This window comes from Schistocerca serialis, chromosome 5 (genome assembly GCF_023864345.2).
Source record: "Schistocerca serialis cubense isolate TAMUIC-IGC-003099 chromosome 5, iqSchSeri2.2, whole genome shotgun sequence".
NCBI lineage: Eukaryota > Metazoa > Arthropoda > Insecta > Orthoptera > Acrididae > Schistocerca > Schistocerca serialis.
This window is the reverse complement of record NC_064642.1, coordinates 224,996,594-225,068,682: the sequence shown is the minus strand read 5'-3', so window position 1 is coordinate 225,068,682 and position 72,089 is coordinate 224,996,594.

Sequence of the window (72,089 nt, the reverse complement as noted above, 5' to 3'; positions counted from 1 at the left end):
CAGCGTGGCATACAACACCCCGCGTGCACCGAATACACCGTATCCCAGCTGACTCGCCTCAGAATACGCAGAATGATATCGGAGTCCAGCACGCGTCAGTCCTAGGGAGCTGTTACAGTGTACTCTGGCCGAGGAAAAGGACAGGGGGAGTTGGGAAACAGTCCGCCCGCTGATTCACTTCGCCGTCCGAAAAATTTTGCTTCAACAGTAGTCTTCATTACCAGCCTCGTTATCATCCATTGTTCGCCTTAATGGTAAATCAGTTTTTTTTTTCTTCGTTTCCTCCAAAGCGTACATACTTCTATGACGCTCACATTGTAAGAACGGTACTGGTCAGAAAACCTTACCATTGGCGATGTATTAATTGAATAAAACGAATCGCGTACCACCACGAAAAAGGGTGCGTCAGTAGTTGCATACACAGTTTTAATCGGACACTCTGAGTAAACTCGCGGTGCGGTAGCTGACGTGAGCAGCTGTATCGACTGAAATTGAATGGGGTCAAACGGTGAAGGCAGCTTCCATGCAAAGCCTTCTAGATACAAGGCCTACGCACAGCGGCCATACTGGCACGTGACGTCACAAACTGTTGGCCATCTTATCTGTAGTCGGCAGTCCCGTTGGCGTGTATATTGTGTTAAAAGTGCGTGCCACGTGAAAGTGATATATATTTTAATAAAGTATTCACCTACAGTTCTTCGAAGTATGGGATACACGTGTTGCGTTCCCTTTTGCCAGGGAAATTATTAATCCCAAAAGGCATGAAAGTGCACATGTTTCTATTTCCCAAATCTGTGAAGTTGAGAAATCGCTGGATTGCAGCTATTCCCAGACAGGAATTTGTGTCTACGCATCATTCAAGGGTAAGTAAATGTCAAAAAATTTGTAGTGTGTTATTTGTTTCCATTGCACCACATTTTCCAATTGTTTTAAAAAGCAGTTATGTATCATGTACCAGTATAATTTGTTTCTTAATTCTGGAACAATGGTGCGAGGTTAATACGAAGCAACTATTGTCACACAGAATAGTTATATAATTAGTGTGACTGGAAAATGTTTAGTATTCCTTATCATCCCTACCAGATTATTGAGTTTCCAGTACTTTTATTTGGAAAAGCTACAGAATGATTTTGTTCAGTTTTACATATACAACTATTCGGAAATAATTTCAATTTGATTAAACTACCTTAGAAAATTGCTCTAATGAATTCAGTGTTCGACCGATTAAGCAGTATAGAAAGCAGAATTTCGATGTAAGTGCATTGTGATTAAATTAACAGCACTCTGTGACACGAATTTCAGTCAAGGATATAGGAGAAACTATCTTTTCATTTTTAAGGTTTTAAAGTTCTGGAAAAACAGGGAAATAAAATATTTTTTCGGGTTTTTTGATCTATTAAACATTACTTCAAGAGGTGCTCCATTTCGTCGAATGATTTAAGTTTCGTGTGAGGTCAACAAATTTTGAAGAGGAGAGGAAAGTTTACGAAAATAACCAGGGAAACAAATTCTCACATTCTGTAGGAGCTCCAGCTGCTTCATTTAAAACCGAAAACGTCTGCTTGTTATTGCATATTGCCGATTTTTTACTGCAAGAAAACATAGCTTCTGAGGTAAAAGACAGAATTTAAAATTACAGTTTGTATTCGAGCCTAGAAACACGTATTTAAGGCAAATCGTCAAAATAATTTTACATCTTGATATATCATAGGGCAATTTTGTTCAGTTACTTTACGCAATGATATAAATTTCCATACTTTCATTACAAGGCCATGTAGAAAAGGAAAGCACGAGAATCCCTATGCCGTCTCACCTTTAAAACTCGTAAAGTTCGTATAGCTGCACAGTGCTTAACAGGGGCGCTCCGATACAGACACGGCCATCAGTATGTGACGTCACAAGTGTGCGCGCAGGCCTGTAGTCTAGGTGGTGGTGTTCCATGGCGCAGCTGACCTGCCAACCGTAGCTAGCTGAAGACTCTGTGCTCATGGCGTATACGTGCTCGTAAATGAAAGCAGGCTAATACGTGGCGTTAAACTGAGCTTGAAACGGCTTAAATTTAGTGATGTGTTCATACATACGAACGGGAGCAAGTTAATAATCGGCCAATATCATACATGTCTTTCAACTATTGTCGCAGTAGATAACCGCGCCAGACAGTGCGAGGCAAGAAATTTCTTGTATTGGGCAATTAACACCACCATTAATAAACTACACTGGCCCGCGGTGGGTTTTTTGCGGCGACCAAAGTAGATGGTCTTTATACACTGAATGTGCTGAACACAAATATCACAATCAAAATTATCTCCTAGCTCAGGGTTGGAAGTAAGTTGGGACTTCACGTTTAACGTTTATTGCTACCGCAGGCAATAGGATATATACATTAACTGAGCGTTCCTAGTTCATTCGAGTCGTTTCTCCGCCTCCTCTCGTAGTTGTAGCCTCTCTCTGTAGCATCCAGCAGAAATTAGACAACGTAACTCTGGCCCACCGTCCTGTGTACCGTCGTTCCATGACAGAAATGTTCTGATGGAACTGCTTGCCGTGCTCATCAGTGAACGCACCAAAGCTCTTGGGAACGCATCGAAGTCGGAGTAAAGGAAGTGCGTCTTCAGAGTCATATTGCAATGTATGATCCTATAAGCACGAATGAGTGCGTCCACACGGTCCCTGTCATTTTCGACTCTGCTGTTTCCCAAGAACAATGTTATTCGTTACGACACCAATGCGACGCATGTAGCTGATAAGAGGTTACAGAGGACTTAAAATGCGTGACCCCAAAAGCTGTCATAAATGTAGGCCAATGAATATCACCACTGTGATCTTCTGTGTGCTGAAACGTGGAAAGTTCTTAAGCAAATACTGAAATGCAGCTTCGTTTCTGTGGACAGCCTTAACAAATGTTGTCATGAGTCCCAACTCAGGGTGCAGTGATGAGAGAACAATTTTGTTTGCATTCACTAGAAGTTCTTCGGCAATATTTTTTGGCTCAGGCAACAGATCTGTCCGCGGATATCATTCCCTCTGTGTGTGGCGTTTCCCTTTTACGCGACTGTCCCACTCCCACAGGTAGCAGCTATACGTAACACCACTACCTTGCAAAACCAACAGCATCGCAATGACTTAGATTCCCGCTTACGGTAATTAACACATTTCATTACAGATTTCAAGATGATCTAACTTTCGTTACCTACGGCAGCATATGCGGCACGGTGGATGGCCTTTCATTACTATTCTGTAACAGTACTGCCTCCAGGCTGGTTTTTGAGCTGTGTTTAAAACGCCTCCACATGTCTGGTTTGTACGTAATGTTCAGGTCTTCCAACAAACCGCCAGTGTCACTACAGAGTATAATGTCGGCCACAGTACCGAAAAGACACTCAAGTTTTTTCTGACGCCCCGAAACATAGTCACACGTATTCTCTGAGTGAGGATGAGCCAGAAGTTCGGTTTTACGCTGTGGAAGTTCTAAATTCTTAATCAGGTCACGGAGCTCCCACTGTGTAATTTCATGTGGTTCTCCAGATGACGATGTTGATACTGTAAGTAGGCTGTTTAGGTTTTTATGTTGGTAACGCCACGTAGTGCTCTGTATGAAAATCACTGACTGTGCTGTGTGCACACTGTGGCTGCTTGGACTCATTGTTGGAATATTCGCTTGTGTAGTGTTGGGGAGTTGGATGTGAATAGCGCGCAGCGTTACGCAGTTGGTGGTGAGCCGCCAGCAGTTGTGGATTTGGAGAGAGAGATGCCAGATTTTTGAGAACGGACGATCTGGACTTGTGACCGCAGAAAAAGGAAGTTTGTAAAGATGAATGTCATATATATATATATATATATGATGACTTTTGAACATTATTAAGGTAAATACATTGTTTGTTCTCTATCAAAATCTTTCATTTGCTAACTATGCCTGTCAGTAGTAAGTGCCTTCAGTAGTTAGAATCTCCTATTTAGCTGGGAGTATTGGCGCTCGCCGTATTGCAGTAGTTCCAGTGACGAAGATTTTTGTGAGGTAAGTGGTTCATGAAAGGTATAGGTTATTGTTAGTCAGGGCCATTCTTTTGTAGGGATTATTGAAAGTCAGACTGCGTTGCGCTAAAAATATTGTGTGTCAGTTTAGTGATGATCAGAATTAGTAAAGAGAGAAATGTCTTGAGTACGTTCAGTTTTGCTCAGCTGTCTGAAAAACAAATAATGTAAGAGGTTTACCAGCGCAATAACACGTAATTTCCTAATGGGACGATTCAATATAAATGTTGGGTCTGTGATTAGCATATGATTTCACATGAGTCATGGTGTTGAGCAGTGAAAGCTCTTTGCTCTGACTCGATCGTTCATTCGCTCATGATCATCAAAATGTTTACCTGCTTTTTGCTCAAAACGAAATGTACTGTCCTCTGTTATACAAAGCTTGAACTGAAATTACTAATGGGAACAGTGTGTCTCAGTGCAGCGTTGACTCTGCAGGAAATTAAATCAAAACTGTTACTCAGAAACCACCACCAAAATCAAACTGTGCACTGCCCCCCCCCCCCCCACTCAAAATTAAAAAAAAAAAAAAAAAATGGGACACTGACATTACGAAGCATCTCTATGAAGCACACTCTTCACCGGCCAATTAGAAAACCTGAATTACAATGAAAATGCTTAGGATTTGGGCGATGGAAATTTGAGATAAGAAACGAGAGAACCAAGAAAATATGAAAATGATCTCACGTGAAAAATTACAGCATAATTAGCGGCAACAGCGCAGAATGAAGAAATTGCGCCAACTAAAATACGCTGAAATAAAACTAAACTACTGGGAGAAAAAATTGGGATAATTTTCTTTTATTGAAAGATAACTCTTCGTACTTGAAGTGAAATTACTAATCTTTTCATTATAATGACAATGCTTATTTTACTCTCTTAGTTCATAGGAACATAAAACTAACAAAGCAATTACTCTACTTTCTTTACATAAGTGTTACACGGCAATTCCCTTACGATTGTGAAAATTAAAATAAATTGAATTGAAATTATCTGATGTGGACTGCTCTGTTACAAGAACCGCTAACATTATCGGTACATACCAGCTCCACAATGCAGAACCATTCTATCTGTTCCACAAATGCTGCATCTGTTCAGTCCTTCAATCAGATTAAGAATTCCTAATAATGTTCTTCATCAAAATCCTGCTTCAATATACACTACGCAAAATGTTCTGCCACCTTACTCAATGTCTAAGACACGATAAAACTCCGCTCTCCAACTTAGCCAAAGATACACAAGGTCAGAGACATTACTGTCACTGCCGTGTAAGACGACTATTCCACAGATGTCACCCACGACTGCTTCGCTGTCGTAACATGAACAGTCATCACGCATTCATACAATTCATTCGCCTAAATGGGTGGGGAATGGATCCACCTCCTTCAGTGCAGAGCAGAAGTACGTCGGACCTCCTGCGGGAATCTCAGCGTAGGGAGCATGGTGGAAACGGACAAGGTCTGGAGACACGTGGCATTAGGTGGGAATGTGGATAGGCCGTGAGACAGGCCGAGATTGTCCTCGTAGTTACGATAACAAAATGGTTCAAATGGCTCTGAGCACTATGGGACCCAACTGCTGTGGTCATCAGTCCCCTAGAACTTAGAACTAGTTAAACCTAACTAACCTAAGGACATCACAAACATCCATGCCCGAGGCAGGATTCGAACCTGCGACCGTAGCGGTCTTGCGGTTCCAGACTGCAGCGCCTTTAACCGCACGGCCACTTCGGCCGGCAGTTACAATAACATTGTGACCCCGATGGCGCAGTGGTTAATACACCTGTCTAGTAAGCAGGAATCCCGGCTTCGAAACCCAGTGCGCCACACAATTACGCACGTCGCCGCTGCTTCCGCAAAATTGGAAATTTGTGGTATGGTCTTATGGGAACAAACTGCTGAGGCCATCGGTCCCTAAGCTTACACACTACTTTATCTAACTTAAACTAACTTATGCTAAGTACGACACACACACCCATGCCTGAGGGAGGATTCGAACCTCCGACGGTGGACGCCCGAGACAGCTCGACTACCCCGCGCGGCCGCTGACACCGCTTAACATCCCGATACAGTTGATATCAGTAATCCCTTCCCTATCCATTCTCCTCCTTCCAACTTCAATGTACATATAATGTATCATAGCTGCGGATTTCATGTGTTGCCTGACACCGTGCATTCATACAATATACTCTTTAAATCAGTCACAATTGACGTAATTAGATCTACGAAAATGTTTATAGAATGGTTCTTGATGTTCTGTGTAGAGGACGTCACAATGCAAATCTAACTTGCTACCGCATTTCTGTCACGAGCTTTGTTCTCAACTTTGGACTGCACGTCTTCATTTGTAGGGGACAGCGTTGTACCTTGGAACACTTTACAAACTTCCGCCTTGTAATAGAAGTTTAACATATTTTCTTATTCCATTTCGAAATGATGGCATTCACTTTATTTATTCTGTAGTCTTTTTTTTAAATTAAAAGAATAAATAGCTCCAGAAAAGAAAGATATTTCCAAGTGTGAAAAACTGTTCCAAGCTACAACACGATCTTGTATCTAGGAACAAATACTCAATACAAATTTAAAAGCGTTGCAGTCGAGAAAATCTTGTCGCTGCTTTAACAGTCCGTATCAGGAAGTCCTCGGCGTGCCATATAGCGAGTGCGACGTGCTGACAGGGTGGGGGCCGAGACTCGAGCTTTCTTGGATTTCCTCGGTCCTTCTCGGAAGTACTTGGTGGATCGCGACGTTTCGTTTAGTACCGTGGTGCGGCATTGCTCTGCCGGCACGACTCTCTTCACCTCGGGTAAATCCTGGTGTCAGCTGTGCTTACGCTTGGCGATTTGTATATATGATATAAAGGAAGTTAACAGGCCAGTACCTGTCTGCACAAGAAGAGTCAGCTAGCGATCTGACGTCACAAGTCATTAAAATGAATGAGAATGACAGAAGAGAGGGATGATGATTCTTAGTATCTATAATGCAGTGGCATACCTACTAAACGACATATCAACACCATGCAAAAAGGATTTAAATACTTAGCTGACAATGAAAGAGGAAAAACTCACAAGGATCGGCAGACGGGATTCATTGTTCTATGCATCAAGAAACATTTAGTGCAGGAACTGCAGTCATGGAGCACATGAAGAAACTGGTGGTGCGAGTAATAAAATTTGTGAAGTCGCATGCATTATTTCACTGTCAGTTGCAAACAGTTTTCAATGGAACTGACCGAAAAGTATGAAGGCTATATATACTACTGTAAAGTACGTTGGTTAAGTCAAGGAGTATATGTGAAATGATTTTTCAATTTAAAACCCACTACTGTCCTATTTATGGAGGAAAAAGGAGTGCAGGAACGAAACTTGGAATATACGGAGTGGATTGCAAATGTCGCACTTTTAATACACTTGACTGCGCACTGCCCACAATAAGACATTGGAAGATGAGGAACAACTTATTACAGGTTTGATGTGGTTCCATTTAAAAAGAAAATCTCATTGTAGAAGGGACACCTTCTGACATAAATCACTAGTCCAGATCCCTAAGCTCAGACGCGTTGGAGTGACCGAGGGGTTTTAGGCGCTACAGTCTGGAACCGCGCGACCGCTACCGTCGCAGGTTCGAATCCTGCCTCGGGCATGGATGTGTGTGATGTCCTTAGGTTAGTTAGGTTTAAGTAGTTCTAAGTTCTAGAGGACTGATGACCTCAGAAGTTAAGTCCCATAATGCCCAGAGCCATTTTTTTCAGACGCGTTAAAGAAAACGCGAAGTTTTAAAAATCCATTTTGTCTTTCAAAGAATTGTACAGACAGTTTTCTAAACGTTTTGAGAACACTGCCAGTCTTATATCTGTTTTCGAGCTGATTTAGAGACCGTTTAAAGCTTAAGCTGAAAGCGCCCCTGTGTATGTGCAGATGGAACTGCTTCATCTGCAGTGTAGTTCTCGTTTTAAAGTAAAATCCGTTTTAAAGTAAACTCCCCAGGGCATCAGTAATAAAAACAGAAAGATATACTCTTCTGCTACTACAAGTGCGTCAGCTGATCTCAAATGAGAATGCACAACCCGTGCCTGTCATATCAACTCACAAAAATCTGCCTCCTTCATGAGGTTTAAGCGTCCGAATGGGCATAAAATAAATCGCGACTGGTAGCAATAAACATATGGCCTCAGCGGATGTCAAAAAGAACCTTTGTAGGACCTGATATAAAATTTCCACATTTAGTGTTGGAATCAGTGTCTTACCTTCTCTGCATTAATGGCCCATCAGCCTTCCAAGTGAAAACATGTAGTAAAGAGTTTCCGGAAACCGGGCGCAAATAATATGTTCGCATATGCATTCTCGAGAAACCCTCAAAGCATAATAAAAGTAGTTGCGCTTACATTGCGAGGCTTTGCATCTCTCAGAATAATAAGCGCGTAACACCGTGAGCAGCGAAATAAGCGCTGGCGGTTCGACGTAATTAAAAATGCGGCTTGCGTATCTTACAGGCCAACTTGTGCAGGGCGGAACGCGTGGTTTTACCAACCCCTTTGTGCGGTGTGTCCGCAAATTAGGACCGCGGATGTGGTCACACGGAACTCGTCATTCCTCTGTTAACTGAGCCGTATCCCATTATGCTAATTAATTTTACACCATTACGATGCAACCCACGTCGCCAGAGAGTTTACTGACTTAATTAGAGGACGTCCGATCGTTGTGGCCGTGCGGTCGGTACGTAAACGTGACGCAGCGCACACAGTTCCTCGCTAAAGTGTTACGATAGAATGCTATTTCGTGACTGCGACGTGATAAGTTTCTGCAGCGGTCGGTCCTAATGGTTGAGTATGTGCCAAAAATGGGGGTTTTACATAACACCGACATCATTTTGCTACCAGTTTCAGAAATTCATGGGGGCTCATGGAGATGACAAACTCTCTGCTATCATGTCAACGTCTGTATTACAAATATACTCTACAAGCCTTTCTACAGTGATAGGTGGCTGGTACTTCTATTTATATAAGGGATTTGCTGACCCATTCGATCCCTGTATTGAGTGACAACATCTGCCTCTAAGCGCGTCCTATCGTACGTTATCTGTAAACGGTCCCTTTTGTCACACACACGATGATGGCAGAAGATTTTAATAGCGGTTCTCTAACTGTATCAAAAGTGGTACCACGATAACAATGTAGCCTTGATTCCAAAGATTTCAATTTACGTCCACAGATCAGCTCTGTCGCACACTACCCGAAAAGAAATTGAAGCCCACAGAAGGGGAGGAGGAAACGAAATAAAACTCGACGGCTTGAGAGGGTATTGATGTAACTGCACTCACTACGTCATCGAGTTATATTTACAAAGAACTCGGCAGCATGAGCCTACTTAGCAGTATGGCGTTGCACCTCCTCTGGTCTAGATGCAAGCACAGATTCATTTAGGTACTGTGTTGTAAAGCCGTTGTTTCCTCTTCTGAGGCAAAATAGCACTCACCTGTTTTACTGGTCCTTGATATCCTGTTTACTGGAGTTGACGTCCAATCTGGTCCCAGACTTGTTCTAAGGTGGCACATGCGGAGATCTTGGTGGCCACCTGAGTAGCTCAAGATCATGCAGATACGTGCCACGTGTGGGCGAGCATTGTGTTGTTGAAAAATTGCACCACAGTATCTTCCGCATGAGGACGCAGGATATTCGTGGTGTTTAGATGTACAATCAGAATTCCGTGAATCACTATGAACCGTGGTCTGCAGTCATATCCTTTGGCTCCTCGCTCTATGGCGCCAGAAGTAACACCACTGAGCCTCTCCAAAACATTGGAAGAATGGGGGCTCCCCACAGGTCGCCGCCTTATTTGCCGACGATGGTTCACCTTGTTTAGTGCAGAGCCACGATTAATCGGTGAGCACAGTGCTACGCCTTTCATAAGCAGAAATGCTTGCAGGTCCAGCACCAATGCAAACGCAGCCGTTTATGTTGTGGTGTGGTGTTAACAGAAACCCGTGGACGAGATGGTAATTCGCTATTCGTGCTCCTGCTGGTCTCCTACCAATGCAGGAAGGCTATTGTATCTTCCTGTGTTGACAGGCCCAGATGAGAATGGGTTACAGTGTGCTTAGTGTAAGAAGGGAATCCTTTCCTGTGGTGGTCACAAGTGGTCGACCGGCCCATTGACGAGTATGATTACCGTCCCGTTCCCTCGCTGTCCAACAGCTGACCACTGTCACATTCGAATGCCTCAGAAATATGGATAGTGCACGATATGACCAGCCAGCCAAACAAAGACCCACAAGTCTATTCGACCGCTGGAGCCTTGTCCCGCTGTTACACAGGGTAAGTCATCGTTAATCGGATTTGGCATGTTAATGGATTCCCTTCCTACCGCCACCGCGAACCCCCCGGGACGGAAGTAGCGTATCCCAACTGTCTGCGTCGAGTGTAATCCATGGAATAGTGCAAAAGTGTTCTGAAGTCTGCGAGCCGTGTAACTGAGGAGGAACATGGGGACCAGCCTTGTATTCACCTAGCGGGATGTGGAAAACCGCCTAAAAATCACATCCAGGCTGGCCGGTATATCGGCCATCGTCCTTAATCCGCCGGGCGGATTCGATCCGGGGCCGGCACGCCCACCCGAGTCCAAGAAGCAGCGCGTTAGCGCTCTGGGCTGCCCTGGCGGGTCGAAAGACCCACAAGTGAGTTCTTTTAAAATCTGCCACTGTTGATAACGCTGTCTCAGCCGAGTGCGTGGCATCTTCTTCATAGCTCCTTAGATACGCTACCTGGCCTGGTAACAACCTGAACACGCGGAACACTCATGCACTGTGGTGGACATTGTGCCTGTTACACTGAACTGCAACTGTAAGCGTTTACATACTCTCTGATGATGAGTACGTGTAGAAAGTAACATTAGCATCCGACCATGTGTTCTGACTGCTTCATTGTTTTTTAGCCACGTGGTGTGTTTCCCAATGGGCTGTTGGGTTGGGTTGTTTTTGGGGGAGGAGACCAGATAGCGAGGTCATCGGTCTCATCGGATCAGGGAAGGACGGGGAAGGAAGTCGGCCGTGCCCTTTCAAAGGAACCATCCCGGCATTTGTCTGGAGTGATTTAGGGAAATCACGGAAAACCTAAATCAGGATGACCGGACGCGGGATTGAACCGTCGTCCTCCCGAATGCGAGCCCAATGGGTTGTACTGACTCATTAGGAATCCAGCAGCGATTTACTGCCCTTCATCTGTGTAAAAATAGTTAATTCACTGTGGCTGCCCCAAAACGATGAATCATATCCTAGCATTTGATTCGTCTTTCACTGGGGATTATTTCTGCGAGAGACAATGAGAATTTCCAAGTGTTAGGATGAAGGAACAAGTCATTCCAGTTTTTCAAGTTAAATAATCGGACAGATCTACATAATTGTAAGCTTACTTGGGATACGATTGTGAACCATGTTATATGTTCGCGTATTATGATTCTAATGGAAAAGTAAGATCTAATGTCTAGAAAATATCAGGCAGAGAGCTTGTGGAACTCATCACTTTCAGTTGATTCTTGTACCCGACAACCTAATTCACGCCGTTTTCACTTACTTGCGGAAGAGATTCCCTACTGTAGTGAAGAAAGTACGAACTTGCTGATACCCGTGCACCTGACTGTAATAGCCAGTGACTCAGGGTTTATAGAACTTTATGATATTTATCGTTAAACTTACAAGCCACATTGTATTAGCTCGTGTAATGTGTGTATTTACCGCTGCATTATCCCTCAAGAAGCAAACGAAGTTCTCGTTATTAGACATTCCATAAGTTGTCAATACTGCAATTTGTAAACTGAATATCATAGTGACAATATTGCAAACAAACAATTAATAAATAAGTAATCGTACTATACTCGATATTTGTAATAAGGCGATTCTTTTCACTACAACTTCGGCATCTAAGGTGCACTGAGATTGTACTTGTACAAAGTTTCTAACAAACAAACCAGTCTTTCGTTAAAGTGACCTGAAAAAATATCTCGTGTTCTGTGTAACGTTCGTAATAAATAGTTACGATGCGTCATCGTACTTCTCCTGCGTTGGTAACAGAGGACACACGAATGCTTCCAGGCGTAAAAAATTGCCTATTTTTGTAGTTTCCTTTCACAACTATATCGAAAAGAGAAATGTAACATCATATGTTCAACAGTTCGAAATATAAATCCAACTGAGAAAAAGTTTAGAAATGGTCTGAAATAATGTTAAAAAGTTTCATGGAAGTCACTAAGTGCTCTCGTTATCAAAAAGTGAATGCTATACGAGGTGCGTGAGAAAAGTAATGAGACTGTCAACACTGTGAGCGATCTGGCAACGTGTGTTGTTCTGCTTGTGTTGACTGTTGCGTTCAATCCTTCCAGATGCTCAGTGCGAGGTTAAACTGCGCATAGCTATCGCGTGATTTTTGAGAGCTCCATCAGTAAAGTTATGTAATTGCTGTAAGTTACGAAAATGTAACAGCGGAATTCAGAGCAACATTATGCCATCAAGTTTTATGTTAAACTTGGCTAATCCGCGAATGTGACTTCGGAAAGTTGTAACAGGAGCATTCTTATCAATAGCACAAGTTTTTCGCTGGCATAAATCAATTTTCGAAGGGGAAGATCACGATGACGATGAACCTCATTCAGGAAGGCTTCAACTTGAAAAACCGACGAAAACCTGAAAGCCTCACAACTGAGCAGAAGGGCAGTCAAAGAAATGTGTGCGTTGATTTTCTTGAGAGAACCGGCAATGACCATGAATGTTTCACTCGTGTGATCACAGTTGATAAATCCTGGACATTTTAGTACAGTCGTGAGACAACGCGGCAAAGTGAGGAGTGGCACTTTGAGAAATCTCCTCCACCGAAAAAAGCTCGAATGAGGAAATCAAAGATCAAAACAGTGCTGACTAGCTTTTCACAGCAGGGATATCGTGCATAAAGAATTTCTTCCTCTAGGACAAACTGTCAACCAAGTGTTTTGCAAAGATGTTCTTGAAAGGCTTCAGAAAACGGGGAATCGAGTGAAACCGACCATTTCACAAAATTGGGTGCTGCATCGTGACAACGCACTATGTCACCATCGAATTTTTTACCTCAAAAGGCTTTTCTGCTGTTCAGCAGCCCCCTCTGTTCACTTGCTCTGAGTCCTTGTGACTGTTTCCTTTTCCCAGAATTGAAAAATATCTTCAAAGGATGTCGTTTTTTAACTTCGGAGAACCACCAAATGAATGTGACCGACATGTTTTTAAAGGTCCTAACAGCTGAAGCCTTTCAGCTCTGCTACCATGACTGTGAACAGGGCTCCGCTCAGTGGCGGATACACGTGGAAGCCACGCGCGGCGCGCGTCACCCCCTTGCGGGGCCACCCGCATTGCGACCCGCGCCGCCCCGGCCAGTCAGCCCGCACGCTATTCATTTGTTTCTTTCGCCAGTTGACTCGACTGAATCGAGTTATCGAGTAGTTGTACTTTCCTATGTAGCACACGCTGCCGCGTCATAGTATTTTGTACATTTATGTCTGGCACATAGATAGCTAACACATACCTACGAGAAAAGTCGCGGCCATTGTGATTCTCGATACGTTACTCTGTCTGGCATTTGTTCGGGAAAAGTCACGAATTTTCTACTGTTTTCTTGTACGGAGATCCTTCTAACTTCATACTAGCGTTACAAATGCGGACTATTCGCCGAATTGGAAGTTAGTTTACATTCAGAAGCAGAAATATTAAGACTGAAGAAAGAATAAGTGAAAAGTCCTAGTTGTAGCAAGTGCAAGTATGAAGATTAGTCAAGAGTGAGAGCGATCAGTTGATTATGAAGTATTAATAATAGTAATTCACAGTAATTTCTCAGTAAAAATATTGTTACGAGACTCGTAACAATATTTTTACTAATAACGTAACAATAGTTTGCCATACCTAACTCGTATTACGAAAAGGGTATAGCAAACTGTTGATGAGTACATCTCCGGTAAGCAAGTGCAAGTGTGAAGATTAGTCAAGAGTACTTTGTTTTTATCAAACAGATCTGATGATGGTCATTAAAGACGAAAACCTGTAATCTGTTAAACATAAAGAGTGTGGCCATAGACGTAAATGAAAGGAAACTTATTACGCACACTCTCTTCAAGGAGAGCACTTACCGACTTGCAACAAATTTTACATATGATTGGAAACCGTTACGAAACTTTTCTTCGCCTCCTCCCCCCCCCCCCCAAGCCCTCCACAACATGACGAAATGAAAAACGTTACTTGCAATGTTTTCGCTCATCATGTAGCAAAACTGCCACCTCAGGCACAATTTTTAATTTATTATTTCCTTACCACTAACTATACTCGCACTATATTCTGCAGACAGTATCAGCATGTACCCTGAAATGTGCCTTCAAAGTTGTATTATTTGTTCGACACATAGTTTAGGAGATATGACACCATAAACACTTAGATGAGTGAGAAACTAGATTATCCTGAAACAGTGCGCAAACTACACACAGTATGAGGTGTATGAGAAAAGTAATGAGACTGATTTTTTTATCTTCCAAATTTTTAATTTTTTATCGAACAATATTGTCCCCCTGAAACCAGTTCCCTTTAGCAGCTATACAACAGCGGAGCTAGTGGCGAATACAGAAAAACCTCAAGGATGGGGCGCTAAAGATATCTTGAGCCGCCTTTACTTTTACCATAACAAAAAATAATCAACTCACATGCAAAGCTTATGAATGTTTTATTTAAACTGATTATACAAAATTACAAGACACTGCCATCTTATAATATAAAAAAGTTACAATTGCGGTTCTCTTTCTTAAATGATGAATTCGAAGCCCCTAATTCTCCTGGCAAATTGGTTAATTACATCGTCCATAGGACAATCAGGCAGTTTATTGTCGATTCTGTTTGTTTCTGCTGCATTCGATAGAGGGCCTGTATAGTAACAATGCGTTTTTAGGAATCATCTTGAAAGTCACTGTTACCGGAGATATAATCATCGCCGGCCGAAGTGGCCGTGCGGTTAAAGGCGCTGCAGTCTGGAACCGCAAGACCGCTACGGTCGCAGGTTCGAATCCTGCCTCGGGCATGGATGTTTGTGATGTCCTTAGGTTAGTTAGGTTTAACTAGTTCTAAGTTCTAGGGGACTAATGACCTCAGCAGTTGAGTCCCATAGTGCTCACAGCCATATAATCATCAACAGTTTCCTATACCCTTTTCGTAATACGAGTTAGGTATGGCAAATTATTGTTACGTTATTAGTAAAAATATTGTTACAAGTCCTAATGTACTTTGTTTTTATGATACAGATCTAATGATGGTCATTAAAGACCGAAACCGGTAATCTGTTAAACAAAAAGATTGTGACCATAGACTAAATTAAAGGAAACTTATAACCTACACGGGTCACCGTGTTTTTTCGCGACGATGTCGCAGCTTGTGAGAGTGTGCGTATTTGTGCGCGGTGCGCTATGCTGCTTTTTCATTTTGCAGATAGCAAGTAAATGTGTGCCACGCTTGGCTGAAACAGGTACAATACTTTAGGGGATGTTGAACATATATCCCTACTTACATACTCCATTCTGATAAGATGTCGAGAAAACTTTATCTCATTTCCACTTTAGTATGTTCTTTATAATATGCCAATTTATTCATTCGTAACTCATTCCCATTTGGAATACACAAAAGACAAAAAACATCATGTTGCGTTATACCACATGAGGAATAAGCCCGGCCCGACAGTGGGACAAAATCAACGGATGTCAAAGTAACTTTTAGAGTATCTCACAGGGCCATTATTCTGCAGGATATGTGCAGCGAATATCGAAAGTTGCAAGAGGCAGCATGAGGATGATGCTTTTGAATATAGGAGAAGTACAATGTCGAAAAAAAAGCCTCATGAAAAGCCAAGTGCGGTGATCGACGACTGGTTGCGTGGACTGACAGTTAACTTTCAACATAAGTAAAGAAAAACTGTTCATAAGCAGGCGGCAAAGCCCATTCATGTTCGATTGCCCTACTGACAATAAATGACTGGAAACAGAAAAATTGTATAACGTCATGGAGTATCCGTTTGCAGCCACCTAAAGTGAATTGATCACACAAAACCAGTTGTAGGAAATGCAGATGTCAGGAAAATGTTTCTCGTCCGCGAGAAAAGTGGGTTATAGCTTACTTGTTTGACTGATTATTGAACATTGCTCGTTTGTCTGGGTTGTTTTGGCAGAGGAGACAAAGATGACGCAAAGGAAAGCAGCGGTTACCGTTACGGGATCATTTAGTCGGTGAGAGAATCACAGAAAAGCTTCTGTAGTGACACGCGCTACTCGAGTTTGGCCATATATCACGGAGAGGATAAGCTTCTAAGAATCAGCGAGCATTCAAGAGGAGTCAGACAACATACGAAGTCTGGAAATGGAAAACATTAGAAGTGCTAAATCTCGCAATTGTCAGGAGAATCGAAAATGAGTGTATCTCTATTTGTACGTAACTTATTTGCATCCAAAATAATGAGAAAGTGTTCTGATACTACAGAGTTATGCTGCCCTCTCTTCACTGGAAAAATAATGAGATAAATCAGAAACTAATACTTTATTAACAAATTTCGAAGTGGCACATCAAAAACTGTCTGTTTTCAAGTGCCAATAGGAAAATTTTTGTGTCAAATCCCATTAACACATAGGCATTATATTTTGTTTGTGATCATGCAAGTACATAAATACCGCTGTCATATTTTAACAAGCAGTACTGTAGTCAACAAACACCATTTCTGATTTCTTGAAATGTTCTACAAGAGAGTAACAAAATTAAATTCAAGAAAAATTTTTCGGTATTGACTTACTTTTCTTGCACATTTCCATTCTTGCAGTCAGATGTTGTGAGTTCACTGTATAAGTCTCCGTATTTATTTTACTCACCTACATCCCAGGTTAAATGAAGCGGACCCTGACGCATGTCTCCGGACAGAAACATTGCTTGGCACAATGACTTTACGCCATCTAGTAATGAATGTTTGAAACATTTTGAGCATAATTTGACACTCGGAACAAGCCAAGGGACATACAACTTATTACAGAGACCAAAATAACATTGAAAAGATGTTTTCTGAAAAAGTGAGTCTTTCAGTGTCTTCCATTTCTACTCTTTCTATTCCCTCCAGTCTCATACGTCTCGTGAAATGACAATGAAGAAAAAATCAGAGCAACGGGAGCTCGTACGAAGGCCTTCTGAGTATCGTTGTTCAAGTTCACCGTTCAAGAATCGACCAGGAAAGGGAGCAAATGATGCTGGTATCAAATATATCCTCCGCCATACACCGGTGGTTTGAGGAGTGTAGACGTAGATATAAATGTAGATGACCGGTGATAGTAATGTTGTAAAAAGTGAGTATTGGGTAATCTTGCATACCGTGTTGTTGGCGTATTATTAAAAGATAATCGTAGAACCTTCTACCGTTGCCAATACCACATCATATGGCGAAAATTTATTCTCAGAAGCTGCGTAAATACTGGCTCAAGTGCCGAAGGTGTACAAACAGTACGGTATTGTCGACGTCGAGACTGGTTCGCTGAAGGGATTTATTATTCCAGCCAGTGAGTTCAACCGGAGTATTTGCATTCAAACGAGGCGACATCAAAAGAAAAAGCGTTATCGGGAAAAGCAAAGTAGGGTACATTTAGATTCTCTTCGGCATCTAGATCAATAATACCAGTGTGTGAAAGAAACCGGCCGATACTTTGTTGAGGGACCATTCCCTTTAATGTCAGTATTTTAGTATAACGGTGATCAGAAAACTCAGGTCGATATTTAAACTTCTGGCTTTCGTTGTTAAACCACAAATTTTTGTTAAGTTCGTCCATGATTTTACTTGACACACTGCTTCTTTACCGTGTGTTATGCAAATCAGTAACCAACTAGTTTTATTTTTACACGTTTTTGGTATCAAACTAATTTCCTGCTTGTGAAAGAGGAGACTTTTAATGCCTCTACTGCCTTACTAAAAACATACACTCTCCGAATTTCAAAAGTAATTCTCTTCGTGATGGACAGCGCCTCTCTTATATCGTCTGTCACTGAATTTTGATAGCATCTTTGGGTCGTTCGCTCTCACTAAACAAATCACGACGAAATGCGCCGCTCTTCTTTGGTCTGCTCTATCTCCTGTACAGATTGCACCTCGTAATGGTCTACAACGAGTAATGCTCGAGAATGGGGAAACCAGGTTTCTGTAAACTTGCTAGTTCGTGGAGTGTTACATTCCGCTGGTATGCTTCCAATGAATCTCAGTCTGAGATCTGCTTTCCCTACGACTAGTTTCATATGGTCATTCCATTTTACGTCGCTCCGCATGGCTGGATGCAAATAATTGCTATTCCAAAGAGCTTATAATAAAAAAATAAAAAAATAATTAATGTCACGTTCGAGCATGGGGGTTAGAAAATTTAAAAAGGAAAGGGGTAAGTTGAAGTTAGATACAGTGGGATTAGAGAAGTTTGGTGGTAAGAGAAATACGAATTTGGTCAGATGAGTACAGGGTTACAAATAAAAAATCAAATAGGAGCAGAAAGAAATTAGATCTAATAATGAATAAGAAAAGAAATGTGGGTAAACTTTTTTGAACAGTATTGTGAACACATTATCGTAGCCAAGATGAACATGAAGCCAGCACCCATCACAGTCGTGCAACTTTACATGCCAGTTAGCTCCGTAGATAGTGAATAGACTGAAGAAATGTGTGATGAGATAAAAGTAGAAAATTTAATGGTGAGAGGGGACTCAAATTCAATAGTAGGAAAAAGAAGAGAAGGGAAAATAAGGGAAAACAGTGGATGAATATGGATGGGGGAAAGTAATGAAAGAGGAAACCGCCTGGTAGAATTGTGCACAGAGCATAATTTATCATTGCTAGCACATGGTTTGATTTTATAAAGGTAAGTAAGACAGAGATTCCGAAACAGATTTTAACTGTGAGACATTTCCAGGGGTAGGTGTGGATTCTGGCCACAATTTATTGCTTATGATTTGAAGATTAAAACCGATGAAACTGCGTAAAGGAAGCAAATTAAGGGAATGGGGCGTGGATAAGTAGAGCGAATCGGATGTTGTTGAGAGTTTCAGAGGGAGCATTAAGCAACGGTTGATTACAACAGGGGTGAGGAACACGATGGAAGGAGAATGGATAGGTCTGAGAGATGATGTAGTGAACGCAGCAGAGGATCAAATAATTAAATAGATAAGGCTTAGTGGACATCATTGGTCATCAGCGGAGCTATTAAATTAACTGATGCAATGAGAAAATATAAAATAAGCAGCAAATGAAGCAGGTGAAAGAGAACTCAAACGTCTAAAAAAAGATACTGACAAAAGTGCAATATAGCTAAGAAGGAATGGCTAGAGGAAAAATTTAAGGATATAGAAGCATATTTCACTAGGGAAAAGGTAGATGCCACCTGTAGGAAAACAAAAGAGACGTTTGGAGGGAAAAAACAGCTACATGAATGTCAAGAGCTGTAATGGAGAGCCAGTACTAGACAAAGAACGGAAAGCAGAAATGTGGAAGGAATATACACAAGGAATAGAAATGGAACAGGGAGTATATGAAGATGAGATGCGAGATGTGATACTGCGAGAAGAATTTGGCAGCGCACTGAAGGACCTTACCTGGAGTAGACTGACACCCCTAGGAGAACCAGTTTGACAAAACTGTGCGAGCTGGCGTGCAAGGTGCATGAGTGCCGAAATACCCTCACATTTCAAGAAGAATGTAATAATTCGGGCTCCAAAGAAAGAAAGTGCTAACAAGAGTGAATATTAGCAAACTTTCAGTATAATAAATCATGGTTGCAAAATATTAAAGAAATTCTTTACGGAGGAATGGACAAACTGGTAGAAGTCGACCTCGGGGAAGATCAGTTTGGATTCTGGTGATACGTAGGAGCACGCGATGCAATGCTGATAATCTTATAAGATAGGTTAAAGAATGCCAATCAACATTTGTAAACTTACAGAAAGCTTTTGACAATGTTGACTGGGATACGCTCTCTGAATTTCTGAAGTTACCAGGGTAAAAACCGTGAGCGAAGCTTGTACAGAAAAATTCTAAGGGTCCAAGGGCATGAAAAAGTGAAGCAGTCGTTGAGAGTGTTCTAACTTAGGCCGAATGTTATTCAATCTTGTAACACGACTGTTGGGTGCGTGCTGTCAGCTTCATTAATTCAGAGACTGATATAATTGAATGACTGATAATTTCAGGAAGCGGATAATATCGGTTTCTATGAAGAATAGTTATTTACAGAAAATCATGAACAGTACGATTTATTCCACGTGCCAATATACACCTTCGATCTTTTCACAATTCAACTCTCAATTGAATAAAAGCGACATGAATATCATAAAGAAACTAGCAACTTCTACCGAACAGTACCAGCCCACTCAGATTTTCAACCCGACCGCGCGGTTTCCACGACACAGCTCTGTCTCTCGATATCAGACTGCCAAAGTGGCAACTGCTACGAAGCGCTCACGCTCAGCAACAACAATCAGACTTTATTCAACGTCGGCCAAACCAAGAGGTAGGTGCCACATAGTTACTGTGACAATGTCTCGAGATGCGGCTCTACAGGAGCCTCACAATCTGCAAGTTGAGAAGGCGCCAAAGGAAACCAAACAAAAATTTTGAGATGGAGGAAAAAATAAAAACTTCGAGGTTTGCCGATGACATTGTAATTCTATGGACGGCAAAGAACTTGCTTTGACATCGGCAAACTCTTAATATAACATCGTTGAAATCCAGACATACAGCACGTTCACGTTCAATCTACACCGTTGCTGACAGTTACGGTCGTGGCAGGCCCATTGTTGACCTCAGATACGTGTTAATCACTTTAAGCTTCAAAAAATTTCTTTCTCTATTTGCCATTGTCACCAGTTGTATTAGCAAATCTCTTAAGGCTACACTTACGTTGGATGCACTCATCTATGAGTCTCAGAGGTTCAGTTGGTGCGCTACCAGGCTTTACCAAAGTTGACACCATGTGAGATCAACTTTTAAATCTATCCTTAGCCAGACCGTTCTCTTTGCGGTTGCTCCGATCGTTGAAGTCAGAGAGTTCAAAATCAGATAATGACATCTGAGTAGGCTTCTGCTTGCTTCTTCCACTGTTTCAAGTGCCGTATCATGTCTGTTTCCACTTTGGAAATAAACTACCTCATACTGGCATATTACTATTTTCAGTTACACTATATATCAGAGCGAAGGCAGTTGCTACACGTGTACCATCCACGCTCTCTAGCAGTGGTAATCGAACACTTCAGCAGTCGATCACAGGCGAAACAGTACGCCCAACAAACAGAAGCTACGAGAGCGTGCTAGCCTGGCGCAAGTGATCTTTACACGCAGGAGCCATGGGCAGTGAATACACGGCTTCGGAATATGTCCCTACGTGTAGGAGATTTTAGCTCCCTTTACGGTGCAAGGTCGGTTTTGAAATAGAAATTACAAAATAAGAAAAAAATGTGTTAATGTTTTATGAATTTTAAATGTTGGTTTCATTACCCACTGTGGCAGAATCAATACTCGATCTCTTACAGCAGTGGTTGTTCCCTGGTTCGATTACTCTTGTCTCTGACAAAAATTTGAATCGTCTCTATGATTCAGAATCGTCTCTATGATTCAGCAGCGTACGTCAATGATCCGGTTAAAATAAAAGAACTCAACACTGTTATGATTCGGCTGCTGGCGACAGAGAAAGGAGGCGGAATGGCAGTAGTGCAGACGATAGCAGTGCGAGGCCTGTAGGTAACAGTACAGCTGAGTACTGTATTGTTGGCGGTATTCTCGGCGCTTCTGCTGTACAGAGTGGGAAATAATAGGACGACGAGTAACACATGCGTGCTTGACTTGTTGAAATAAGTCCATAAATCGCCAGTGCCAATTTCGTGTGTTCTTAGTGCATAAATGGAAAACGGGTATGGGTAGTTATCGGGAAGGTGTACTTCCCGACTTGCCACCACCACAGGCGGTTTTGAAAGTGACCCGCCAGGATAGCCGAGAGCGCAAATGCGCTGCTTACTGGACTCGGTAGGCGCGCCGGCCCGGCGGATTATCGACGAGGGCCGGTATGCTGGCCAGCCTGGAAGTGGTTTTTAGGTGGTTTTCCACATCCCGCTAGGTGAATACCGAGCTTGTCCCCACGTTCCGCCTACGTTACACGACTCGCAGACATTTGCAAACGTTCGCACTATTTCATGGCTTACACTAGGCACAGACAGCTGGGTTACATTAATTCTGTCCCAGGGGGTTCGGGATGGCGACAGGAAGGCCGACCCCGCTTTGAAGCAGGACAAACGCCCAAAGCAAATGATGATAAGCGGTTTTGAAAGAACCTTCATTTACTGTACTAACAGTTAAATCCTAAACAAAATTGTTGAAATGCAAATAGTCTCAAATTTGACATAACTGGATAAACAGTTTGTGCAGTGTAGTTTAGTGGCTCCAGCTCCAAAGTAAGGTTTGAAGGGTGTTTGCTTATGATCGTAATCCTAATATCTATTAACTGTGGATTCAATACCTAGAAAGAAAAGGAAATGAGAGAAAACGTAATAAGTAGTTAATTTAGAGGAGCTTGGAAAGTAAAAAGGGAACATAAGTGGTATAAATGAAAACTATGGCATATGGCAGACAGAGCAATTTTACTTATTCGATATCTGTTTACTACAATGTTTCTCAGTGATACTGTTATCTGTGACTATGGTTGCTGATAGGAACTGCTAGGCCATCATATGCTGTTAGTTCTATTTCTGTATGAAAAAGTTTTTTGCTTACAAGCAGATGTGGGTATATCTCAAGTGTTGTATTGGAACACGGTACAAACTGAGTTGGCACCATTGTCTCTGACAAGGGTATAAATATGAAAGATGCATTCAAGATAACCAACTCTAGCACTTCATTTGTCAAATGTTTCACAATACCATAGACAATTTTTAGAAACACACTAGATTGTTTGAATGATTTGTGTTTGTAACTAGTTCTTACGCTTCTTCATTTGCGCAAAACTTTCAGCGTCTCTTTAACTCATCCTTCTGGAACCGTACTGCAATTTAAGACATTTCCGCCTCCAAAAACGTGGAATGAGCAGTGTTTTGAAAGAAGGATATATGATGAACATCAACAAATGCAAAACGAGGGGAAAAGAACGTAGTCGAATTAAATCAGGCGATGCTGAGGGAATTAGATTGGGAAACGACATACTAAAAATAGGAGATGAGTTTGCTATTTAGGCAGTAACCTAACTGATACTGGACGAAATAGGAGGATGTAAAATGCAGACTGGCAATGGCAAGAAAAGCGTTTCTGATGGAGAGAAATTTGTTAACATCGAGTACAGATTTAAAGAAAGTCTTTTCTGAAGGCATTTGCTTGGAGTGTAGCCTTGTATGAAAGTGAAACGTGGACGGTAAACAGTTCAGACAAGAAGAGAATAGAGGCTTTTGAAATGTGCTGTTGCAGAAGAAGCTGAAGATTTGATAGGTAAATCATGTAACTAATGAGGAGGTACTGGACAGAATCTGAAGAAAGGAAATTTGTGAAACTAACTAAAAGAAGGGACCGCTTGCTAGGACACGTTCTGACACAAGGGATCACCAGTTTAGTATTGGAGGGAAGTGTGGGGAATAAAAATTATGGATGGAGACCAAGAAATGAATATAGTAAGCAGGCTCAAAAGGACGTAAGTTTCAGTAGTTACTCCGAGGTGAAGAGGCTTGCACAGGATAGAGTCAGATATACAGTTGCATCAAACCAGTCAGAATACCACAACAAAAACAATGGAATTCTGAGGCTATAGCCATACAATACTTTTGGCTTGTTTTATACTGTCCGCTATCATTGTTCAGCTTGCACCGATCATTTTACTTGTGTAGATCACTGCTAAAAAATGGCTCTGAGCACTATGGGACTCAACTGCTGAGGTCATTAGTCCCCTAGAACTTAGAACTAGTTAAACCTAACTAACCTAAGGACATCACAAACATCCATGCCCGAGGCAGGATTCGAACCTGCGACCGTAGCGGTCTTGCGGTTCCAGACTGCAGCGCCTTTAACCGCACGGCCACTTCGGCCGGCGTAGATCACTGCGACTTATGCACCATCTACGTAATGCATTACAACCTTCGTCTGTCTCTTCCATGAACCCTAAAATGCTCTTTATAGTGCCGAGATAAGGTGCCACTGTAACAGATGTTTTTCCAAATTTTTTTGTTATTTTAGCAACTAATTTCCAAAGTCTCCTCTGTTCTTTCTAGTGTCTATTAATATCATTTTTAACTCTCCCATTTTAACATTCTTCTGAAGTTCCAAATGTAACTTGGTTTTAGTACTATGTTTTACAGATTCTAATTGCCCACATTTAATACATATACGAGGGTTGGAACTTTAATAACGGCAACTATTTATTTACAGCTCGTACAAATAGATACGTGTTTCAAAGTTTTACTGACCTTCAAAGTAGTCACCAGCTTTGTGTATAACGCGTTGCTAGCGATGTGAAAGTCGTAGGACACTCTTAGCAGTGCCAGTTGTGTTGACAGTTTGAAGTGTGTCCTTCAGTTTAGAAATCGAGTTGAACTTACGAGGGCTTAAGTCAGAGGAGTGCAATAGATTGTATAGCACTTAGCAGCCCTATCAGTCAAACAAATGAGTAACACCTTGCATTGTACATGCTTGAGCATAGTCCTGGAAAATCATGGTAACGTCCTGCAGAAAGCGTCATAAAATCTGTCTCTATGCTGTTCATTTTTGGAACACAACATACACCAGCTTAGAGACTGAAGTTACGACTCTTTCTGCAGGACCTGACCATCATTTTGCAAGACAATGCTCAAGCAGGTACAGTGCAAGCTGTTACTGATTTGTATGACTGATGGGGCTGCTAAGTGCTAAACCACCTACTGCACTCCCCTGACTTCAGAGCTCATAAGTTCAACCCTATTTCTAAACTGAAGGCAACACTTCACGGCATTCGCTTCAAAACTGCTACCAATTCGTCGGGCAATAGACCGCGCCGCTCGAACTGTCAGCACAACTGGCACTGTTAAGCGTATCCTACGACTTCCACATCGCTGGCAACGGGTTGAACGCAATGCTGGTGACTACTTAGAAGGTCAGTGAAACTTTGAAACACGTAACTACTTTGTACGAACTGTAAATAAATAGTTGCCATTATTTAAGTTCCAACCCTTGTACATGTAGTTTTATGAACATTCTTTATATCGTAGTCTACATCTGACAGCAGTAAATTGTAATAAGACGGGTGCTTAAATATGCACCAAGAAACTGGTAGTCGTAACATCGGAGGGTAAAGATATGCTAGACACCTTTAAGAGAAAAGTGCTTTGAAGAATCGTTGGCCCATCCTGCAAAGGAGGCAGATGAAGGAGAAGGCACAGTCACGAGCAGTTCACTGTGTACTAGAAGAATAGTTAAGTCAGCCATATTGAGATGGGCGGTGCACGTGGCATGGTGAGTGATGAGGAACTAGCTAGAAAGATATTAGATGGAAATCCAATGGATTATAGCGGGCAGGGTCAGCCGTGATATGGGTAGACAGATGGAATCGTGGGATACCTGCATTAAATGGGCTGCAGGTAATGGAAAGCTCGAGCGTTGGATCGTGGTAAATAGCGGGGCCTTATTGAAGGGGGTAACGTTCACAATGAATTGCTCAGCAACAGAAGAAGGAAAAGAAGAAGAAGAAGAAGAAGAAGAGGAATTTCATTTAGAGGCTTGTCGTTTCATTAATGGCGTGAAGCATAGAAATTATGTGCGAATTAAATAACGGTGCGCAACATCTGTCCAAAAGTTGCTGGTATTTCGGCTGGTCCCGGAGGAGGTTCGAGTCCTCCCTTGGGCATGGGTGTGTGTGTTTGTCCTTAGGATGATTTAGGTTAGGTAGTGTGTAAGCTTAGCGACTGATGACCTTAGCAGTTAAGTTCCATAAGATTTCACACACATTTGAACATTTTTGAAGTTGCTGGTATACTCGGGTCCCCAAACAATATACCCACGGCGAACACTGTTTCATATACCTTAAATCACCGATAGTAGACATAATTAGTGTTTTCAGAAGAAAACAAACCCATTTCATAATCAACCCGACAATTGTTTAAGTGCTGAATCCCAAAAAAATCTTTCCTAACTTTCACACACTTTCGATGAGTATCTGTTAACCATACGCCGTTCCCACCAAAGAATTTTATGGCAGCACAGTATTCCATACACAACATCTTTAACGAAACACACGAAGCCTGAGTGGTTTTAAAAGCCACATAAACAAAACAACATTGCAGGTACAACAGACATTTCATTTACGCTCTTGGGCTACATTTATGAACGAAAAATATATTTATTTTTCCATCGCCGTCTCTGTGTCAAATCTACAGCTCCGCCCGAGTAATTCAGGCTGCTACAGAAATGACTAAGCTCGAACCACTAACGTCTTTTACAGCCACTAAATAAACGACAAGTAATAAGCTTTCACAGTAGATAATCTATTCAATATTCTTTTTGTGGCGAATCGAAGGACGTGAGGCTAGGAGAACCTTAGACATCAAATCTATTGTCAACATCCCGATAGATGAAGTTTCCAGACCCTTGAGCGGGGAAACGAAGACTGAATACGCATTAATGGAATATACCCGAATCAGCATCGTCTTGCTGTCGGTATTGTACCGTTTGCTGTGCTGAAGACACACATCAACAATAAATGGAAAAGCTAAACAGGATAAGTTTGAAGATAGTCCAAAAATCAGTAACAGTAACGCTAAAATTGTATACAACTGACAGATCGAAAAGAAAATCAGACAAATTAACAACACAGTTACAGTACCAGCTGATGCATGTCTTTGTGTAGGACTCCTGGGAACTGTGTCTACATTAAATAATTATAAAGAAGCATAAAATGATATGGAATGCTGTTGCTAAACTAGATATGGTTTACCAACCTTAACTTTGATCTGTCTGAGACTGGGAATTTTCTGTTTGTGTGTGTAATTCGCTTACAGTTATGGCCATGACACATGAACGCTTAATACGAAAACCGTTCAAAATCTGATGGATGATACGCTAGTGGTGGAGAGGTAAATGTCCTGAATTACTAGAAAGTGCCGGAACACTGATCGAAGGATTTGGTAACACAGTGGAGAGGAAAACAAAATACTGAGTATGATGAAAATGAAATGGACGTGGGCGACATATGTAACCAGAGGAATGGAATGTAGTACACGATCTCTGCTGGATTGCAAGCAAAAGAGTCAACAAGATTACCTAATCGAAAGTGATAATGGAAGAAGACAATAGAAGATGACAATAGGAAACATGAAAGGGTAAATTCTATTACCTAATCGAAAGTGATAATGGAAGAAGACAATAGAAGATGACAATAGGAAACATGAAAGGGTAAATTCATAGAACTGTCTACAAGAGGCGTTTGTCTAGAAGACAGTGTCAGTTGGGTGATGGTAATTACCACGTGCTTGGCCATTTAGAGACAACTTTCAGAGAACATTTCCCGATTGTCAGTTCCTTGATAATAAGGTATTTATTGGCTGTCCGCTTAGCCACTGCTGGTAACGCTGATTTTAAAGAGATTCGCATCTTTCACGAGAATTTGCCGGGTTTTAATTAGAATTTTAGCAACGAACATGTCCACGCTACTCGAAAAAATTGATAGCTCTATGGCATGGTTGTGATTTGTTGCAGGGACGGAGAAATAACTTTTTTTACGGCACCGAAGCTTCAAAATTCGATTCGTCAGCCGACAGCACTCAACGTAATTCATTTTTTTTTATGTTTATGATACATATGATGATTTGTTACGGATCGGAGTGGAGTTTTAATTGCTCATGCGAGAACATTTTTCATTTCATGTTATTCCATTTATTTTCGATTATGCGACATGAAATTGGGTTTACGCGGATTATTTTACGGCGTAGTTAAATTCTCAATTCACGCAATATTCATGCAATGAAATATACATTCGTTCATTGGCAGATCTAATTCCTCACCCGTATTTATCCGTGAAATCGAAAAGGGGTGCGGAGTTTGACACACAAAAGAGTAGGGTTTCATCCCACACACTGCCAGCTATAACTGTGCGTTGGATTTTTAATTACAAATTACACGTTTGGTTTCCGAGAAGCCTCAGAGCTGATGCTGTACTCTGTCAGTTTCTCTGTACCGCTAATCTTCGAGTATTCACAATTCCTCCGGAAAACTTTCCGGTAACTAAACGATGACTGTGGTGGCTAGAAATGCAGGTGTATAATACAGCTGCGGATAGAGAGGTGTTGTTGGAAATTATCTACTGATTAATAACACTATGGTACAGATTTCTATTTTTAAAAACTTATTAATTTTTAATCTATTTAAGCGCCAGAGAATTGCACTACTTAAGTAAAAATTGTGAAGAAGATTTGAAAATGTAAAATAGAAAAATTACTTGTTTCTTTAAAATATTGCTTAGAGTGTTTTATGAATATCATCCTTAGGCTGTCAGTCGTCGAAGAGCGAAGATTATCCCGGAAAACGTAGTTGTAACGCAGATAAGTGAGTTCTGAACGTAATTTTGTCAAATGTTCCACATTAAATTCAAGCCAATCGTTTCATTGCGACTCACCCAAAAAGAGTTGCAAAAACATGACTGATCAAAGAAGCTTCGAAACCACGGTTTGTTTCAAATGCGCGGTCTGCTCCGTTAGCTGAGTGGTCAGCGCGGCGGAATGTCACGCCAAGGGGCCCGGGTTCGATTCCCGGCTGCGGCAGGAAATTTTCTCCTCTCAGGAAGTGGGTGTGGTAGTGTCCTTATAATCATTTCGTCCATTATCTCCAACGCGCAAGTCACCCAATGTGGCGTAAAATGCAATAAGTACTTGCCCTCGGCGGCCGAACGCATCTGAATGGGGGATTCCCGGTCCACAATACCGTACGCTCGTTTCCATTTTTTTTTTCTTTCAATGGAGGTACATTTTTCGTACGAATGCGTCGGCCATACATCTGCTCTACCCCTCTGAGCGGCACGTCCCCTCGTGTTTCCCGATAAAATGAACGTGACTCGATATTTCGGTGATCCAGCTGCCCACAATCTACCGAAGATACTCTGCTGCCGCTGTGTCTGCCAGAAAACTGATGCCAAGGCTTTTACCGTCGTCCATACCGTACACGATGCACTGCGCCGGCTATCAAGATAGTATAGGTTTCCTCGTGCTGCTAAGATAAATAGTCTTTGTGCCATTTACGGTACATCTCCCGCTTCTTTTTATTAGATTTTTATAGTTCCTTTTTAACATTCAGAGTAGGAAGATCCTTTGTCACTGTAAGGTAGCAAGAAGCGTACATGTCGTGTCACGTGACAGGTGGTCTCGGAGCGTGAGGTCGGCCGAGTAAGAGCCGTACTGTGCTGGAACCTACACAGACAGCACCGATTCAACTGTGAGGCCTGGCGCGAAGGACAACTTTCACCATTCGTATTTACTGTTTAAATTTTATTAAATATCTCCAACCGTACTTATGGTACTTGCTCTAATAGCTTGTTATTAACAATTTCACTACGTTTCAGTCCACACATAATAACTAAATACAAATTTACAGTTAATGTTGGTAGCCACGGGTGAAAATTATGGACCAATTATTGGCGCAGTTTGAGCAGGCAGGCATCAAACTGTTAGGATAGCTCACTACCAGACTGTGATCTCGTGTTAAGAAGGAATAATTTATTAAAAGTGGTTCAGCTGGTATTCGTGTGTAATCTTCATGTGAATTTTAAGATCGTGGGGAGCTTTTTATTGTGTCTTTTGTGGGGCTCCAGAAACATCGTGTATCCAGAAATTTTATCCTGAATGTTGGTAGCTGACTCGCTCTCAGAACCGTTTTCTTTATATAGGTAGTACTAACAGAAATAATATCAAATGATATCCCAATGGTACAGAATTTAAATTTTTACGAGCAACAGCACTGAATTCTGAATTCGTTCCTATTAGCCACTTCCTTATGCACTTTTATTGCATGCATGTTGGAGCTTGTAATCACTGGAGAAGAAAAAATTCGGTACAACAGCTACGAGACAAGACAAGTGGTAAGTCAGTTGCCTCCAGTTGGTAGAGATGAGAGCAGACATTACTTATTGCTGTCCACAGTGCTTATTAATCCTGCCGTATCTTTTTTGGTGGGAAGTTATATACTCAGGAACCAACCGTGTAATATTTGAGGATTACATTATTCAAAATGTTCAAATGTGTGTGAAATCTTATGGGATTTAACTGCTAAGGTCATCAGCCCCTAAGCTTACACACTACTTAACCTAAATTATCCTAAGGACAAACACAAACACCCATGCCCGATGGAGGATTCGAACCTCCACCGGGACCTTACTTTCTTCATATTTTTTTTTGGGGGGGGGGGATGCATTTGACGCCCCCACAGTTATTCTTTACGCTTGGCAGTCCTGGTGGGGAAAATGCCTTTAAACAATGCTTAATTTGAATAAAATGCAACTATACTCATTTTTAATTTGACACTTGGCATCCCAGTGCATCTATGTGTGACTATAGCGGCGGACCACATTTTGGACAAGTGCTTTTACCACACTTATTTAACTGTTACACATGGCGTTCCTAACCGAGGAAATGGCAAGTAAATGGTGCGTGCTCAATGCGGCACGAAACGTTCTTGGTTGATGACCATTGCGGAGTGGAAGTCACGTTTAAACTACGAAAAAGCATTGATCAGTTGGTGATTATCTGAAGTTAGAGGAATTTTGAACAGTGCAAAAAGAACGGAGAATTTTAATCTTGCTGTGGATGATAATATGTTGCAAACTGTGTGACTGTAGTTTATGGACTATACAGGGTGTGTCAAAAAGAATCACGCGATTAAAAAAAAATCGTAACTATTATGTTATTTGAAATATGGGTGCGAATAACGGACTGTTGGAAAGAGCAAACTCTCGACTTTTACATGCTTCCCGCTAGGCAGCAGCAGTGTGCGCTCACTTCACTTCTAGTGAGAAAGGTCTCTAGACAACAGAAAGGGTTTTGTGTTCTACTTTTTGCGCAGTGCGGGTAAGTTCAAAAAATGGCTCTGAGCACTATGGGACTTAACAGCTGTGGTCATCAGTCCCCTAGAACTTAGAACTACTTAAACCTAACTAACCTAAGGACATCACACACATCCATGCCCGAGGCAGGATTCGAACCTGCGACCGTAGCAGTCGCGTGGTTCCGGACTGCGCGCCTAGAACCGCGAGACCACCGCGGCCGGCTAGTGCGGGTAAGTAATAACTGCCTAGCGTGACTTCTTTTTCCTAGGTATGGTGTGGATCCTTCTACAGCACAGAGCATTAGACGATGACATGAACAATTCCGGGCCGTCCTCAAATGTCTGACACAGACGTCAAACTCATCCGCCACATTTTCACAAGAAGTCCGCAGAAATCCGTGCAGCTCGACAGCTCTACGTGTCCCTGATGTCCGTTTGGCGTGTGTTGCATCGACATCTACACATGAAACCATACAAAATTCTGCTACTGCAAGCTCTTTGCGAAGGTGACAAACCACAACGTGCAGAGTTCTGCGATTTCGTTCTTGCCATGATGGAGGATGTCAGTTTTCTTCCACGCTTAGTGTTTCGTGACGAGCCAACGTTCCTTTGAAATGGAAAGGTGAACCGTCAATGTGAGGTTAAGGGGTACGGAACAACCACATGAAGTTGTACGACTTGAATGGGACTCTCCAAAATTTAATGTGTTTTGTGCAGTTTCCAGGGTTAAAGGTGAATGGTCCATTTTTCTTTGCCGAGGACACTGTTAGAGGAAGCACATATCTCGATATGCTTGAGAACTCTCTTTTCCCATAGTTGGGATCTGATTTGGACGACTTCATTTACCAACAAGATGGGGCACCGCACCACTGGCATCTTGAATTGTGGGAATTTTGAATCAATGGATTACTGAACAATGGATCGGTCGCACTGGACCATTTGATTCAGCCTTACATTACTGGCCTCCAGGGTCACGGGACCTGACTTATTATTTCTTGTAGGGGTTTATAAAATACTCTGCTTATGTATCTCCGTTACCAATAACAGTGAATGAACTGAGACATCGCGTAGCAGCAGCTGTGGAAGCTGTAACGCAAGAAATGCTCTCTGCAATAAGGAAACAGCCTGAATACCTCAAGTTCCGTGCATACCAAGGTGGGCGTATTGAACATCTATGAAAAGGTATGAAAAAAAACATTTTGAGTTTCCTGTTCATAAAAAAACAAAACTCATTCCAAATTTTTATTTGTTTCAGAAATATAGACGTGCCAAATGGGACGATTCTTTTTGATACACCTGCAATAACCATTACAACAATTTTACGTTATTTTTGAACTTTTTTAGGAAATGGATTGTGTGAATAACGAATACAGGGAATCGTTTTAAAAGGTGGGATAAATTTTTGGGAAATTAATGGTCGATTAGTTAAGAAATTTTGCAAAACCTTAAGCAATTGTAGTAAACAATGTAGTATTGCTGTTGTTGTGGAACATCGTAGTTACGAGGTACTGTGCATGAATGTTACAGCCACAAAATAGGATTCAACAAGTGGTTAAAAGTGTGTTAAATGATTTATGTCAATGTAGTAAGGGTTTGTCGAAGCAAACTTATAATAAAATTGATATAACTAATATACTACTTGATCAGTTGGTAAGTTCTTTTGAAGACTTACCCAAAGATATGTAATCTGAAATGGCTGAAATGAACTTTGAATTTATAGACTGGAAAATTATGTGACAATATAGAAATTTGGCCACTGGAAATGACGAACTGAGTAACGAACAGTAAACATTAGCAGAGGTTATTTGTGGTGTAAATAAAACAAGTGTGTAACAACGAGTTACGGAATTATGATTCGATGTCACACATACAGATCGTAAATGAAAATAAGAGAATAGAGCCGGCCGCGGTGTCTAGCGGTTCAGGCGCTCAGTCCGGAACCGCGCGACTGCTACGGTTGCAGGTTCGAATCCCGCCTCGGGCATGGATGTGTGTGATGTCCTTAGGTTAGTTAGGTTTAAGTAGTTCTAAGTTCTAGGGGACTGATGACCACAGATGTTAAGTCCCATAGTGCTCAGAGCCATTTGAACCATTTAAGAGAATAGAGTTCTTTAACGGTGGAAATATATTGAAAACGGAAAACGTAGTAATTTAGACACACACAACTCCCTCCACTATTTAAACAATTAAGTATTATGAGTTTAGATTAACCAATTCGGAGATAGGAAATCACGGGAACAACTGAAATAGCACACGCAAAACACGAGCGTAAGGTGAACATTAAATAAACTGCCCCTGCTCATTCATGTACACACCGACGAAACAAATAATCTTCGCCGAATTACTGTAGACGCCGGAATGCCCAGTTGCTTGCAAAGAACGCAAAATAATGGTCAAAACGTCTTACTTTTAGGCCGACGGCATCCGTAGGATAGGAGTTTCAATGGACAACCAGACCTCATCCCCTTTGATCCGTCTGCGACCGAGACAGTAACATTGGCTGCTATCACGGCATTAACGATGCATCAGACCTGACACGAGTCACGCCAAACATCAACAAAGAGCCGTGGCCTCCTGTACGCTCCCAGACGTCCGCAATTAGAGTTCCTCCCCACACCGACGATCTCTCGCAACCACGGCAGGCAGCCGATCGCAGCAACGCCACAACGACCTCTGGTTGGGGTAAGAAAACAACAGAGCGCGAAGCGGGAGTTTCAAAAGGTACGCGCTACAGACAAAGAGGGAACGCAGACCACCAGCTGGTTCAAATGGCTCTGAGCACTATGGGACTTAGCTTCTGAAGTCATCAGTCGCCTGGAACTTAGAACTACTTGAACCTAACTAACCTAAAGGACATCACACACATCCATGCCGGAGCCAAGATTCGAACCTGCGACCGTAGCGGTCGCGTGGTTCCAGACTGTAGCGCCTAGAACCGCTCGGCCACCATGGCCGGCAGAGAACAACTCTGACATTTCGTCACGGTTCAGTAATGTTAATATTGAAGTGATATATACTGAAGGTAATTACTGGACACGGAGAGGTAATAATGGAATAATTTTAAGAAGAGCACCTCTTAATTTAGTTTTTATTGGGAGGTAATTTTAATGTTTGGCTCATATGTAGTGGCAGTGACCAAGAATTAAATATCTACTACGTTTTATAATAAGAAAGAGGTTTCATAAAATGAATGTGCCGTGCATGGACTGTTAAAATCAGCTAAGTGCGTAACCGCAGTTCGGGAGGGTCATAAGGTTGCGACAACGTCGCTGACGCGGCTGTTGACAGAGTGGAATGCAGATGACGCACCGCTGTGTGGCGTGCGACGCGTCGGAAGAGATTCTGCAAACGAACCACCCACCTGGCGGGCTGTAGAATGGATCATGTTGAAATTTGTTAATCATCTATGTAAGTCCTGAATGAGATTTTCACTCTGCAGCGGAGTGTGCGCTGATATGAAACTTCCTGGCAGATTAAAACTGTGTGCCCGACCGAGACTCGAACTCGGGACCTTTGCCTTTCGCGGGCAAGTGCTCTACCATCTGAGCTACCGAAGCACGACTCACGCCCGGTCCTCACAGCTTTACTACTGCCAGTATCTCGTCTCCTACCTTCCAAACTTTACAGAAGCTCTCCTGCGAACCAGGCTGAGCCATGTCTCCGCAGTATCCTTTCTTTCAGAAGTGCTAGTTCTGCAAGGGACGCAGGAGAGCTTCTGTATTGATTTATAATTCAACTATCTATATTGAGCAAGTAGTAAAGGAAACAAAAGAAAAATTCGGAGTAGGAATTAAAATCCATGGACAAGAAATAAAAACTTTGAGGTTCGCCGAAGACATTGTAATTCTGTCAGAGACAGCAAATGACCTGGAAGAGCAGCTGAACGGAATGGACAGTGTCTTAAAAGGAGGATATAAGATGAACATCAACAAAAGCAAGACGAGGATAATGGAATGTAGTCGAATTAAGTCGGTTGATGCTGAAGGAATTAGATTAGGATATGAGACACTTACAGTATTAAAGGAGTTTTGCTATTTAAGGAGCAAAATAACTGATGATGGTCGAAGTAGAGAGGATATAAAATGTAGACTGGCAATGGTAAGGAAAGCGTTTCTGAAGAAGAGAAATTTGTTAACATCGAGTATAGATTTAAGTGTCAGGAAGTCGTTTCAGAAAGTATTTGTATGGAGTGTAGCCATGTATGGAAGTGAAACATGGACGATAACTAGTTTGGACAAGAAGAGAATAGAAGCTTTTGAAATGTAGTGCTAAAGAAGAATGCTGAGGTTTAGGTGGGTAGATCATATAACTAATGAGGAGGTATTGAATAGAATTGGGGAGAAGAGAAATTTGTGGCACAACTTGACTAGAAGAAGGGATCTCTGGGTTGGACATGTTCTGAGGCATCAAGGGATCACCAATTTGGTATTGGAGGGCAGCGTGGAGGGTAAAAATCGTAGAGGGAGACCAAGAGATGAATACACTAAACAGATTCAGAAAGATGTAGGTTGTAGTAGGTACAGGGAGATGAAGAACCTTGCACAGGAGAGAGTAGCACGGAGAGCTGCATTAAACCAGTCTCTGGCCTGAAGACCACGACAACAACATCTTTATGTATCACGTGTTTGTTGACGTAAATTAATTCCAGAACTGATTTCATTCTGCTTGTCTTAACATTCAATGATTTTCTTATAATACATTTTCCGTGAAGACTGCATCTGTCTTAGCTAACCCCCCCCCCCTCAAGGCCAGCGTTTCTCATGCTTGGACAAATTAATTGCACAACCCAGCGTGACAAAAAGCGGGAAGATTATTCTTACGGTTTGTATGACGCTCTGAGACGTCTTTTCTTCTCACCTTCGTTCTGTTGTATCGTTCCACCAGTCAGGCGGTAAAAATTTACACTGTGATCAGGGAGTTGCGCGACTCTTGGTGTTACACTATGGCAGTATTGCATTTAACTATATGAGGAAGCATGAAACTGTTATTAGACCGTCTCCGTAGTTAGTTTAAACAGAACCTCTCGTGATGATGCAGCGCTAGAAGTGTGTGCCGTATCGTTAGTCGTTACAATAGCGAAACGAGTTCGAAACAGTTCCACAATCTCCCTACTGTCCAGCTTTACATCGACGTCACTTTCTCAGTTTTACAACATAAAAACGAGAAATTCAGGTAAGTTACTTTATTCGAAAATAGGGACTTGCAATAAGCGTCGACGTGGCAACAAATTTCTTTCCTACACGAAAGGAATTGGTAATACAACACAGTGGATGTTACGTTGGGAAAAATGTTTCTTCGCTTTACACGTAAACTATTCCATACGTACTTTTTAAACCTCCTCCTCTTAAGTCTTTTAACAGGAGTCAATAAACTGAACATTTATCGTACTCTGAACTTCGTCGTTAGTTTATGTTATACTCCCGCATGGTCCAATCTGTTACAGACCCATTCATTTTATATGTAAGGTATCTGAAGCACTTGTGAACAGCTACATGCGTAACGGCTGTGAAACTATCTCTGTGGGGCACCAATGAGTAGTCGAAACTCTTGTTTACTGCAGTTACTGCCGCAGTCGAAATTGCATGTTGACAAACAATACTCTTTGACTATACATATCACATTAAACATTATGGAGTATTTTGTCTTACTTAACATGTTTTTAACAAAATTATCAATTTAGCACTTCCCAGATCTTTGTGCATAAGCCTCTTAATCTGAGTGTACTGAGACCAGAAAGCGATAATTAGAAATTATTGTTTCGGTAGGGACTAGATAATGAATGCGGAAGACCTATGAGGCACTTGTTTACAATTTTCGTCCGTTTCCTAAAACAGCTGCCGGAGAGACATAATTGTCGCTACCTTGAATAGCAATACACAGTCGTCGGGGATGTGTCCACAGCTCATGGTTGTCGAAGATGAAGCATTCCTCCTTACGAGAACTTGCGGACATGCATTCAGTGTATGATGGAGGTGGATGTATTGGCCAGTAAGTTGAACGACGTAACTGGAATACTCTTATTGTCATGAATAAAACCTTATTCGGGACAATGGGGTGTTGAAGTCAGAAGGAGGTAAATGGCCAAAGTTCTCGACAGGGAAATGACAAAATGAAGTATTCGAAAGGACGCTGTAGGGTCGTTTGAAAGTACGTGCATCAATAAGCACCCGTCAACTTGGCCGTGAGATAATACGTTACAAACAATGAGTGAAAGCAATGTGGCTAAATCATTTTAACCGACCGTTCTGTCAAAGGACTGGTTTTTTTTTTATTTATTTATTTTTTTTTTATTTTTTAGTATAGATCGTTAATCACCTAAAACCTGTACAGCAAATACTGCGGAGATACAAAGTGCTATTGAAACAGGGTTTTCACAGAACGGATTGGCAGGTAGAGACTTAGAGAGTGTATTTTTTGTGCATACATACACCATTTAATGGTACGATACCTGTTGACATTAACAGGATAAAAGAAAAGTAAATCAGAAGGTTCAAATGGCTCTAAGCACTATGGGACTTAACATCTGAGGTCATCAGTCCCATAGACTTAGAACTACTTAAACCGAACTACATCACACACATCCATGCCCGATGCAGGATTCGAACCTGCGTCCGTAGTAGCAGCGCGGTTCCGGACTGATGCGCCTAGAACCGCTCGGCCACAGCAGCTGGAAAATTAGAAGGTTAGTGGTTTTTGTTGCAGGATTGTGGTGTTAGTCGTGTACGAGATTTCATATTTTGAAAAGTTTCCACAGCGATACTTGTTTGTGCCCATTAAACGTACGTAATTGCTTGCTACGATGTTGTTATGTTTGCTTACAGTGTGCTTGTGCCTTCCTTGAGTGCATTGCGACTTGCTAGCCCGTTAGTGTGTGAAAGTCAAACAAGGTCTACGTAGTAAGTGTTGGATGGGATTGAAAGATCCCCTTAGAAAAATTAAGAATGACAGTGCTGGTAAACCCCTTACGTTATTTGATTTTCAAACAGCTGAGCAAAACTGAACGTACTCAGACCTTTCTCCCTTTACTTACTCTGATCATCACTAAACTGACACACAATATTTATAGCGCAACGCAATCTGACTTTCAATAATTCCTACAAAATAATGGTCGTGAATAACAATAACCTATACCTTTCATGAATCACTTACCTCACAAAAATCTTCCTTACTCGACCTACTGCAATACAGCGAGCGCCAATACTGCCAGCTAAATAAAAGATCCTAACTACTGATAGCAGTAACTACTGATAGGCATAGTTAGCAAATGAAAGATTTTGATAGAGAACAAACAATGTATTTACCTTAATAGTGTTCAAAAGTCATAATACATATATCAGTTCATGATATCCAGCCTTACAAGTTTCTTTTTTCTGACGGACACACGTCCACATGGTCCTCTCTCAAAACTCTGCCATCTCTCTTCCCACATCCACCACTGCTGGCGGCTCACCTCCAACTGCGCAACGCTACGCGCTGTTCACATCCAACTGCCCAACACTACAATAGCAAATATTCCAACAATGCAAACCAGCCACAGACTGCACAGTCAGTGATTTTCATACAGAGCGCTACGTGGCGTTACCAACATAAAAACCTAAACAGCCTACTTACAGGATTTACCAATGCAGAAAAAGCCGACATGCTCATGGTGTACGGAGAACATAGGAAGAATGGAGTTCGTTCTTGTACGGACGAGATATCCCAATAGACGTCAAGACTCTCGGCAGTTGTTTATCAACCTCTTCCACCAGTTACGTGAAAGTGGTGGTGCAGTCTGTAATAGAAGTACTAGAAGCAAACAAGTGACGACAGAAGAGGGAGGAAATTAATGTTCTTGCTGCTGTTGCCTTTGATCTGCACGTTATCTCCTACGCAATCGTACGAGTAAGAGGCATCTGTAAGGCAAGTGTTCTACGCATTCTCCATCTACTCAGATACCATCCCTATCACATCCCTCTCCATCAAGAGCTACTTGGAAACGATTATGAGACTCGTGTTAACTTTAGTACAATGGCATTAAGATAGGATACTCCAGATATATGATGTGTCATGTTTAGTGATGAAGCCACATATACCAATCACGGCCCTGTAAACCGGCGAAACAGGCACTACTGAACTGCTGACAAACCCCTTTGCTCCGTAAGGTGGAACGTTAGCATCCATGAAGTATAAACGTCTTGGGTGGGATAGTGAACCGTAGTTTTTCATAAACGGAACACCAAACGAACACATTGCACCCTCCTAACAGACCATCATCCTCGGATGCTAGAAGATGTTCTTCCGCAGCCTGTGCGGGACTGTGGTATCAACATGACGGCTTTCCAGGCCATAGCACACGAAATAGTGCAATATGACTTCGTGAATTGTTCCCAAATTGTTGGATTGGATGCAGAAGACCCTTACCTCTGCCAGACCATACCCCGGATTTGACACTTGTAGACTTTTTTCTGTGGGGAAAGCTGAAAGACACTGTCTACAAGGCCATACCTTCTACAGACGATCCTACGTAACGCTCCACGACCCGAGCGTCTAGCTACACAAGCTCCAAAGTATAACGTTCTTGTAACACGTCTATCTTACACTATAACAAACCTGCAGTTGCTCAGAACTAGTATTTGGTATAATAAGTCGTATCATATTCAAACAGCGATTTTTTTCGTATTATACCTACATAAATGGCAATCTATCTCAGCATTTCAGAACTTAGAATCATTTACAAGCACTCCTTTTGCAATTTCCGTTAAACCGAAGCAGCTTCCCGCAAAAAGAGTAACTGCTCTCTAGACAACGTTGACCTAAAATCCAGCAACGTAATTCAAATAGTTATTCAGCAATTACGATTTGTCCTCTTTGTCACCTCAGTTATTTTTGTTTCTGTGAAAGCCATTTTACAGTACCAAAAAAACCTGTAAAATGATATCACCAAAATGTTGGCATATATGCAGAATTGCTAAAGCACTACGATATGGTTGTCGTCGCTGTGGGAACATTCAGCATAGCATCGTTATGAGTATCATTATGCCTCTTCCATTGGATTCGTTGAGCGGATATGATACGTCGCATGTCTCTACTTCAGTCTCGCGGCCTCTGAATTTTAGAAAACTACTATTTTAGCGTCTGCCACTGGCTGCTCATCGCCTTTAGTCTCTCGCGCTTGAAACGAATCCATGACAAACTGTCTTCCTTGGATATTGTGTACCTCCTTTATTAAACTGTTAACGGTCCCAGACTAACATATCGCCCAACTCTTCACCACTAAACCTGACCGTACTGTGGTGTATCACTATAGTGTTGAGTGAAAAACCAAAAATAGAGCCGAACGGTACTAAGAGTAAGCTTAAGCACAATGTCAGCTACATGTGCATTGTTGTGCAGATATTTCCCGAGTTTGGTGTGATAAGTATGATAAAAAACGAAGAAAAATGATTGTTTCGTAAACAACTCACCTTATTTTTTGACAGACTCTCCTTTGAGGTATGTACATTGGACCAGTAATTCTCCAGCTTTTCCATCCGATCGGAAAAATAGATTCTGTCAAACTCCTGAAAAATACTCGTTGACTGCAACTATCACTTCCTCATTTGATGATAATTTCTTCCCGGCAAGCCAAAGTTTCACGTTAGAGGACAGGAAGAAGCCACCTGAAGCTATATCTGCTGAATAGGGTGGGTGACCCAGCCCATTAACCATAAACCTTGCCGTTGGTGGGGAGGCTTGCGTGCCTCAGCGATACAGATAGCCGTACCGTAGGTGCAACCACAACGGAGGGGTATCTGTTGAGAGGCCAGACAAACGTATGGTTCCTGAAAATGAGCAGCAGCCTATTCAGTAGTTGCAGGGGCAACAGTCAGGATGATTGACTGCTCTGGCCTTGTATCACTAACTAAAACGGCACTGCTGTGCTGGTACTGCGCACAGCTGAAAGCAAGGGGAAACTACGGCCGTAATTTTTCCCCGAGAGCATGCAGCTTTATTGTATGGATAAATGATGATGGCGTCCTCTTGGGTCAAATATTCCGGAGGTAAAATAGTCCCCCATTCGGATCTCCGGGCGGGGACTACTCAGGAGGATGTCGTTATCAGGAGAAAGAAAACTGGCTTTCTACGGATCGGAGCGTAGAATGTCAGATCCCTTAATCGGGCAGGTAGGTTAGAAAATTTAAAAAAGGAAATGGATAGGTTAAAGTTGGATATAGTGTGAATTAGGGAAGTTCGGTGGCAGGAGGAACAAGACTTTTGGTCACGTGAATACAGGGTTATAAACACAAAATCAAATAGGGGTAATGCAGGAGTAGGTTTCATTATGAATAAAAAAAAAATAGAAATGCGGGTAAGCTACTACAAACAGCACAGCGAAAGCATTGTTGTGGCCAAGATAGACACGAAGCCCACGTCTACGACAGTAGTACAAGACTACATGCCAACTAGCTCTGCAGATGACGAAGAAGTTGATGAAATGTATGATGAGATAAAAGAAATTATTCAGATAGTGAAGTGAGACGAAAATTTAATAGTCATGGGTGACTGGAATTCGATAGTAGGAAAACGAAGAGAAGGAAACGTAGTAGCTGAATATGGATTGGGGGTAAGAAATGATAGAGGAAGCCGTCTTGTAGAATTTTGCACAGAGCATAACTTAATCATAGCTAACACTTGGTTCAAGAATCATAAAAGAAGGTTGTATACATGGAAGAATGCTGGAGATACAGACAGGTTTCAGATAGATTATATAATGGTAAGACAGAGATGTAGGAACCAGGTTTTAAATTGTAAGGCATTTCCAGGGGCAGATGTGGACTCTGACCACAATCTATTGGTTATGAACTCTAGATTAAAACTGAAGAAACTGCAAAAAGGTGGGAATTAAGGGAGATGGGACCTGGATAAACTGAAACAACCAGGGGTTGTACAGGGTTCCAGGGACAGCACAAGGGAACAATTGTCATGAATGGGGGAAAGAAATACAGTAGAAGATGAATGGGTAGCTTTGAGTTATGCAGTAGTGAGGGCAGCAGAGGATCTAGTAGGTAAAAAGACGAGGGGCGACAGAAGAAGTATTGAATTTAATTGACGAAGACAAAATATAAAACTGTAGTAAATGAAGCCGGCAAAAAGGAGTACAAACGTCTCAAAAATGATATTGACAGGGAGCGCAAAATGGCTAAGCAGGCGTGGCTAGAGGACAAATGTAAGGATGCAGAGGCTTATCTCACTAGGGGTAAGATAGATACTGCCTACAGGAAAATTAAAAAGACCTTTGGAGAAAAGAGAGCCACTTGCATGAATATCAAGAGCTCAGATGGAAACCCAGTTCTAAGCAAATAAGGGAAAGCAGGAAGTTGGAAGAAGTATATAGAGGGTCTATACAAGGGCAATATACTTGAGGGCAATGTTATAGAAATTGGAGAGGATGTAGATGAAGATGAAATGGGAGATATGATACTGCGTGAAGAGTTTGATGGAGCACTGAAAGACCTAAGTCGAAACAAGGCCCCGGGGCTACACAAAATTCCATTAGAACTACTGACAGCCTTGGGAGAGCCAGTCCTGACACAACTCTACCATCTGGTGGGCAAAATGTATGAGACAGGCGAAATAACCTCAGACTTCTAGAAGAATATAATCATTCCAATCACAAAGAAAGCAGGCGTTGACAGATGTGTAAATTACCGAACTATCAGTTTAATAAGTCACGGCTGCAAAATACTAACGCGAATTCTTTACAGACTAATGGAAAAACTGGGAAAATCAGTTTGGATTCCGTAGAAACAGGGGAACACGTGAGGCAATACTGACCCTACGACTTATTTTAGAAGCTTGATTAAGAAAAGGCAAATCTACGTTTCTAGCATTTGTAGACTTAGAGAAAGCCTTTGACAATGTTGACTGGAATACTCTCTTTCTAATTCTGAAGGTGGCAGGGGTAAAATACAGGGAGCCAAACGCTATTTACAACTTGTACAGAAACCAGTTGGCAGTTATAAGAGTCGAGGAACATGAAAGGGAAGCAGTGGTTAGGAACGGAGTGAGACAGGGTTGTAGCCTCCCCCGACGTTGTTCAATCTGTATATTGAGCAAGCAGTAAAGGAAACAAAAGAAAAATTCGGAGTAAGTATTAAAATCCATGGAGATGAAATAGAAACTTTGATGTTTGCCGATGACATTGTAATTATGTCGGAGACAGCAAAGGATTTGGAAGAGCAGTTTAACGGAATGGACAGTGTCTTGAAAGGAGGATATAAGATGAACATCAACAAAAGCAAAACGAGGATAATGGAATGTAGTCGACTTAAGTCGGGTGATACTCAGGGAATTAGATTAGGAAATGAGACACTTAAAGTAGTAAAGGAGTTTTGCTATTTGGGGAGCAAAATAACTGAAAATGGCCGAAGTAGAGAGGATATAAAATGTAGACTGGCAATGGCAAGGAAAACGTGTCTGAAGAAGCGAAATTAGTTAACATCGAGTATAGATTTAAGTGTCAGGAAGTCGTTTCTGGAAGTATTTGAATGGAGTGTGGCCATGTATGGAAGTGAAACATGGACGATAAATAGTTTGGACAAGAAGAGAATAGAAGCTTTGGAAATGTGGTGCTACAGAATGATGCTAAAGATTTGATGGGTAGATCACATAACTAATGAGGAGGTACTGAATAGGGTTGGGGAGAAGAGGAGTTTGTGGCACAACTTGACTAGAAGAAGGGATAGGTTGGTAGGACATGTTCTGAGGCATCAAGGGATCAGCAATTTAATATCGGATGGCAGCGTGGAGGGTAAAAATCGTAGAGGGAGACCAAGAGATGAATACACTAAGCAGATTCAGAAGGATGTAGGTTGCAGTACGTACTGGGAGATGAAGAAGCTTGCACAGGATTGAGTGGCATGGAGAGCAGCATCCACAACAACAACAACAACAACAGGGTGGATGAGGAACCCATTCATAGCCCAGTTCATCCACTTTCACCATTATTATCCCTTATGTTCCTGCGTTATGCTGTGTGAAAAAGCACTTTTTTGCTCGAATTGCATAATGATTACCAGAACTGAAGAACCGGTGGAACAAGTGTTTTGTAATCCACTTCTTTTGTGGATGAATTACATTTCCTTAAGATTGTCCTGATAAAATTTCAGCTCTGTTTTGTGTGAACATCCCACTTTAGGTCACTCCAGACTGTTATTCCTAGGTGTCTTATTTATTTATTTATCTAAATAAATACATAAGACACCTAGGAATAACAGTCTGGAGTGACCTAAAGCGGCACTTTAGGTCACTCCAGACTGTTATTCCTGGGTGTCTTATGGTAGTTCTCAGAGATTTGTCACCAGTAATGTTGAGCTGTGCGTGCCCCAGTTATCTGTCTGGTACATCGATTACCGATAGCTGCGGCCCCGCTTTGCTTGTATTTGTCCGTTGCCTAAGGACGAGATCACGCCAATCGGAGAGGTTGCTGGCGGGTGGACAGTTGTGCTCCGATTTAAGATGGTGTGCTGGCTGGTTTGGGGATCCAAAGTCCTCCTCTTCCTGAAACCTGATAAAGAACCCTCGCAAAGCTCATGATATAGACCTATCAGCCTCACATCAGTTTTCAGCAAAATCTTTGAAACTCCTCGTACCTGAATTCGTCACTACCTTGATACCCAAATACCCGTTCCCAACGCCCATTGTGGCTTTGTCTCAGCTATTCCACTGACGACCATCTTCTTTACCTTACCGACGTAATCTCCCATCAACTGAATAATCGGAAGTCCACCATATTTGTCTCCCTTGGTATCCAGAATGCCTTTGGATTGGTATAGCATTTTGTACTGCTCTTCAAGCTGGATACCTATGCACTTACAGTTAACTATGTCCGCCTTACATAATTCTTTCTTGAACAACGTCCTATTTATGACAAAATCAACCATTTCTGTTTCCGTATCTTTCTTTCCTGCCCAAGGTGTGCCTCAAGGGTTTGTCATTTCGCCCTTCCTTTGCATCTTGTTCACTGCAGACATTCCTATACCGCCACCTCCATCGCACCTCCTGCAATATGTTGACAACACCGCCTACCCAACCACACGGCGCACTCTTCAACTCCGCAATGCCTTCCTCTAGCACCAACTGAGTCTCTTAAACCAACGGTTTAATACATGGAAACTTCAGCTGAATCCACAGAAAAGCCAAGCCACTATCTTTGGTGGTGCCACTCGGCATTTCTGTCGCCCAGATTTCCATCCATTCAACTACAGCCTACCCATCCCTATGACTAATACAGTAAAGTATTTAGGACTAACTCTCTACAGAAAACTAACTAGGGCCGTGGTACATCTTCTTATCATCCAACACAAACGCCGAAACCGACTAAACCTGATAACACTATTAACAGGATGCACATGGCTCTACATCCTTCTACCATAATCCTCATCTATAAATCCCTCATCTGTGCTATCCTAATGTACGCCAACGTTGGCTGGATTTCTGCCTCGCATAAATTATACAAGGCCCTTGAAATCCTGGAAAGACATGCACTCCACCTCCCCTTGGGCATCCGCCTTCCTTCCCCAACTTGCATCCAATTTACCACTCAATTGACCACCAATTTTAACCAATCCAGGTACCCTGCTGTGCCACTACATTCATATATCACCTTCCATGCAACTCCAGACCTTATCCATCCTCTCCCGCCGGAATTTTAATCAACTCCCCGACAATGAAATCCGTCCCTTCCACCCCATTTTCTGCTTTCTATTCATCCATCATCTAGCCGCTACTTGCGGCTCTACAGGACGCCTTAGTCATTCTCATGATCACCTTTATCATGACAATTTTTTATACATCACCTAGCAATACAATCACTTCATGGCATCATCCACATTTGTTAGTGACTGTATATATAAAATCGTCAAACGAAACTATCATTATTTTTAATCTATATGTATTTCACAAAATCCTCGTTTATTGTACTGTTGTATAAAAAGCTAAACTCCTCCCGAACAGGCCATGAAGGCCCAACGGTACCGACCGGCCGCCATGTCATCCTCAGTCCATAGGCGTCACTGGATGCGGATATGGACGGGCATGTGGTCAGCACACCGCTCTCCCGGCCGTATGTCAGTTTCCGAGACCGGAGCCGCTACTTCTCAATCAGGTAGCTCCTTAGTTTGCCTCACAAGGGCTGAGTGCACCCCGCTAGCTAACAGCGTTCGGCAGACCGGATGGTCACCCATCCAAGTGCTAGCCCAGTCCGACAGCGCTTAACTTCGGTGATCTGACGGGAACTGTTGTATAAAAATCGTAAATATCGTGCATGTATGTGTGTTTTTTTACAAAATCACCTGTTATTTTCAATTTTTATACACTTTAACCATTTGTAAATACAGTTTGGCTGAAGAGCGGCTTTTATCTGTTGCCAGCCCGCCCCCGTTGTTGGGAACTAAATAACAATACAGACAAGAAAAACTGGTTTGGGACTGACTGACTGAAGCTGCTCGGCGCTGTACTGAGCCTCGTCGGCAGCCGTGTGTTTCCCCTGGCTGAGCATAGCTGAGTATGGAGGGGTGTGGCAGCCCAGGCTGGTGTTCGTTGCTGTCAGACAGTGATTTGGATTCAACAAGCCTAGCACCTTATATCTTTGCGGAGCTAACAGCAGCATGGAATTATCTTATTTTCTCAAAGCGGTGCAAAATTATTAGTGAACGTCGGCTTTGGCTTATCAGAAGGCTTCTGCTTATTCCTCAAAGTTTCTTGCTTTCCGGTTAATTTCGTGCGCCTTGTGCTATGTGGCCATAGTGTGTGTGGCCGCTAAAATCATTAAACGTTTTTCTACTGTACGTTCTGGCATTTTGAGTCCTTGTGTGGCTGCGTCAGAATTTAAATTTCAGGTTTAAGCGCACCCAGCGATCGGTTTTTAATGGTTCAAATAGCTCTGAGCACTATGGGACTTAACTTCTCAGGTCATCAGTCCCCTAGAACGTAGAACTACTTAAATCTAACCAACCTAAGACCATCACACACAGCATGTCCAAGGCAGGATTCGAACCTGCGACCTAGCGCTCGCGCGGTTCCAGACTGTAGCGCCTAGAACCGCTCGGCCACTTCGGCCGGCCAGCGATCGGCTATTACGATTTATGTGACGTCCGAACTTTCTTGATATTTGTTTGTGGGATGTGTCCATCAGGCAGAAGTGTTTAGTTCATTTAGATGGCCGGCCGGGGTGGCCGAGCGGTTCTAGGCGCTACAGTCTGGGACCGCGCTACCGCTACGGTCGCAGGTTCGAATCCCGCCTCGGGCATGTATGTGTGTGATGTCCTTAGGTTAGTTAGGTTTAAGTAGTTCTAAGTTCTAGGCGACTGATGACCTTAGAAGTTAAGTTCCATAGTGCTCAGAGCCATTTTGAATCATTGATTTAGATGTTTAAAAATCCTATAAAATGGACCATGCCCGCTATCGCTATAATGAATGGTAGGTTTGTTGTTTGTTGTGTGACACATGACTTTCTTTTTCTTACCGTGGAGTTTTGTTTAATGTTTGTCAATAGTATCCTAGCGGGCGGCTGTTATTTCCTGTTTCATAGGCGCCGCCAAGCTTGTACTTGCGCCATTTACATGTGCGACGTATTTATATTACAATGCCCTCTGGCAGTACCCGACAGCGCGGCTGTTATTTCCTATTCTAGGCGGTCCCACCACCCTGGTACTTGCACTGTTTGCGTGTCGGACGTGTTCGGCTTGTAATATCCACTGGTAGTAGCCAGTGCGTGGCTGTTATTTTTTAGCCGGCGTGACGCCAAGTTGGTACTTGCGCGTTTGCGTGTAGAATGAAGGCTTCCCCTTCCTACTTTGTGTTTATGTTCGCCTATTCGGTTTAATGCCTCTACAGAGCAGTTGTTACGACCTGTGTCGGATATGTCGATCGCCTGTGTTTATTTATCATAATTTAGTTAATAAGGCCTGATTCATTAAGTTTTCATGTTTGTTTGGAGACTCTTTAGGTTGCGATGCGCAAGTTTATCTGTATGGCGAGTATATTAATGAAGTTTATTTCACTGCAAGCAAAAGTCAGAATCACTATCACCAGTGGATTGTACATGTATGATTTCGTATCCTGGCTATACTTAATTAGTCTGTTGCATCCTCGTCACCACTGTAGCGTCTTGTACCGTAGGCATCAGGAGAAAGGATGTTTTACTGGGTGGCCAGTATCATCTCTCTACAACACAAATATAAACGTGGATTAACAAGTTTATTTATTTACAAGAACCGGAAGGTACTTATCTTGAATGGAGTCCATGTGTTGTGGTACGAGCTCAGTCACTAACTCAGCGACTAGCTCACTGACGGACTGACTCGACTCGCACTCCAGTTTGGCGTCCGTCATTCTTTCAGGAGAGCGGGCTAAGACTACGACAGTCCATAACACCCAGCTTTGTGTCTATACCAAGATTACCGGTATTGTTTGCAAGAGGACTATTATTACTGAGCTTGTACCATAACACATGGACTCTATTCAAGATAAGTAGCTTCCTATTCTTTTATCTAAAGAACCATGTTAATCCACGCATCTATTTATGTTCTCGAAAGAGAATACTGGCCACCCATAACAAGATCCTCTCCCTTGATTCCTACAGTAAAAGACGCTACATAGTCATATTCATGTTCACGAGGCATTTTGATGTGCTTAAAGGCACTGGAGCATTGGGTATGTTCGTTCACTGATTTGTGGTAAGTGTTCAGCTGAGTAAAATGATATATCTCATTACAATTTTGTGACTACCATTTTGAATATGTTCGTACTTATGCAGTTAATTTGTCAATGTTTGTCTGTTCTTTCGTTTTTCTTTGTGTAAGCTTTTAGGTGTTCTCATTTGTAACAGCCTAAACTTGCTCGCAGTTGAAACTGTAGCTTTAAAGCTGTACTTGTTGACTGACAAAACGTCCTTGTGGGCGAGTACCATTTCAGTCTTTTATTAAATTGTTACGAAATGTTTCCCTTTCACCATGTCTGATTCTGTTGCCAGTGTTTTACGGGGGTAATTTTTCATCACTGTTTTCTTTTTTATTCTGTATTTTGACTTGCTGAGAAGCACGTGTGGATTGTGACATTCATTCTGCAAACATATCTTAAAGCATATGTCGCCACTTTGACGTTCGTTATTAATATCAGGGACTTGCAGTGCAAATATATTTGTATTCAAAGGATTAATTTCTGTTACATTTGAATTGTTTATTGTAATTCCACTTTTTTCATGTCTTGGTGGGCCAGGTATAAAAATGAACCCTTTAAGATTAAATGGATATTGAAAAGTTGAGAGTTTGCTTACATGTTCTGTTCTCAGTAAATAAGTAATTATTATTAACGCTACCGATCTGCACTTGAAGGTCTTACTCGTTATGTGTATTGCATTTGTATTTATTACCACTTACTGGATTGTGTTACAATAAAGTACATCCTTCTACACCCAGTAAATTACAACCGCCCCCTCCCCCCACGACCCAAGTCCAACCCACCCCGGGTCTTCTCAAGACTATTACAAAAACAGCAGATCTGCTCGCCTATTTCTGCGCAACATGTATCTGTTGATGTTCATTGTCAACTACCAGTCCCTGCACCACACATTCATCCTCTGCACTTCTTCCTACAATATGACACAGGGTATCGGTGTTGCTACCTTCCAACAGACAACTGCGTCCTCTGCAAACAGCCTCACGAAGCTTCCGACATTACCCACTGGATCATCGCGCTGTCAAGCCCAAGTGCGCATTTTCCTTCACCCTCCTGATGAAATGTGAGCCTCATTTTGAGTACAAGGATTCTTCAAACGACTGCATTACCCGGAGAGCGAACCGCTGACTGGTGTTTGCTGTTCCCGGTACCGTGGCGTCACGGTGTTCCCTGCCGGTCGACGGCACTGGTCCTTTCTCTGGGTCGGCTTAATTGAAATTGGAAACTCGCCACGGGCATTCTGGTCGCGGGAGAGCTGTGTCACGTGCGTCTCGCAGCAGACGGTGCCGGATTCAATTAATCCAATGAAGCCGTGGAGACCGGCACTGTCATTACCGTACACCCGATCCGCTGGTCAGGCATGCGTAGCTGCACAGTGGCTTTAGCGCAGCACGCCGCGCCGCGGCAGCTGGCGAATCTCGCGTTGGAGCCCCTCTGGCGGTGTTGAGCAGCCGAGCACTGAGCAAACAGTGAAACACGCAGCACTGCGGCGCGGCGAGCCGAGACCAATAACGCGGCATGAAGGCACAATGGAAACGGTTCTATAGACACTTTCTCACGACTGCTGATGAACGTTCGTGCACAGTTTGGAAAAAAAAAAATTAACTATTGTTGCTTTGACCATCACCCCTAAGGCTGGGATAACGCAATTCTCCATTCCTGTTACTTGGAAAGTATCTTCTTCATTTCTGTATTACTGCTTCAGCCCACGTCTTCAACGATATGCATTATAAGTACACTACTAGCCATTAAAATTGCTACACCAAGAGGAAATGCATATGATAAACGGGTATTCATTGGACAAATATATTATAATAGAACTGACATGTGATTACATTTCCACGTAATTTGGGTGCATAGATCCCGAGAAATCAGTACCCAGAACAACCACCTCTGGCATTAATAACGGCCTTGAGACGCCTCGGCATTGAGTCAAACGGAGCTTGGATGGCGTGTACAGGTACAGCTGGCCATTCAGCTTCAACACGATACCACAGTTCATCAAGAGTAGTGACTGGCGTATTGTGACGAGCCAGTTGCTCAGCCACCATTGACCAGACGTTTTCAATTGGTGACAGATCTGGAGAATGTGCTGGCCAGGGCAGCAGTCGAACATTTTCTGTATCCAGAAAGGCCCGTACAGGACCTGCAACATGCGGTCGTGCATTATCCTGCTGAAATGTAGGGTTTCGAAGGGATGGAATGAAGGGTAGGGCCACGTGTCGTAACACATCTGAAATGTAACGTTCACTGTTCATAGTGCCGTCAATGCGAACGAGAGGTGACCGAGACGTGTAACCAATGGCACCCCATACCATCACGCCGGGTGATACGCCAGTATGGCGATGACGAATACACGCTTCCAATGTGCATTCACCGCTATGTCTCTAAACACGGATGAGACCATCATGATGCTGCAAACAGACCTGGATTCATCCGAAAAAATGACGTTTTGCCATTCGTGCACCCAGTTTCGTCGTTGAGTAGACCATCGCAGGCGCTCCTGTCTGTGATGTAGCGTCAAGGGTAACCGCAGCCATGGTCTCCGAGCTGATAGCCCATGCTGCTGCAAACGTCGTCGAACTGTTCGTGCAGATGGCTGTTGTCTTGCAAACGTCGGGATCTGTGGACTCAGGAATCGAGAAGTGGCTGCACGATTCGATACAGCCATGCAGATAAGATGCCTAATCTAGTCTGCCTGTCATCTCGACTGTTCGTGATACGAGGTCGTTGGGATCCAGCACAGCTTTCCGTATTACCCTCCTGAACCCACCGATTCCATATTCTGCTAACAGGCATTGGATCTCGACCAACGCGAGCAGCAATTTCGCGATACGATAAACCGCAATCGTGATAGGCTACAATCCGACCTTTATCAAAGTCGGAATCGTGATGGTACGCATTTCTGCTCTTTACACGAGGCACCACAACAACGTTTCACCAGGCAACACCGGTCAACTGCTGTTTGTCTATGAGATATCGGTTGGAAACTTTCCTCATGTCAGCACGTTGTAGGTGTCGCCACCGGCGTCAACCTTGTGTGAATGCTCTGAAAAGCTAATCATTTGCATATGACAGCATTTTCTTCCTGTCGGTTAAATTCCGCGTCTGTAGCACGTCATCTTCGTGGTGTAGCAATTTTAATGGCCAGCGGTGTAGTACCTTTAGTGTGATAGATTAAACCACATACAAACAGGCCTAACGCTACAAGGGATAGAAAAGTTATATACAAAATTTTGCACAAATCATTATTTATGCTCCGACTGCACCTGTATGGTTAATTGAAATAACTTCATAATATAGGTCGCCATATTAATGTGCAACTCTATACCTACTACTGAAGAATAACCGCTCACATTAGTGAAAATAGTGTTCGCAGAAATTATTTGCATCAGAGGGCTTCGATTCGAACCTACTTGCAGGATTAGACAACAATATTGTAGTTGGGGAACGGTTCCAGTTCCGGAAGACAAGTAAGGTTAGCAAACACACTATCTATTTTTCGTGCTGCATACGCAAGAGAGTTCATAAACACAGGAATCCATGTGAAAACTGAATATATTCTTAATGCATTTAAATACACAAGCATTTATGACAAAGTAAGCAGACGTCAGAGGAGAATACAGATAAACAGTTGTGTGACTGCATTGGTATGTATTGAGAACCTGATTACATACTGCAACAAGATCTGCTGCAGCGTCATTCCTCCCAGTGGTGCACGGAGCCCGCATCAGAAACAGAGGATCATCCAGCATGGAGATGGCGCACGACACGTCTCCTCCCTAACACCATTCGCTTTCTGTCGCAGCTATCCGAAAACCGTTAGCTCCAGAGAATCTGCTGCACTGGCGTCTCTCAGAGCGCTAACCAAATTGTTTCGAAGACACGCTGCTTCCACATGAACGACAGAAAAATTTGCCTTTTCTACTTTTCCTGGTAACGTCGATTTTGCACGACGCCTCAGATTGAATACCTGTTTCTTCGCTATAGATTTTGACCCTAGCGGTACGTCTTTAACTTCGTGTCGCAAGAACCGCCCAAAATACATCGTTCCACCCAACCCGCGACCATGAGCCATTTGTCACCAAATATGTACATGTCTGTCGTCATGTCGGTAGATTCCATAGTTTCTTTCTTGTCGGTCACGTGGTGGAGAATTTCTCCCTGAATCGTAACTGCGCGCTGGACCGTTGCGTCTGAAGTTATTCTGTCTCCCTTGATAATAATTATTTTGGTTCCCATATTGCCTGTTTCTCTGATTGTCTCTGTGATAGTCATTACCGTGGAGAGGTGAGGTTTCCCTGTAATTATTACTACTCTCCCAACGGTTGTCACTCGGGTGGTGTCTGTTTTGGTCACGATTTACGTTGTAAGAATAGCCTTGTCGTGTCCATTTATTATTTCTGTCATCGCGGAATTGTTGCGGATGTGACCTGTAATTGTTGTGCTCCTGTTTTCGCGTTCCGCGATTGTCAGTGTCAATTTCCAGTTCTTGTAAAAGTCCCTGAAAAGCTTCAATGTCGTCTTTGCAACGTCCAGTCAAAATAATATGTCGTAAATGTTCAGGCAATTTGATTAAGCAAACGCGGATGAGTTCTGAGGGGCTGTAAGGGTTTGACAGGTACTGATTCTTGTGCAACATGTCTTCAAAATATTTCACAAGACTGGAAAATTCAGATTGTTCGAAATGTTTCATCATTATGATGGTATGTTTTACTCGGTCTTGTGTGGTTTCAGACCAATATGCTGAGAGGAAGGCATGGTAAAATTCTCCTTCACTGTGGCAATCGTTAATGACCGATCGCATTCTTACAGCTGGTTCATTCTCTAAATAGCCACACATAAATTCTAATCTGTGCTCTAATGATCAGTTGGGAGGGAAACAATGAGAGAATTGACGAAGCCACGCTTGTGGATGAATGTCGTTGCCGGAATTCTTAAATGTTTGGAATTTACATGTAGTAATAAACAGCTTATGGTCAAAATCATCATGTCGGCGAGTCGCATGTCGGTCATTGTTACGTCGTTTCGGCGGTTCCATCTCAAAATTCGGTGTACCTTGCCAATTTCTTTCATAATTTTCGAAGTGCCCTGTGTTATTATTTTGTGGCTGTTCTGCATTTCCATGTCCCTCTTCCCGTATTGGAGCGCGAGTGCCCTCTGAAATATGTAATTATTGTATTACCTGTGTCAACTGATCTTGTACTTCCCGGATTTCTCTTTGGTGTTGCGTATTAATTTGATTCTGATTTTGTTTTAATTTCCTAATTTGTTCGTACTCTTCTGTGTCAGTGAAGGCTACAGGTCTTGTGTCATTCAGATCAACATCCACCTTTGTAGATAAGTTAGTGAACTGATCCGAAAGTTCGGCTACTTTCTCCGATAGTGAACTTATTTCCTCAGTGTGTTTTTCTGAACAAAGTTTCAGAGTGTCCATTTGTGTTGAAATCGTATCTACTGTGTCCTTTAAGTTTTCCTGAGTTTTTGCAAGTTGTGTAACCGAATCGGTAGATGCAACTGAGTCAATCTTAGCTTGCAAGGTCTCATGATTTTCATGAACAATAGTTTGCAGTTCTTTTGTGGCTGCTTTGTGATTCTGTAATGTATTTTCACGCCGCAAAAAAATAGGTTGGAAATGCTCACAAATTTGTGTTTTTACGTCATTACAGACTTTTCGACATTTCTATTCGATTTTATGTAACTCAGTAGTTAAATCTTCACGTGTTTGTTCAAGCGTGGTGTCTAACCTTTGAAGATTTTGTTCCGTTGTGTCTAACTTTTGAAGATTTTGTTCCATTGTGTCTAACATATGAAGATTTTGTTCCATTGTGTCTAACTTCCCAAGATTTTGTTCCATTGTGTCTAACTTTTGAAGCTTTTGCTGTGTTTGACCCATTTGTTGTATTAATTGTAATAACAATGCACTGGTGTCTGAAACATGTTCCTCAGTGCTTTTCGGCAGTGAATTTGCACCGGTACCATTCACATTTTCACAAGCAGAAAATGTGTCTTGACTTATTTAAGAAAACGGTGAAGACCCAAAACCTGAATCTACAGTATTTGCGAGATTGTGTCCTGTCATTTCGGATTCCTGAGGCGAGCTGTTGCCGACCGATCGATCGATAATGCTTCCCTGTTCACTAATTGTTTCACTGTCTACGCCATTATTTGCCGCCCGCTCCATTTCCCTATGCACAATTACCAAATTACCACTTTGAATGTCTGTTAATTCATTACACAGTGGTGCTGATACGCTACACTCGTCGTCACTATTATTTCTCAGTTTACTTTGGAGCCTAGTGTTACGTTTTTCACACGCCATTACTGTCACAATATTTCACACGATAACACAGAAAAGCACAATTTGAAGAGCAAAATAAGAAAACACATTAACATAGCACTGAAAATAATATCTAGTTAATTGCAAGCGTACTGCGAAATACTTGGTGCACATCAACATGCATGCCACAACTGTTTTACTGTACAACAACGAAAAACTAAAACTACAAAGGAAATTCTCTCTATAATTACGCGCTAGCAATAAACAATAGCTACACTAATTACAGAAACTACAAGAAAAAAATCAGTAGATTCCAGTGAGGTATCTTCGGCTAAGGGTCGACATATGAAACGTCCCCTCAGAAAAATTATTGAATTACTGTGCTGTTAAACCTCTTACATTATTTGATTTTCAAACAGCCTAGCAAAACTGAACGTACTCAGACATTACTCTCTTACTTATTCTGATCAATACTAAACTGACACACAATATTTGTAGCGCAACGCAATCTGACTTTCAAAAATCCCTACAAAAGAACGGCCCTGACTAACATTAACCTATACGTTTCAGAAATCACTTACCTCAGAAAAATCTTCGTTATTCGAACTACTGCAATACAGCGAGCGCCACTACTGCCAGCTAAATAAAAGATTCAAACTACTGAAGGCACTAACTACTGATAGGCATAGTTACCAAATGAAAGATTTTGATAGAGAACAAACAATGTATTTACCTTAATAGTGTTCAAAAATCATACTATATATAGCAGTTCATGACATCCATTCTTACAAATGTACTGTTTCTGATGGACACACGTCCAGATCATCCGCTCTCAAAAATCCGCCATCTCACTTCCGCACATCCACCACTGCTGGCGACTCGCCTCCAACTGCGCAACGCTACGCGCTGTTAACAGCCAACAGCCCAACACTACAATAGCGAATATTACAACAATGCAAACCAGCCACAGCCTGCACACAGCACAGCCAGTGATTTTCATACAGAGCGCTACGTGGCGTTACTAATAAGAAAACCTAAACAGCCTACTTACACAACTTAATTGCAGATTTGCATGGCGAATCATAGCACCTGCGTTCACTACCTTTTCGTGATTTACTAAGTCCGATTTAAGTTTCTTTAAAGCATTTTTATGCCAGCCAGCAGTGGCGATTCAAACCTTTATTGCCGAAACATGATCTAGCGTCACCCTATTAATGAGCAACCGAGAAAAAAGCTACGCCGATTTTAAAGCGAAATTTTATTCATTTCATTTTCTTTATGAGAATGTCTCGTCTTTCCTTATAATATTCCTGCTGTCTCCAATTATAATGACTAGCTGTGAACCTGAGCAGCACCTCTCTCTATCACGTCACTGGCAGTTTGAAAAAATATGTCTGTAAATACCTAACATTGACACAACATTGTACTCTGGTTTCGAGGTGACGAAAAATAGTATTCGTGTCACTATGATCTGCCTCTACTGTTCTGTAACTCATAAAGCGGGCAAGGCAGAACAGCATCGAACTACATAATAAGATCACTTTATAAAGATTTGACGGTGCTACTCTTGTCAAGATGGGATATATGAGTAGATAAAACTAGTTTGTTTTCAAACACGACACACACTGCATCTACATCTTTATTTATTCTCCGCAAGCCAGACAACGGTGTGTGTCGGAGGGCACTTTACGTACCACTGTCATTACCACCCTTTCCTGTTCCAGTCGCGTATAGTTCGCGGGAAGAACGACTGCCGGAAAACCTCCGTGCGCGCACGAATCTCTCTAATTTTACATTCGTGATCTCTTCGGGAGGTATAAGTAGGGGGAAGCAAGATATTCGATACCTCATCCAGAAACGCAAGCCGGCCGAAGTGGCCAGGGCCCGCATCTCGTGGTCGTGCGGTAGCGTTCTCGCTTCCCACGCCCGGGTTCCCGGGTTCGATTCCCGGCGGGGTCAGGGATTTTCTCTGCCTCGTGATGGCTGGGTGTTGTGTGCTGTCCTTAGGTTAGTTAGGTTTAAGTAGTTCTAAGTTCTAGGGGACTGATGACCATAGATGTTAAGTCCCATAGTGCTCAGAGCCATTTGAACCATTTTTTTGAAGTGGCCAGGCGGTTAAAGGCGCTGCAGTCTGGAACCGCAAGACCGCTACGGTCGCAGGTTCGAATCCTGCCTCGGGCATGGATGTTTGTGATGTCCTTAGGTTAGTTAGGTTTAACTAGTTCTAAGTTCTAGGGGACTAATGACCTCAGCAGTTGAGTCCCATAGTGCTCAGAGCCATTTGAACCATTTTTTTGAACCAGAAACGCACCCTCTCGAAACCTGGGCAGCAAGCTACAACGCGATGCAGAGCGGCTCTCTTGCAGAGTCTGCCACTTGAGTTTGCTAAACATCTCCGTAACGCTATCACGCTTACCAAATAACCCTGTGACGAAACGCGCCGCTCTTCTTTAGATCTGCTCTATCCCCTCCGTCAACCCGACCTGGTACGGATCCCACACTGATGAACAATACTCAAGTATAGGTCGTACGAATGTTTTGTAGGCCACCTCCTTTGTTGATGGACTACATTTTCTAACGACTCTCCCAATGAATCTCAACCTGGCACCCGCATTACCAACAATTAATTCAAATCGTTCCGTACGAGTACTCCCAGATATGCAGTCGATGTTTCCAATTTTATGCACATATTAGCAGGTAAGAAATCAAACAAAACCAATGACTGTCATGAAACACTGAAATCTACAGGTCCCTAGTAACTAAATGCTTAGAAACTATTCCTGAACAACTTTCGAAATTTTGTCAGTACAATTCAGGTTCAGCCTATAGACTCCGACGTGCACCACATCTGGTCCTTTGACCTCTAAACTTACTTATTTGTATAATGTGCTATATCTTTTATCCGTGACATCCACTCAATGGTCGAACATAGGGTATGCGTTGTGTTTTCCTGCGAAGGACAGAATTTATTATTTCAGCCTTCATTTAATTACCTTTCATTCGACGTTACCATACTCAGTCACCATTTATACATACAACTTGGATCCTTGAACTGATTTTGCTTAGGGCCAAGACCTCGTGGAAGTGACGACACGCTAGGGAAGTTTACGTAACAGCTCGACTGTCAGGGACTTAACCCAGGTCAGATATCGACCGGGCGTGTATTTTTGCCTGCTGTTGGCACCTGCTCCACGTTTGACAGAGAGACGATGTGAGTATCGACATGGCTAATTAGTGCGTGCGGCGGAACAGCGGACGCGCTTCCGCCGTGACGAAATAAGCCCGCCCTTGTTATCACCGGCCTCTGAGGACACTGCCGGTCTTCAAAGGAAACGTCTTCACGAGTGTTCCGCCGTCTTCCTCTCTCAATAATCTCAAGCGTGGAAAGTTCAGTACTTCAGACAGGGAACAATCCCCATTCACCTAAATATAGTTAAGTCTACGTAAAAGCGTCGTAAGATAGTTTAAAAATACTTTAATTCAAGATTTTAAACATGGCTGCAACAGCAACTGTTGAAATTCTTCACGATAAAGGATGACAGCCAAAAACAGCTGCAGGATAAAAATTATATTAAAATTCTTGACCAAGGTTTCGGCACATATAAATATACCTTCACCGGAAGTAAAAAATCTAAAATTGCATCATGCAATGGAGATTAATAAAACAATGATGGAGGTATATTTATATGTTGAAAGGTGGCTACACTGAGCCACAGCGCCAGAGATTGCGCCAAAGACTATTATTCAGCCACCTCCACTGGCAGTGCTTGGGGAGAACTTGTAGTAGTCAGTGCTTGTTGAGATGTGCTAGTGAAGAGTGCTTGGCGAGAGGTCGTGGTGGAGAGTTCTTGTTGAGATGTGGTAGTAGAGAGTCGGTGTGGAGATATATTGTAATAATTAGAGTGATTTTCGTCAATATATGAAGGTAAAAGAAAAAAAAATTTTCCTTCCTTTTCTTTTTGTTATATCAATGTCTTAAATAATGCGTCATTACAGGTTCAGTCAACAAAGCATCTGGCTTGTGTTCTTGTATTAGAGTGTAATTCTGCTTTCCTTACGCAATTATAGTATTTCTATTTTTAATTACTTCAGTATAAATGATATTTAAAATTTCTTTCCTTATTGAAGAAGAACCGTGCCAGATGTGTACGTTGAGTCACACTCCCACACACAGAACAATTACACTTGTGCTTTGGTTTCGTAGGTTTTATAGTTGCTGGGGACTTAATTAATTAATTGTGTTAATGAAAATTTTCATTTCATTCTTTGTTGTTGTTCTATGCAGTCAGATTGCGTAATAATACTAGTCAGGGCCAACCGTTTACGAGACACAGCGTAATCGGACATACAGCTACCAAAAGTATTTGCATTTTATTTAATTAAGCCCCCATGCACGTGGCGACCGCTGCTTCGGATCGTCCCTTGGAATTCTTCTGATTGTAAAAATAGTAGACAGTAGTATTGTTGTAGTAATTTGTAGTTTATATTGCATGTGTAGATTTGGTAATTGGCATTCTTCTAATGGTATTTTTCAAATTTAAATTTGTTGTCTTGTCTACGGGTTTGAAAATTTAGTGCAATTATTTCAATTGTTCGTTAATCGTGTTTGAGGGAAATATTTCGTGTGAATGGTATTGTTGAAGATGAGGAATCATTGTGTGTAATTTTCGTACAGTGACGAATTTTTTATGTTTTGTAAATGATTACGCGATCAATGAAACAGGCAAAATTGATGAATAGTCAGAATAACGAAATTGTTTACATGGCGAACTCGCCAACAGAGGAAAACAGTGTCATGAATAATGTAGTGGAAAACAATTTAATAAGTAGGGAAAATAGTCCGGAAACAGTTCAAAATTTTTCACAATCGAAAAATTCTCAGATTGCGTGGTTAACGACAGAAGAAATGGAGCAGTTGATGGATGCTATACTAAATTTGGGATCTGAATTAAAAACATATAGGGGAACAATGGAGCAGTTACGATCTGAAATTAAAACAGAAATGAAAGCAGTGATAAGAGGGTTAGGCTCACAAATAGGAACAAGTAAAACCGAGATGGAAACAATGGAAACACAGTAAGGCTCACGATGTTTCAAAAACATGAAAGATGAATCAAAGAAAGAATTTAGAGAAGAAGTACAACCGATTTTGAAGGCTCACAATAATAGCTTAATTTCAACGGAAATCAGACAAGAGGAACAGGGCAGGGAACAGGAAGAAAAAGATCGCGTGATAGTACAGAAATTTTCAGAGTTAAATTTACAATGTGCACACGATAAGGAAGAAATATTTGAGAGAATCGAGGAATCCGTACCGAATGACAGATTAAATAACCTAACACAACAGTATGAACAGTTAACTACTAAATGTGACAATACTGAAACCCGAGTCGCGACACTTACAGAAGACGTAAATAAACAGAGGGAACAAATAGGTGATTCATCGGAAAGAGTTGAGGAGATCTCAGATAAATTGACAAGTGTTAGTTTAGCAGAAGGGTTTGAAGAAAATAATTTGTTTCATTTACGGGATGCAACAAGAGAGCGCCAGGCGCGCGAACTTGACAATAATCGACATCGGGACTGGGACAGACGCGGTAGGTCTTTGTCGCCACGAGGAGAAAACTTTGACTATAAACACTTCTTAACAGTTCGGAAATTTAAGATCTTTCGCAACTGTAAGAACGACATACATCCATGTTCATGGTTAGATCAATTTATGTACGCACTTCCACCAAACTGGCCATTAAATCACAAACTGGAAATTATGTGCGGCTATTAAAGTCCTCAGGGGATTCACTACACTAAGTGAATATGTGCCGTAGCGTGCATAGGGCCCCGAGCTGTAGTGGTGCTATTTCCCTTTTAGTTTTCTGCACCGCTGCCTACTCTTTTACTTTTCTTTGCATCTGTCAAAACAACTCTTCGACTATCAATCTATCTAGAGAGTAAGTAAACAATAACCGGATATGACGATTTTACCCAAAGGAGATTTCGGAAATTGCCGTTTGGACTTACTGTACCTTCATCAGCATTCATTCGTAGCTTAAACGAAATTTTACCTGTTTATCTTCGTAACAATATCACTTCATATGTTGCCGACATTCTTATTGCTAAACATTCTTGGAGTGAGCACAACAAAATTTTGGATTCATTATTAAGTATCTTTGCAAGAGTTGGCATTACAGTGAACTTAGAAAATTCTGAATTAGGTCGTTCTCAGGTGAAATTTCTTGGTCACATTATTTCTACAGAAGGTATTCTTCCTGATCCAGAGAAATTAGACACTATTCGTAACTATGCTGTTCCTACCACAAAACGTGATGTTCGTAGTTTCCTTGGTGTCTGTAATTTTCTTAGACGCTTTGTTAGATTGGACGATTTGGCCACACCTCCTTTTTGCGATCTATCTTGGAAGTTCTTTTTAAACGAAAATCGGTCGACAACTCTGTTTGGTTAGTTTGTATTCCTGATGAGTGGGTTAATAAGCTGATTTGGTATACGCATTTCAGTTATGCACACTGTGGTCCCAGAAAATGCTTTCATAAATTACGAGAAAATTGCTACTTCAGTAATATGGAAAAACGTATTCGATCTGTTCTGGCCAAATGCAAATTACGTCAAAAGGCTAAGCCGCCAAAAATTCTCACAGAGCACCGTTGTTTCCTATCATTCCAGCGAAATTAAAGGACATGGCGGCAGTCGATTTGTTCGGTCCAGTGGTTCGTTCTACTAATGGTTTTGCGTACATTTTCGTAGCAGTGGAATTGACATCCAAATATGTGTGTCTTACACCTTTACGCAAAGCAACAGCTTGTTCAGTATCTAATGCTTTCATCAAACATTTTCTTAAAGAAGTTGGTCACGTTGATAAGGTTTTATCAGATAATGGATCACAGTTTCGTTCTAAAATTTGGCTTCGTACTCTACGGCGTCGTAAAATTAAACCAATTTTCATTTCACTTTTTCACCCTCAATCTAACGCTTCAGAGAGATGGATGAAGGAAATCAATAAATTGTGTCGTCTTTATTGTCATCAGAATCACAGAACGTGGGATCAGTATCTTCATATTTTTCAAAACATTCTGAATGAACTTCCTAATGACTCAACATCTTTACCGCCTATACTGATATTAAAAAACAAAGCACCGACAAATCGCATATCTGAAATCGTTCCTTTTCCGCCTACACGGAAACTGCGGCATTCTGAAGTTGTGAACATGGCTCTACAAAATATTGCATCTGCGGCTGCTAGAAGAGAGAAATCAGCTAAGCGTCCTGGTCGTTTAAAAATTTTGTCAGTTGGTCAGAAGGTATTATTTAAGTCTCATCGTTTGTCTCACAAAGGAAAGGGCTTGTGTCGCAAATTTTTTCTGCTTTATAACGGTCCATACAGAATTCGCAAAATGATTCATGATAACACTGTCGAAGTAGAAACTCTTAAATCTCGACGCTCTAAGGGAATACATCATATATTTTTGTGGAATGTTATACTTTTGAAAAATTTTTGTGGAATGACATACTGTCGAAAGAAACTAACAGCTACATGTAAACATGCAGAGAATACAAGGATACCGTGCTGGGTTTTGGCGGCGGCACATACTCAAAGCAACAGTCACGTCTGCGCGCCGCACAAGGCAGTCGTTGACCGCAAACAATTGCTTCCTACGTCACGCTCCTAAGGCTGATCGAGCGCTCAGTGCGAATGCACTGACAGCCGTAAACAAATACACAGTCTAATTTCTCCGATTAAATTCAGTATAAAGCTATAGTGACTTGATGAATTATGTTATTAACGTTCAGTATTTTTCAGGATACGGTTGTAGAAAATATTTAAGAACTTCAGGTAAATTCTGTGTGTCTCCGACGTTAAGACGACTTGCTATCGAGAAAATTTCTGAAAGAATGTAATTTCCAAGAAGAAACTAATAAACTAAAAAAGGTAACTATTAATTGAGTTCATTTTTCAGGTAACATATTTCCACTTAGGTACGTACTTTAGACGTAATTTGCTGCTCGCAATTACGTGATTCATACTGTGTGCTAATTTCATGTTCTATGAAATTGCTTGTGAAGCGACGTGCTTGCGTACGTTAACTGATTTTGACAATGTTTTATTAATGAACTGGGTTGTAACTTGTGTATATTATGCATCGCTTGGCTGCACTGCTTTTTCACTGATGTCATATTTTTTTATTATGTGTCTGCTATGCTTATTTATTTAAATTATAATTGTAACCTGATTAATTGTGCTGACTGTGATTATGTATGTAAGTTATACTTTGTGATTTATCTGCTCGCGCCTTCATGTTTACTTATTGAGATTACATATGGACATTTATTTGCTTATGCTGATATGATGCTAATGACCTGTTTATTATGTTAGATAACATATTTGCTGCCTTACTTATGGATTGCATATTTACACATTTCTGTTTTGTTGTCATAACTACTCTTTAATTTGGTATATAGAAATGCTGATATACTGTGAATGAACATAGAGGTTAGGTCACACTATTGCATTAATTATAGATTGTTCGCTTGGCAGAGGCTCGTTGTAAGAATTGTGCTGCATCCACTTGTTGACATTCTGTTCTCTACTGGTATATTTACTCGCTATTGCTTGTTTTGCTTACGCTCAGTGCCTTATATTTTTAAGATAGGAAAATGAACTGCTATAATTCGACATAAACGACATTTGTACAAGAAACTTCCTAGAAGTCACATGAGCTGGAGGTTTTATGAAAGCTGTATAAATTTATGCTAATAGGAAGGAAGCTAACGACATGACATACCAAAACTAGGTTTAGGCCATTGACAGTTATTACACTGCATTTTTCGTGAGCAATTGAAATAGGGAGTGACACTTGACACAAGAAATACTCCACATGTTTGCTTCTGCCATGATTCTTGACGTGGTGTACACACTGTGAGATATTATGATAATTCACACTCCGTAATCGTACTTAATTACTGAGAGTTATTCGAACTAAGTCTGTTAGAGGTCATGTAAGCATTTCTTTGTTTATAATTCATAATGAGTAGAAGATTTGGGTCAGATGAATTACACAGAGGTTGTGTGTTGACAGTGTGTCTTCGGATTGTATGGGAGGATGAGGTTTGCATTAGGATTTTATCTGTACTTGTTCGAGGAGACTGACTAGAGGAAAGAGTTGTTATGGAAGTGAAATGATATTGGTGATAAGGTTTATATGTGTCGACGTATTGGAGAGGTATTATTGAGGTATTGAGATTATATGAAGTTGATGATTATTGGAGTTTTTGTGGACAAGAGGTAAGGTAAATGATATTGATGATAAGATTTATATGTATCGACGTAAGAGGTATTATTGAAGTATTGAGATTATGTGATGCTGATGATTATTGGAGTTTTGGTGGATAAGAGGTAAAGTAATTGAGGTACATATTTTTTTTGTTGGTCTATATGGAACAAGGAGGATGAAGATAGCAGACTAGAACACTCAAGTAGAAGGAAGATAGTCTATACACACACTTTGTTAAATCAATAAGTAGTACATAATTTTTTTTTGGAGAGAGGAAGTATTTGCATATCTTGGCTCACTGACAGTTGTTCAGCAACAGTACATTTGATTTGGCTTGGCAAACATTGGTCTTGACATGATGACTATGACGTTGACTAACTGTTATTGACTGTTATACATTGCTGCCACTACTACTTGATACACAAGATGAACATCAAATTTTGACAGAATTGCATTTACACAGTTAACACTATTCAATTACACAGTAGTACTTAATGTGGATGAAAGATGAGTGAGTGTGTTTTGAGTGTTTTCCTTTCCTAATCCTACCCACCTATCTCCTAAATATTATTTTATTTGTTTGTAGTGGCTTGCACTGACACCCATAAATATTATAGGTTTACTGGTATTTGTATATTTGTAATAGTTAGTATGACAATTATCTGATATCATTTGTGTGTTTATTAGAATTTGTATGTTTAGTGTAAGAGCATTGTAAAAGCATTTGTATGTGCATTCAAACTATTGTTCATGCCTGAACTGTCTGATCAGTGATAGTGAATATTATGGACTGTTACTTGTACTTTTTCTACATGATTGGTGCCACTAGGACATGTTTAATTTCTGCTTATAAACTCTGATGAGCAGTGTGATCAGTGATAGTGAATATTATGGACTGTTACTTGTACTTTTTCTACATGATTGGTGCCACTAGGACATGTTTAATTTCTGCTTATAAACTCTGATGGACAGTGTGATCAGTGATAGTGAATATCATGGACTGCTCTCTGGACCTGCTCATCATTGCTAGGTGCAACTGATGGACTGCTTCTACTGAAATGATGTCACTTGTTGCTGTCTGCACCTGCTCAACATTACTGGGTGCCAATGATGGACTGCTTCTGCTGAAATGAAGTCACTTGTTGGTGTCTGCACCTGCTCCACATTACTGGGTGCCACAGATGGAACTGCTTCTACTGGAAAGATGTCACCTGTTGGTGTCTGTACTTGCTCAACATTGCTGGGTGCCACTGACGGACTGCTTCTACTGACATCATGTCACTTGTTGGTGCCTGCACTTGTTCAACACTACTGGGTGCCACTGTTAGAACTGTTTCTACTGAAATGATGTTATTTCTTGCTGTCTGCACCTACTCAACATTGCTGGGTGCCACTGATGGATTGCTTCTACTGATATGATGTCACTTGTTGGTGTCTGCACCTGTTCAACATTACTGGGTGCCACTGATGAACTGCTTCTACTGAAATAATGTCACTTGTTGGTGTCTGCACCTGTTCAACATTGCTGGGTGCCACTAATGGACTGACTCTACTGAGATAATGTCACTTGTCGGTGTCTGCACCTACTCAACATTGCTGGGTGCCACTGTTGGAACTGTTTCTATTGAAATGATGTTACTTCTTGCTGTCTGCACCTGTTCAACATTGCTGGGTGCCACTGATGGACTGCTTTTATTGAAATGATGCCACTTGTTGCTGTCTGCACCTGTTCAACATTGCTGGGTGCAACTGATGGAACTGCTTCTATTGAAATGATGTCACTTGTTGGTGTCTGCACCTGTTCAACAATGCTGGGTGCCACTGATGGACTGCTTTTACTATAATGATGTCACTTGTTGCTGTCTGCACCTGTTCAACATTGCTAGGTGCCACTGATGAACTGCTTCTACTGAGATAATGTCACTTGTTGCTGTCTGCACCTGCTCAACATTACTGGGTGCCACTGATGAACTGCTTCTACTGAAATAATGTCACTTGTTGGTGTCTGCGCCTGTTCAACATTGCTGGGTGCAACTGATGAACTGCTTCTATTGAAATTATGTCGCTTGTTGGTGTCTGCACCTGTTCAACATTGCTGAGTGCCACTAATGGAACTGCTTCTGCTGAATGATGTCACTTGTTGGTGTCTGCACCTGTTGACCATTGCTGGGTGCTACTGCTGGAACTAGCAACTACTTGTTGTTATTTTTTTTATCATTGAAAGCATTTTATGTGAACATTTGTATAAACTGATCTTTTGTGTATTGTGTAAACTATTATGTAAAGTCACATGTATGAAAGAATTTGTATTGCTTACTGTATTTCATATATTTGAATATTGAAAGTTCAGTGCAAAGCCAAAATTTTAACTAATCATGTGATATTTAGGTATTAATATTAACTTTTATTTTTGTCTGTATTTTTGTGGACGAATTTGGTGGTATTTTCACCACCAATGCTGGCAAAAATACCATGAAATTCTGGCCCGTGGAGGAGGGGCATATGAAAGGTGGCTACACTGAGCCACAGCGCCAGAGATTGCGCCAAAGACTATTATTCAGCTGCCTCCACTGGCAGTGCTTGGGGAGAACTTGTAGTAGTCAGTGCTTGTTGAGATGTGCTAGTGAAGAGTGCTTGGCGAGAGGTCGTGGTGGAGAGTTCTTGTTGAGATGTGGTAGTAGAGAGTCGGTGTGGAGATATATTGTAATGATTAGAGTGATTTTCGTCAATACATGAAGGTAAAAGAAAAAAAAATTTTCCTTCCTTTTCTTTTTATTATATCAATGTCTTAAATAATGCGTCATTACAGGTTCAGTCAACAAAGCATCTGGCTTGTGTTCTTGTATTAGAGTGTAATTCTGCTTTCCTTACGCAATTATAGTATTTCAATTTTTTAATTACTTCAGTATAAATGATATTTAAAATTTCTTTCCTTATTGAAGAAGAACCGTGCCAGATGTGTACGTTGAGTCACACTCCCACACACAGAACAATTACACTTGTGCTTTGGTTTCGTAGGTTTTATAGTTGCTGGGGACTTAATTAATTAATTGTGTTAATGAAAATTTTCATTTCATTCTTTGTTGTTGTTCTATGCAGTCAGATTGCGTAATAATACTAGTCAGGGCCAACCGTTTACGAAACAGCGTAATCGGACTTACAGCTACCAAAAATTAAAAAAATTATTTTCAAATTTATTAATAATTAAGCCCTCATGCAATGTACCGAAACCTTGGTCAAGAATTTTAATAAAATTTTTATCCTGCAACTGTTTTTGGCTGTCATCCTTTATCGTGAAATACTTTAATGTCGACAACTTTTATTACGAAAAATCTTACCTCGTCCAGAAGCTCATATTAAGATACAGTAACAGTAAAAGTGAGATGACATTGCGTACAACCCTGCAAACAGATGTTAAATACACTGGTGGGCAATACTTACAGACGAAAGTAACTTTCACATGAAGTGTCACGGCCAAGTAACACAGCTCGCTGAAATTTGCACCAAACACAGAATTAACTACAGTTTCCTGCCGTTATGTAGACAGGAGTGACACCACCAGCAGTCGACCAAAGGTGTAAACGCCCAGGAGATGACCCCTACGTCGGGTTGAAACCGGTTGGCGGTATAATAATAATAATAATAATAATAAATGCGATTAAGACTGTTTTTGAATTATTGATTAATCATACTAATCGCCGCTTCTCTCCACAACCATGTTGTCGAAAAATCTATAGAATTAACTGCTACGGCATAGTACGGAAGGTACCTGAAAGCAGTACAATGACAGAAACGACACTTTAATTCAAAGACAATAATTACTCTTTAGTCACCGCGATTTATAATGGTGCGGCCGGCCGGAGTGGCCATGCGGTTCTAGGCGCTAGAGTCTGGAGCCGAGCGACCGCTACGGTCGCAGGTTCGAATCCTGCCTCGGGCATGGATGTGTGTGATATCCTCAGGTTAGTTATGTTTAATTAGTTCTAAGTTCTAGGTGACTGATGACCTCAGAAGTTAAGTCGCATAGTGCTCAGAGCCATGTCTTATAATGGTGCCCTGCGCATTTCAAAAGGCGGGACATTGTCCTCAATAGAGTTTGTGATCACCATGTCTAGCAACGTGATCCCTTGATGGCCACAGCACTGGTAAGGAATTCTGGTGGTTACGACATTACGTTCCTCCACCGTCGCGATTGACAACTGTTCCGTCATCATTGGTGGATATGGAGACAATACGTCTCACCAACGAATCTCACACGTTCTTTATGTAATTTAAACCTGTGGGAGAGGCAAGCCAGTCCATTCGCCGAATATCCTCTCGTTCCAAAGGCTTCCCCACCAGTGCAGTTCGACGCGGTAGTGCGATGTTATCCACGAGAATGAAGTCAAGTTCGAATACACCCCTGAAAAAGAAGCACATGGGAAAGTAGTACAGTGTCACAATTACGTTGCCTGTCAGACTTTGCCACCGTCAGCTGCAGGTCACTGCCTGAGCCGAGTTCGAATGGTGTCGATTTGGAACGTTCACAACGTTGCGCCATCCGCTGGGTGACTACCGTCTGGTGACGATCGCGATCCTGGTGGCCGTGTGTACGAGTCAGGGCCATAATACTGCCCACACACTACCGCGCGAGCGGGCACAGTTCGTTGCCCTGGGCGGGTCTGTATTGTTGCACTGTGCTCAGTGCGGACACACGTCACCGACGTCATCCACCCTGGTTTCCGTGGTCTCAAGCCGCCAGTCCTGTACATGCCGAGCTGAACAGCGAAGCCAGACCGCCCCTTCATCAGAGCTCGACCGTGGCCGCCTACCACACAACGACCGTCGATCGTTCCAGCACCTTCTCTACCGTTGCTTTTGTTATGGAATAAAAGATTTACTTATTCAGCAGTGTCTCCCTGATATGCCACATCTGCCACCACCCCCACCACCACCTACACCAACACCACTGCATTACATTGTGAAATATAGACAGCCCAATTGACCCGCCACTGAAGAGGTCACACACCCGGCCTCTGGAATACTCACAGCAAGTCCCTGGCAAGTATAAATATCATTAATATGTTTCAAAGCTGATTGGCCTGATACAACAGCAAACAACTGAGTAACGGTATTTACATATACTACTGTACTTTGCGACTTACGTCTCTGCACCTGTTCTTATTTTTGGCTACAGTGTATCGGTTGCCGATTCACTCTTCTGATATCAAAAACTTACAGTTGAATTGATAGTCTGATTACTTACATTGTTAAGTATAAAATTAATACATGGGTTAGTTCTTAGCATATTTACAGCTAGCTTTCTTTCACATCTTGAAAATGTAGAAGTACACGACGATGAGTACAGTTCCTATTTACATTCAAGTTTACTGATTGTATACTGTGAACAGAAAGTGTTGAATGAACATTGCAGATAATTTTTTTGTAATAATGTTAGCCGCTGAAATGGTTAAAATGGCTCTTAGCACTATGGGACTTAACATCTGTGGTCATCAGTCCCCTAGAACTTAGAACTACTTAACCCTAACTAACCTAAGGACATCACACACAGCCATGCCCGAGGCAGGATTCGAACCTGCCACCGTAGCAGTCGCGCGGTTCCGGACTGAGCGCCTGAACCGCTAGACCACCGCGGCCGGCTGTTGGCCGCTGAGATATATAAATATCTGCCGACAGTGCAGGTGAAGGCTAAATCTTGGATGTATGGGGCAAAAAAAAAAAAAAAATTGTGTTCACTTTTGAACGTAAGACAATCATAAATTTATAGTATTTTTTTGGTTTTCATAGTTAGACGAGTGATACGCAGTAGTTTCGAAATCCGAACGCTGATCGACGAACATGTTTTATTATTTTCTACACGCCTCGCATGTTAACCGCTACATTTTTCTTTCAGTGACAACTGAATGTAGTAAATCGAAACCTTTCTATGCAAATGAAATTTAGAAATCTACTAGCAGACCAGTTAATCAACCTCTTCCGCAACAGAATAAGAACACAAGACATAATCTAGAAATGGAAAGGCAGAAGGAACTGAAAAAAACAAATGGTGACAGGCCACCAAAAACCATATTGCACATTGTTGTTGTTAGCGAGCACATGCCTGTTCTGTGGCCATGGCAAAAATGTGGCTGCTAGTAATAAAAAAGAACTAAACTGGGAGCCAAAGGTGAGTAGCTGCTCTTTGTAAATCACTGTTTCACCCCTTACTGTGTAAGAAAGTGATATCGACTATGAATCACATGTGTTGATGTCTTTTGAATATGTTAATTCTTTTACTATAAGAGTTATTGTGTTGGTCATCGAACATTACTTGTTTCATGCAATTCCTGTGAAAAAAGGGGGTGAAATAAATTGATGGTTAGAGAGTTTACCAGTGAAATAGCCGTGTAGGATGTTAGCCCTCTGATCCATTGGTACGAATATTTACCACCCCGTAATTTATGGTCGCCTGAGAAATACGTATTACATTTAGCTGTTTTATTCATTTACATCCTAAGAGTACATACACTATGCAAGAAGAAGTGTCGCTTTTGCGATGCAGAAATGTGAAATTTAGCTCGATAGTGTCTACGACCTTCCTCTGTGCCCTACGACGTCACCTTCTGCCTTGCGACTCTTCAAGCAACAAGGTGTGGACACATGTGAAGGAAAAGGCCACAGCCCAGAAGTTCATGTGATGTGTGAGCTGGGTTAATGGTTTTACACTGGCACCAGATTTCACCACAATTCTACCCAACTCCATTGTGGACGCGTCACACGAAAGGAAGAAAGTCACGCGCCGTCCCACCAACATTCCCCCTCCTTATCCTGACGCCTGTGTGACGTGGGTCAGAATCGTGACGCCCAGCGCTGAAATCACGCGGTTTTCTCATGGATGCCCAAGGAAAACATTTCAGACACGCCGCAGCTCAGAATCAACGCGGAAAGCTCTCAGGAACTGGCATAAAGGGCATCAGTGGAACTATCCCTTCCCTTGGGGCGCTGGTTCCCACATACACTGATCAGCGAGAACATTATGACAACCTACCTCCACCTTTGGCACGGATAGCAGCGGCGACGCTTCGTGGCATGGAAGCAATGAGGCCTTGGCAGGTATCTGAACGTAGTTGGCACCCCTTCAGCACACCAAGTCACCTAGTTCCCGTAAATTCTACATCACTGATGTGTTCGAAAGTGTTCAGATCTGGCTAATTAGGGAGCCCAGCCAATCATTTGGATCTTGCCATTGTGTTCCTCGAACTACTCCATCACACTCCTGGTGTTGATACACTGTGCGTTATCGTGTCCGAAAAATTTCACTGCCATCGGGAAACATGATTGTCATGAAGGGGTGTTCTTGGTCTGCAATCACTGTACGATACTCCTTGGCCGCCGTGGTGCCCGCGTGAGCTCTACTGGACCCAAGGGTGTCCACGTGAACGTTCCCCAGGAGCCACCGTCAGCGTTTCTCCGTCCCTCAGTGCAGGTGTCAAGGAACCGTTCGCCTGGAAGACGATGGATTCGCGCCCTTCCATCGGTATGGTGAAGAAGCTATCGGGATTCATCAGGCCACGCAGATCTCTGCACTGTGCCAACATCCAATGCCGATGGTCACCTATTTCAGCCCAAGTTACCGATGTTGTGGTGTTAACATTGTCATATGCATGGGTCGTCGGCTGTGGAGGCTCATCATAAGGAGTTTTCGGTGCACTATGTGTTCCAAACACTTGTGCTCTGTCCAG